The sequence below is a fragment of the Poeciliopsis prolifica genome, unplaced genomic scaffold (genome assembly GCF_027474105.1).
Source record: "Poeciliopsis prolifica strain line A6 unplaced genomic scaffold, Auburn_PproV2 SCAFFOLD244, whole genome shotgun sequence".
Classification (NCBI taxonomy): domain Eukaryota; kingdom Metazoa; phylum Chordata; class Actinopteri; order Cyprinodontiformes; family Poeciliidae; genus Poeciliopsis; species Poeciliopsis prolifica.
Genome location: NW_026562619.1, coordinates 1 through 72089, shown reverse-complemented (window position 1 = coordinate 72089; position 72089 = coordinate 1). Strand labels below are relative to the sequence as shown.

The 72089-nt window shown below is 40.8% G+C and overlaps 2 protein-coding genes and 1 pseudogene across 2 annotated transcripts; 2 read left to right on the top strand and 1 right to left on the bottom strand.

Annotated features, from left to right (window-relative positions):
* The window catches only part of LOC129357357 (nuclear factor 7, brain-like), a 32838-nt pseudogene extending 16031 nt beyond the window's left edge, over positions 1-16807 (top strand).
* A 14740-nt stretch (positions 16808-31547) lies between these two features.
* LOC129357355 (nuclear factor 7, brain-like) lies at positions 31548-38727 on the bottom strand. The gene is made up of 2 exons (XM_055026650.1): positions 38673-38727; positions 31548-32984 (listed from the first exon to the last, which is right to left on the bottom strand). Exon 2 carries the CDS (start codon positions 32955-32957, stop codon positions 31569-31571), a length of 1389 nt encoding a protein of 462 aa, XP_054882625.1. The 5' UTR covers positions 32958-32984; positions 38673-38727; the 3' UTR covers positions 31548-31568.
* A 23790-nt stretch (positions 38728-62517) lies between these two features.
* On the top strand, positions 62518-72079 carry LOC129357356 (cysteine/serine-rich nuclear protein 2-like; the record flags this gene model as incomplete). The annotated part of the gene is given in 6 exon segments (XM_055026651.1): positions 62518-63205; positions 66330-66502; positions 68049-68311; positions 70282-70457; positions 70459-70576; positions 71383-72079. Coding segments are annotated over 5 exon segments (1414 nt in total), but the record flags the coding sequence as incomplete, so codon positions are not given.
* Between the last annotated feature and the right edge of the window lie 10 nt (positions 72080-72089).

Here is a 72089-nt window from a genome sequence, read left to right as displayed (position 1 = left end):
GCCAGAAGTTTATTCTGGTGGCCAGCAGTAGATGAGTGCATTGAACAGGAAGTCAGTGAGTGTACTATTTGTCAAAAGCAGCGTAGTATGCCTTGTACAGCACCAGTGCATACCTGGAAGTGGGCTGCCAGCCCGTGGGAGAGAATCCATCTGGACTTTGCAGAGGACCACAAGCAGATGTTTCTAGTAGTTATGGATGCCTATGCTAGATGGCCAGAGATTATTCCCATGCATACTACGACTTCAGTCAAAACCATTGAAACACTGAGGAATTTGTTTGCTGCTTATGGGTTACCAAAAGAAGTTGTTACAGATAACGGTCCTCAGTTTGTTTCACAAGATTTTGAGTTTTTTCTAAAAAAGAATGGAGTGCAGCACATTAAGTCACCTGCTTACCACCCTGCCAGTAATGGACTAGCAGAGCGCTTAGTCCAAAATCTCAAAAAGTCACTAGCCAAGAATCGAGCTGTAGGTGGTTTAACACTTGAGCACTGTGTTGCAAATTTTCTTTTAGGGTATCGAAACACACCCCATACAACCACAGGGAAAACTCCTGCTGAGTTATTCCTAAAAAGACAAGTTAGAACAAGACTGTCACTGATCAGACCCCAGTTTTCTCATAGGATGCAACAAAGAACGGAACCAATGCTCCCACGTCTTAGAGTGTTCACAGTAGGTCAACCTGTTTTAGTAAAGAATTACAGGGGAGGGGAGAAGTGGTTGAACGAAGCTGTACAAGAGATTTTGGGTCCTGTAACTTACAGTGTGGAAGTGAATGGAAAATGTGTTAAAAGACATGTAAATCAGATTCTGGGTGTAAATGGAAATCCAGTTTGTGTTACACAGACAGACTTGTCTACAGGAAACTTTTGGAATGAGGATGTTGATCTTGTTACAACTAAAGGTGTGGATCAACAGGTGGAAGAAAAAAAAAACTGTTGGAAGTCCACCAATAGACATGTCTTCGCCTACAGTCGAAAGGAACACTCGTCCAGAGAGGAACCGGCGTCCTCCTGACAGACTGAACTTGAAATTACAACTCTAAATGAGAGTTAGAAGAAGTTTCTTGTTTTCAGTTATGTTCATACGGAAAAAAAAAATCCTGAAAAATGTATACTTGATTGAGAAGTACTGATTTTACAGGGGAGGAGCTGTGGTGTTCCAGACACAGAAATTAATGAAACTCTGTAGGTGGCGCTCTCGTGTTTTTGGGAGTCTGGTTAGAGAACCTGTAACTACAGAAGAAGAAGTGAAGTTCCCGTTTGGAAATAAAATGTTGCTATGTGCTTGTTCCAGTCGTCTGCTTGGACATCATTTATTTTGAACTAGTGTTCCATACACAACAAAACTGAATGATCTTATAAAAACATTTTTCAGTCTAAATCCTGCTGTTTAAAACCTATCAGCTCATGTAAATGCCCTTTAAAAGGGAGATATTTTAATAAAAGAGCCGAACACGGTGCTTTTACTCCAGCGATTATTATCTCAGTTTAGCTTCCAACATACACAATGGCGTCAACATGTTATCTCAGTTTAGCTTCCAACATACAAAATGGCGTCAACATGTTATCTCAGTTTAGCTTAAAACATACACAATGGCGTCAACATGTTATCTCAGTTTAGCTTAAAACATACACAATGGCGTCAGCGTTGAGATAGCAGTATCTTAGCACGGTGCTAACAACGGAACTAACAACGGAATTTTTTAACATTAGAAACATCGAAAATAACTTACAGCTTTCCGAAAGTAAATAAACTTATTTACAATCTGAAGGTGTGTATTTATGTATGTACTCTTACCTGTAAAAGGGGGATGTCTTGATAAAAGGACCCGGACACGGTGCGTCTGCTCCAGCGATGATTTTTTATCTAAGGAGGAAATTCCGGTGCTCTTCAGTATGACTACCGCAAGCGGTAGACTCCCCCTGCTGGTTGAATCTGGCCACTGCTTCAGCCAAATCAGACTCAATTCACAGCAGAATAAAACAAAATACATATACACAAACAAGACAATACATCTTCAACATAATATTAAACACTTCATTTCATAGCAATCATTTCATTTCTATAAATACTCTTATAAATATCAATCCAATTAATAAATTCTAAAAGTCACAGTGCTTTGCTCCCCCTCTATATTTGGTCTCTCCCAGAATCCTTATAAGGAAAGAACTGAGATAAGCCAATCTAAGTAAACAATTAAAACATTTAAACTGTCTTCCTACACGTAATGAAGACCTTCATTACAGGCTGATACCAAAAGCTGGATACGGAGATTAGCCATGAAAGCAAAATATTTGGATTTTTTTTTAGTGGGAGTCATATAATATTGTCGTGCTTTTTGATTTCCGTTGTTAAGGAGGCGTGTCGGCACTTGAAGATACACGACAAAAAACGAAGGGTCTCTTGCAGAAACTTTACTCCTTCCAGCACACGGAGGAATTACAACAAAAACTGAGCTGTTGCCACAATGAACTGTGTGGCTTCTGGCCTCTAGCTCTGGCACGGACAGCGTTCAGCGATGTCCGGGCAGCGAGCGGTGAGTGCCATATCCAACAACAGTAAAAACATAACGGATCAGCTGTTAGAACTGGTTGCTAAGGCAACCCCAGCTGTCAAGAACAGAATAAAACAGACTTAAAACAACAAATCTCGCGATGCGACCTTCCTTACACTATCCCCCCTTTAGGAATACTGAGTCCCTTCAGTACAGCTTATACAGCCAAAATTTAGAAAAAAGTAGTAGTTATAAGAACTTAACTACTGAAACATGTGTGCCATAAGGGCAAGAAAACAGAACTAAGTTATTTAAATTATCTAATTGTAACATTCAATTAACTCTCTAAATTAACTAGTGCCTAAATCTCTGTGGTCTTTTGACTAAACGACCACTAGCTGTTTTAACAGTCTTTTCAGACGCGTGTGAATCCCCCAGTCGTCCATCTGGATGGCATCCTGGGTCCTTGGGATGGAGGTCTTCATCCTGATCATCTGACAGCGGTAGCAGAGGAACCAGGGCGACATCCTCTTCTTTTTTTGGAATTCTTGGTCTTGGCAATTTTGCAGCAGCCTGTTTCTTTGGCGTAAAACCCAGACTGGTATCACATCACTGTCATATGGCTTGAGCCGATCATGGTGCATCACTGTGCTGCGCTTGGGGCCCTGTATTTCATACAGCATAGGACCACTGCAAGCTGCAATAATTAATGGGCCTTTCCATTGTTTCTGAAGTTTAGGGCTTAACCCTTTCTTCTTTGCATCATCTTTGACAAACACCAGGTCTCCTACACTGTAGAAGTGTTCTTTGGCCCGGAGGTCATGCACCCTTTTCTGCCGCTCTTGTGCAGTACGAAGATGGACTCTTGCCAGGTCTTGTGCTTCTTTTAAGCTTTCTTCCAGGTTGTAGAGGAAATCTCCAGCTTGTAGTGCATCAACCTTGAGTTTTGCAGTGCCAGACTGGATGTCTTGTGGTTGGTGGACTTCCCTGCCAAGCATAAGCCTATTGGGTGAACCCTGTCACTGTGTGTCGTGAGCTGCGATAAGCTGCTGTGAGTAGTGGCAGTTGTTCGTCCCAGTTCTTTTGGTCCTGATTCACATAACATCGAAGCATCTGTAATAAGGTCCTGTTGAAACGTTCTACTTGTCCATTGGAGGAGGGGTGGTAAGGGGTAGTTCTGGTCTTAGTGATTTGCAGGAGCTTGCAGACATTCTGAAACAGACAGCTATCAAAATTATGACCTTGATCTGTGTGTAGCTCGAGTGGAGCTCCAAACCTGGCAATGAAGTCGTAGACTAGCTTCCTTGCAGTTGTTTCAGCACTTTGATCAGGAACAGGAAAAGCTTCAACCCATCTTGTGAACTGGTCAATAATAGCAAGAATGTATTTGTTCCCAGTGCTGGACATGGGGAATGGCCCAAGGATATCAAGATGTAGGCGGTCCAGTGGTGCTCCAACTTGGTAGCTTTGCAGTTTTGCTCTCTTTGCCGGACCTGTGACCTTGCATGCACTACAATGTGGGCATCTCTTGACAAACAGGTGAACATCTCCACCCATGCCAAACCAATGGTAGCTCTGACGCACACGCTCCAGGGTTTTGGCTTCTCCTAGATGGCCAGAGTATGGAGGGTTATGGCATGATTCCAAGACTTCCTTCTGCATGGACGAGGGAACTAATAACAGCAAGTTTGGACGCTGATCTCCAATTCTCTCCCAGGAGTAATAGAGCACTCCTTGCCTCAGTGTGACTTGAGGCCAACAGAGCCAGAACTTCCTCACTGCAGGGCTCTCCAGCGCCACTTCATCTTTGGTAGGGAGTGTCCCTGTTTCTTTCCATTTGTGAAGAACAGTGAGAACAGGATCTGCTTTCTGGAGTGTTGACAGTTGCTCAGGACTAAGGGATTCAAGCCAATTGACTTCCGGCCTCTCTGGTAGGGACACAGATGTCTGATCCCCTAATGTGTGCGATTCATTAATGGTGCTGCTTCTGGGCTGGATGCACCTTACGGCTAAAGGCACAACATCATCCACGTCATCTTCAAACTTGGCCCACTGGATGTGAATTTTTTGGCAGTACCTGCACCCTTTACATGGCAGGTCTGACAGGTTAATCCCTGCCTGGTAACAGTCACAATTATCCACCTTTTCTCCTGGCATCCTTGACATGGCATCTGCATTACCATGTTGTTTGCCAGCTCGATGTTCAATCTGAAAGTCATACTGGCTTAATTCTTCAAGCCAACGGGCTAGTTGTCCTTCAGGACATTTGAACCTAAAAAGCCAGGTCAGACTGCCATGGTCGGTCCTAAGTAGAAACTTTCTACCTAGTAGGTAATGCCGAAATTGCCGTGTGAAACGAACAACAGCAAGTAATTCACGACGAGTGACACAATACCTCTGCTGGGCCGGTGAAAGGCGGCTACTAGCATAGCTCAGAACTCGTTCCTCTCCCCATTGTACTTGTGACAAAACTGCACCAAACTGTTGTTTGAGGCATCCGTATCCAGAATGAACTTCCCTTCAGCTTGGAGATACCCCAACACTGGTGCAGTGGTCAGTCTCTCTTTGAGCCTCATAAATGCAGACTGCTGCTCATCAGTCCATAGAAACACTGTCCCTTTTTTGAGCAGAGTATGGAGGGGGCTTGCCAGCTCTGCAAAATTGGGAACAAACTTCCGGTAATAGTTACACAGTCCAAGAAAGATTTGTAGCTCCTGTAAGTTATTGGGGGAGTTCCACTGCTGAACATTCTTTATGAGGGCTGGATTTGGACTGATTCCTTTGCCACTCACAACGTGACCCAAGAAGAGAACTTCTTCTTGCAGCAGGTGACATTTTGATGGTTTTAGTTTTAATCCATAGCTTTGGAACCTCTGAAAAACCTGCTCGAGCCGATCTAAACTTTGATCTACTCCATTTCCGATGACAATGACATCATCCAGGTAGATGAGAAGAGTTTCCCACTGAAGGCCCCCGAGAACAAGCTCCATTGCTCTCTGAAATGTACTTGGAGCGTTACATAGTCCAAATGGCATTCGAGTGTATTCATAAAGGCCCCATTTGGTGATAAATGCTGTCTTTTCTCGATCTTTACTATCCACTGCAATCTGCCAATAGCCGGATTGAAGGTCAAGAGTAGAGAACATGATGGCTTCACCCACAACATCAAGACATTCTTCAATCTGGGGTAATGGATAAGCATCCTTGATTGTTAGGTTGTTCAGACAGCGGTAATCTATGCACCATCTTACTCCTCCATCCTTTTTTCGAACTAGGACCACTGGAGAAGCCCACTCAGATGCTGAGGGTGTGATTATGCCCTCCGCCAGCATTTTTTTTAGATGTGCTTCCTCCTCGCCCTGAAATCCAAGAGGGGTTCTTCTCACAGGTTGACGCACAGGTCTGGCAGACCCAGTGTCAATTTTGTGTGTAACAGCAGACAAGTAGCCATGGTCAGAGTCACTTTTAGCAAAGATGGATTGGTATTTGAGGAGTAGCTGAATGAATCGCTGTTGCTGTTCCTCACTGAGGGTCTCACTTATGGTAGCCACCAAACTTTGAAGGTGCTCAGGAATGTCAGAGATTGTTGCTACTCTCCCAACCACCAGTGATGGTGCAGGCATTGCATCTGGTTTTGGTGCAAATGAGGGCAGAGGATAAACTTCAACTAAGAGTCCAAGACACACTCCTCTCTGTAGAGCCACTCTCTTGGTTGAAAAATTGCATACTCTGATTGGTGCCTTTGGCTTCATGGTGACAACAACACTTCCAGAGGCTACATTGTTTGCAATGTTCAAGGGTTCCAATAATGCTGTAACCCCTGGCTGTGGGTCCTCCACTTCACCCCACACAACACATTCAGATTTGGCTGGGATGATTGAGGTTCTTTCCAGAGTTACTCTAGCCACACAGTAGTCTGATCCATCATCTCGCACAATTTTTGAGGGATCAATTCATCCCCAATGAAAACTTTGCCTTGGGTATAGATGACAACATCATGGGCCTTCATCAGATCCAATCCGAGGAGGACAGAGTCTCTTATAGGGGCTACATGTACTTCCCAGTCTATGGATTTGGACCCAATCTGGAAGGTCACTGTGAGTCCATGTTTAGCTTTCATGCCATCTCCGACTCCTGCATTTAGTAGGTAGGTATGGTGAAGGTCTGCGGGTGCAGAATTACCATTCAGGATTTTCTGATAAAGCTCCTCTGATATTACAGTTGTCTGAGCTCCAGTATCAGCTACGGCCTGCGTTGGGATGCCATTTAGGGTCAGTAGAATTTGCAGGCTCTCACCCTTCTTCTTAGTGCAGCCAACTGTCTGCCTTGTAGTTGGTAATCTGAGGTTGTGGTTCCATTTGACTGCAGTGGGTTGTTATATACTTGTCGCTATTGTTTCTTGCAGTCACAGGACTGGGAGCCCTAATGCAGTCCTTCCTAAAATGCCCTGTCTCCCCACACTTAAAACACGGGCCAGTTGTTCCACGATTTGGACTTGGAGTTTGAGAACGCCCTCTGCTGCATGTGCTGATAATTTTGTTTCCTCTCTGTTGCAGGACTTTGGGCTGCCTTGGAGTTTTGGAATCCGACACTTATGGGCTGTAAATTGGCAACCTGGAGCTGTAGGTTCCCCACGGTGCTAACAAGGGTCTTCACTTGTTCTGCCAGTGCAGCAAACTGATCAGCTGTGACATACTGGGGAGTACTGACCCTGCGGGACATTGTTGCACTGTCATCGCACATGTCCCCCTCATCAACCCATGAAATGCGCCTTGCTCTGTTTTTTACTTCTGTGTCCCGACCCACCGTAGCTTTAAAGTTATGCTCATGAGCCTCCACAAACTTTTGGGCCTCTATGAAGGAGCTTGGGTCACGATTCATTACTTCGTATGCTACTTTCTGGTTTCTTAGGCCTTTGAGGAAAGCATCAGTTGCCAATTGGTCCTGCAGCAGGAGATCTACCCCTGGATATGCAAGGGTGGTCAGGCGTCTTACCTCCTCTGCAAACTCAACTGATGTCTCCCGCCCCTGTCGAAGTTCTCCCAGTCTTCTTCGTACTGTTGTGGGAGGGTCTTTTTTCCCAAAGCGTTGAGTGAGCTGTTCCACCAAGAGAACATAATCTTCCTTTGTGCGCTCTGGTAATGAACAAACGTAGCGTACTGCAGCTCCCCTCAGACACTCGTGCAGCCTGTCCACTCGTTCAGCAGCAGTCCATCCGTGTTTCCTGGCTTGGCGTTCGAACGGCATCAGAAAAGAGTCCCAGTCCTCATTTCCATCATATGTGGCTAATATATGATGGCCTCTGAAGAGGCCTCTGAAACTCTGACCAGTTGTTATAATGGCCTCCAGTATTATTTTGCCTTCTTTCATCATTGTAGGTAAAAGTGTGTTGGGCCTCAGGTTCACTGTCCTGATGTCTCTGTGTCTTGGGTCAGGTCCAGGGTGGTGGTTCGTCTCACTGGGCCTGAGCTTCGTGATCTTTCATTTATAACCTCCAGCTCAGCTGCAAAAGGAGCGTGAATACGTGGTCTAGTTGTCACATCCAAAGGGGCATGTGTTTCACATGTATGCCTTTCTCTTGTAGAATGAATTGGAATTAAGTCATCATCCTCTCAGGAACAGTACCTGATGCTTGGGTTTGCTGTACAGCTGATTGTCCAGTTATATGTGAAAGGACAGGAGCCAACATCATTTGAAAGTGTCTTGTTTGTTGATTTTGGTTTTCCAGCAAAGCCTGTAACCACTTTGGAGCTGTGTCTGCCTCTCCAGGGCCAGCTGTAGCACCTTGTAAATCCTCTGTCATTTTATTTTATTTATTTTTTTCCCGTTGGTAAGTTTGCTCATGCTCTTATATTGACAGAATACGACCAAAAAACAACCTTCTTCAACGCTGTGCCAACTTTGTTACTGTTGCCGTTATTGTGAAGGGCTGGACCGGAAGTGCTACGCGGTAGTACTGCAGCAGCTTTATTACTGTCTCAGCGCGATTTCTTTTCCTGCTCTGGTTGTAGCTTGTCTTTAAGTTGTAATTAGTTCAGGATGGCTTGGATATTTTCTTTACGATTGGATTCACTCACAAAAGTCTTGTAGATGATCCCACTTCTGACACCAGTTGTCGTGCTTTTTGATTTCCGTTGTTAAGGAGGCGTGTCGGCACTTGAAGATACACGACAAAAAACGAAGGGTCTCTTGCAGAAACTTTACTCCTTCCAGCACACGGAGGAATTACAACAAAAACTGAGCTGTTGCCACAATGAACTGTGTGGCTTCTGGCCTCTAGCTCTGGCACGGACAGCGTTCAGCGATGTCCGGGCAGCAAGCGGTGAGTGCCATCCAACAACAGTAAACAAACATAACGGATCAGCTGTTAGAACTGGTTGCTAAGGCAACCCCAGCTGTCAAGAAGAGAATAAACAGACTTAAAAACAACAAATCTCGCGATGCGACCTTCCTTACAATATATTTTAAGCCTGAATTCAACTAGAAATATATAAAAATCTAAAATAATCAAATTCAACATGTTTGTGGTGCGTTTCTACTGGTAACCAATCATTTTACAATAAAAGGGATTTATTTTTTTCAAGTATGTTTTTATCGGAGCTGACAAAAATCAAATTTGGGGTCCCTCAGGACTCCATCTTGAGGCTCCTGTTAACTCAGGTTATCACAAGAAATAAGATTAGCTAGAGTAGCTACGCAGATGACACTCAGCTCTACATTATGATGACTTTCAGTGAATCTTAACCATCCAAGAAGAAATCAATGCATGGAGACGTAATAAAACCTATTTCTAAGTATTTGAAACAACATGAAAGTTTTTCAACAACAAAAAGACTTTCATGTTGGAGGATATTGATGGAGGAGTTTTGACACTCCTCCATTGTTTATGGAGGACTATCAATAGAGGGTTTCTATTTGATGGCTTTTATTTTAATTTTCTGAATTTTAAAAACTATTATTTTGGTTTACATTTACAGAATTTTCTGCAATTACATGATCTCAGTTTTAGAACATACAAATGTCAGAAAATTAATCAAATTTGTGATGGGTTGAAATTTTGTTATCTCAGAGGCTGACTAGTCTGATTTGGCTGAAGCAGTGGCCAGATTCAACCAGCAGGGGAGTCTAACGCTTCCGCTAGTCATAGTGAAGAGCACCGGAATTTCCTCCTTAGATAAAAAATCATCGCTGGAGCAGACGCACCGTGTCCGGGTCCTTTTATCAAGACATCCCCTTTACAGGTAAGAGTACATAAATACACACCTTCAGGTTGTAAATAAGTTTATTTACTTTCGGAAAGCTGTAAGTTATTTTCGATGTTTCTAATGTTAAAAAATTCCGTTGTTAGTTCCGTTGTTAGCGTGCTAAGATACTGCTATCTCAACGCTGACGCCATTGTGTATGTTGGAAGCTAAACTGAGATAACATGTTGACGCCATTTTGTGGAAGCTAAACTGAGATAACATGTTGACGCCATTTTGTATGTTGGAAGCTAAACTGAGATAACATGTTGACGCCATTGTGTATGTTGGAAGCTAAACTGAGAAAATAATCGCTGGAGTAAAAGCACCGTGTTCGGCTCTTTTATTAAAATATCTCCCTTTTAAAGGGCATTTACATGAGCTGATAGGTTTTAAACAGCAGGATTTAGACTGAAAAATGTTTTTATAAGATCATTCAGTTTTGTTGTGTATGGAACACTAGTTCAAAATAAATGATGTCCAAGCAGACGACTGGAACAAGCACATAGCAACATTTTATTTCCAAACGGGAACTCACTTCTTCTTCTGTAGTTACAGGTTCTCTAACCAGACTCTCAAAAACCACGAGAGCGCCACCTACAGAGTTTCATTAATTTCTGTGTCTGGAACACCACAGCTCCTCCCCTGTAAAATCAGTACTTCTCAATCAAGTATACATTTTTCAGGATTTTTTTTCCGTATGAACATAACTGAAAACAAGAAACTTCTTCTAACTCTCATTTAGAGTTGTAATTTCAAGTTCAGTCTGTCAGGAGGACGCCGGTTCCTCACTGGACGAGTGTTCCTTTCGACTGTAGGCGAAGACATGTCTATTGGTGGACTTCCAACAGTTTTTTCTTCCACCTGTTGATCCACACCTTTAGTTGTAACAAGATCAACATCCTCATTCCAAAAGTTTCCTGTAGACAAGTCTGTCTGTGTAACACAAACTGGATTTCCATTTACACCCAGAATCTGATTTACATGTCTTTTAACACATTTCCATTCACTTCCACACTGTAAGTTACAGGACCCAAAATCTCTTGTACAACTCCGTTCAACCACTTCTCCCCTCCCCTGTAATTCTTTACTAAAACAGGTTGACCTACTGTGAACACTCTAAGACGTGGGAGCATTGGTTCCGTTCTTTGTTGCATCCTATGAGAAAACTGGGGTCTGATCAGTGACAGTCTTGTTCTAACTTGTCTTTTTAGGAATAACTCAGCAGGAGTTTTCCCTGTGGTTGTATGGGGTGTGTTTCGATACCCTAAAAGAAAATTTGCAACACAGTGCTCAAGTGTTAAACCACCTACAGCTCGATTCTTGGCTAGTGACTTTTTGAGATTTTGGACTAAGCGCTCTGCTAGTCCATTACTGGCAGGGTGGTAAGCAGGTGACTTAATGTGCTGCACTCCATTCTTTTTTAGAAAAAACTCAAAATCTTGTGAAACAAACTGAGGACCGTTATCTGTAACTTCTTTTGGTAACCCATAAGCAGCAAACAAATTCCTCAGTGTTTCAATGGTTTTGACTGAAGTCGTAGTATGCATGGGAATAATCTCTGGCCATCTAGCATAGGCATCCATAACTACTAGAAACATCTGCTTGTGGTCCTCTGCAAAGTCCAGATGGATTCTCTCCCACGGGCTGGCAGCCCACTTCCAGGTATGCACTGGTGCTGTACAAGGCATACTACGCTGCTTTTGACAAATAGTACACTCACTGACTTCCTGTTCAATGCACTCATCTACTGCTGGCCACCAGAATAAACTTCTGGCAAGAGATTTCATCTTTACTATTCCCCAGTGATGCTCGTGTAGTTGAGAAATCAACTGATCCCTTAATTTCTTAGGCACCACCACTCGTAATCCCCACAGTAGACAATCATCTTCAACAGTGAGCTCAAAACGTCTCTGAAAATATGGCTTCAGCAACTCATCCTGTACATGTTTAGGCCAGCCAGTTAACACCAGCTGTTTCACCACCTTTAACACAGGATCTTTGTCTGTTTCTTTTGCAACCTCCTTTGCAGTGATAGGTAGCTCGTCAAGATAAGATACTTTGTAAATAGGGTTTGACACCACATCCACATTTGGTTTCATCGGTAACCTTGATAAAGCATCCGCATTACTGTGTTGCTCAGATCTTTTGTACTGAATCTCATATTTGTAGGCAGCTAGAATTAGAGCCCACCTTTGCAATCTAGCAGCAGCTAGTGTTGGTACACCTGTTTTTGGTCCCAAGATTTTTAGCAATGGTTTGTGGTCTGTTACCAAAATGAATTTCCTTCCATAAAGATAGTCATGGAACTTCATAACACCAAACACTAAACCAAGTGCTTCTTTTTCAATTTGTGAGTAGTTTTGTTCAGTCTTAGTTAGCATTCGTGATGCAAATGCAATCGGTCTTTTGCTTCCATCTTTCATTTGGTGACTGATTACAGCACCAACTCCATAAGGAGATGCATCGCATGCTAAAATAAGTGGTAACTCTGCATCAAAATGTACCAAGATTTTGTCAGATTGAAGAGCCTTCTTGGCATTCTCAAAAGCATTCTGACAACTTTCTGACCAACTCCAGTCTGCATCTTTGTGTAGCAGTGCTGACATTGGCTGGATCAGAGTCGATAAGTTTGGTATAAACTTCCCATAGTAGTTTAACAGAGCCAAGAATGACCTAAGTTCAGTTACATTTCTTGGAACTGGAGCCTTCTGAATAGCGGTTGTCTTTTCCTTCATAGGATGAATTCCAGTAGCATCAATGACATGTCCTAAATATGAAACACTGTCTTGCATGAATTCACATTTTTCTCTCCTTACCCTAAGGTTGTAGCTTTGGAGCCTCTTAAGGACCTCCTTTAAGTTACTCAGGTGGCTTTCTGCATCTTTACCAGTTATCAAAATATCATCAAGATAGCAGATAACACCATCCATGCCCTGAAGTACTTGATCCATTATTTTCTGGAAAATTGCAGGAGCACTTGCAACACCGTAGGGCAACCTGTTGTATTGATACAGCCCTTTGTGAGTGTTGATGGTCAGGTAGCACCTAGAGCTGTCCTCCAACTGGACTTGCTGGTAAGCCTGCGATAAGTCTAGTTTGGTAAATTTCTGACCTCCTGCTAATTTTGCAAATAGATCTTGCGTTTTTGGAAGTGGATATTGATCCACGTTTAACCATGGATTGATGGTGACTTTATAGTCTCCACATAGTCTCACACTGTCATCCTTTTTAGGTATGCACACTATTGGAGCAGCCCACTCACTGTAATTAGTGGGTGAAATAACTCCTTCTGCCTCCAATTTTGTCAGTTCCTTTTCAACAGCTCCTCTTAATGCATATGGAACATTTCTTGGTTTGTGGAACTTTGGCGTTGCTTCTGGAACAACATGTAACTTGGCTTTAATACCTTTCAACTTGCCTAGCTCAGGGTTGAACACTGATCCATACTGAGCGCAAATGTCTTCCACTGTTACTGGAGCCACTCTGTTCACCTGTGACCAGTCTAGCTTCAACTGGCTAATCCAGTCTCTACCCATCAAAGCAGGGCCTCTTCCTTTTACTACTAACAGTTCTAGTTTCTTAGTGGTCTCTTGACATTTCACTTTTGCCACAAATTTACCCATCAACTGTAAATGACTCTTGACTGTACGTTTTTAAGTACACAATTTGCTGAACTAAGTTTGACTGATTTAAATCTGCGCCTATACAGATTTTCAGATATCACTGACACTGCGGCACCAGTGTCTAGTTCCATCTTCACTCTTGAACCATTTACACTGACATACACATAGTAAGGCTTTACAATGTCATCATTACCTGTGTTCATTTCAAACAGACCAAAATCTGGACTGTCCAATGTCAGATCTGGAACAGTGTCAGAGTTCGGTGCAGCTTCCGTCTTGCACTGAACCACATTACTGGCTGCTCTGTCTCTCTTGATGTGTGACAGGAATTGGTTGTCCTCGGGATCTCTTTTAACCCATGCTGGTTGCCTGGATCTGCATCCTGGGCGCATCTTCAGGGGGGCTATGCAGACTGTGGACATCCTGCTGTTGAACGCAGACATCATGGCGCTGCTTGAGAGCGCTGGGTTGCCTCTTAAAATCCAGATGCATGGTTCCTTTGGTCGTACTCGAACAACCTTCTTTACGCGTGCAACAGGCTTTTGCGATGTGTCCCTTTTTCTTACACTCGTGGCACTCACTTTCTTTAAACCTGCAGTCATTCGGGTTATGATTTTTTCCACCGCAGCGATAACAGGGCTTACCGGCCACTGTTTTTTCTCAGCTTCACGGTATTTTGGTTTCACTCTTTTGTCCACTACATGAGCCTTGAAAGCTTTCTGTGCAAATTGCTGTGCACTGTCCTTGGTTACCTCAAAGGATAGCGCCATCTCTACAGCCAGCGGCAGCGTCAAGTCTTTGGTGTGCGCGGTGCTGAGTAGACGGTCTCTCAGCTCGCTGCTCTTTACCCCACAGACAAATCTGTCACGCAGAGCTTCCTCTAAGAAAGTCCCGAATTTACATGTAGCTGCTACTTTTCGTAAACTAGCCACGTACTCACTGATTGTTTCATTGTCTTTTTGGTTTCTTCCGTGAAACTTGCACCTTTCTGCAATAAAGTTAGTCTTCGGTACGTAGTGCTTCTGCAGCAAACCCACCAGCTCCTCGTAGCTTTTCTCTGACGGTTTATCCGGAGCACACAGGTCCATCAGCAAGCTGTGGGATCTTTTTCCCACCGTGAGAAATACCGACTTAGTTTTCTCATCTTTAGTGTCCAAGTCGTTTGCCGCAAAATACTGCTCGAGACGCTCGCGGTAGTTGTCAAAACTTTCCTCACTTTCCTCGAAGTGAAAATCTTCTGGCTTTCCAAACGCCATCTTTGTAGCTCTGGTTCGGCGGTCCTTTCACTCACCCAAACGGTCGGCTTTTTAACGGTCCCGTTTTGCCTCTATGGAGCCGCAGCTTCTGCGCACTCTGTGCCTTCCAGCTTGAACAATCCCATCCTCGTCGCCAAAATTCTGTTGTGTATGGAACACTAGTTCAAAATAAATGATGTCCAAGCAGACGACTGGACCAAGCACATAGCAACATTTTATTTCCAAACGGGAACTCACTTCTTCTTCTGTAGTTACAGGTTCTCTAACCAGACTCTCAAAAACCACGAGAGCGCCACCTACAGAGTTTCATTAATTTCTGTGTCTGGAACACCACAAGTTTGAAACAGAAACCACATTCCCTCTAAACAAAAAAGAACAATTGTTTAAATAAGACATTAGAGAAGGCAGAAAATGTGAGATAATTAACACCATATTGTATCTGATTCTCATTAGAAAATAAATAATAAACCTGCTGATTAACAGAAAATCTTCCATAGGATCCTAGAAATACAGAAAAACAGGAAATAGTTCAGAGAGAAAAAAACTCAAAGAAAACATTCAGGATCATATGTGTCACCTACCTTCCACCCAAACTACCGGTGTTGGAGAAATTGTGATATTGTTAATCAAATATTTGTTATTCTCATTGCTTTATTATGTGTTTCTTTTATGCTTTCATTTTAGTTAATCTCATTATATAATTAAGATTATTTCTGTATTGTTGATTAACTCTGATTCCTTTCTCCGAAGGCCTCACTGATAGAGAGCAGAGACGAAATGGCTTCCAGACCAGACGATGATCTCTGCTGTCCGGTCTGTCTGGACATATTTAAGGATCCGGTTCTTCTGTCATGCAGCCACAGCTTCTGTACGGAGTGTCTGCAGAAATCCTGGAGAGAGAAACCAGGAAGAGAGTGTCCAGTTTGTAAAAGGAGATCATTCATCAAAAATCCACCACGTAATCTGGCTCTGAAGAATCTGTGTGAGACTTTCTTACAGCGGAGACAGAAGAGAGCTTCAGAGGATCTCTGCAGTCTGCACTCTGAGAAACGCAAACTCTTCTGTCTGGACCATCAGCAGCCAGTGTGTGTCGTCTACAGAGACTCAGAAAACTACACCAGTCACAGATTCAGACCCATTGATGAAGCTGCTCAGCAACACAAGAGAAGCTTCAGGAAACTCTGGAGCCTTTAAAGAAGAAGCTGGATCTCAGGAAGAAAGTTCAGGAGGAGTTTGGTCAGACAGCAGAACCCTGAAGGTCCAGGCCCGACACACAGAGAGGCAGATTAGGGAGCAGTTTAAGCAGCTTCATCAGTTTCTAGCAGAGGAAGAGGAGGCCAGGCTGGCTGCACTGAGGGAGGAAGAGGAGCAGAAGAGAGGGATGATGAAGGAGAAGATGGAGGCTCTGAGCAGAGAGATAGCAGCTCTTTCAGACACAGTCAGAGCCACAGAGGAGGAGCTGAGAGCTGAAGACGTCTCATTCCTGCACAACTACAAGGCTGCAGTGGAAAGAGTCCAGCGCTGCCCCCTGCTGGAGGATCCACAGCTTCCCTCAGGAGCTCTGATAGACCAGGCCAAACATCTGGGCAACCTGGCCTTCAACATCTGGAGCAACATGCAGACCATGGTGACCTACACTCCTCTGGTTCTGGACCCAAACACGGCTGGTAAAGAACTCCATCTGTCTGAAGATCTGACCAGTTTGACTAGAGGAGAGAAACAGCAGCTTCCTGATAATCCAGAGAGATTTGATTATTACTGGTCTGTTCTGAGTTCTGATGGTTTTAACTCAGGGAACCACAGCTGGGATGTTGATGTTGGAGACAGTTTATACTGGAGACTCGGTGTGATAGAAGAGTCTGTTCAGAGGAAGGGACTCATAAAGTCTGGATTGTTGTTTATACGGTTCTATGAAGGTGAATACTCAGCATGGTCTCCACCAGCTCCTTCCACTCGTCTCTCAGTCCAAAAGGTTCTCCAGAGGATCAGAGTGAATCTGGACTGGGACAGAGGAAAGCTGTCCTTCTCTGATCTGGATACTAACACACACATACACACCTTCACACACACCTTCACTGATAAGATGTTTCCATTTTTTGACACTTTTAATATATTAAAGATCCTACCACATAAGATGTCAGTGATTAAACAGCAGCTCTGATGATCTCAGCATGAAGAACAAAAAGTCCAAATAAAACATTATTGATCAAATGATTGATTTGTTTTATGATTGATAATTTTTTGGTTTGGTGAAATTATTAATATCATTTTTAAACTCTGCTTTTAATCAGAAAACTGGAGATGATCTGATTATCCACTTGATGATCAATAAAATATAATCTAATCTAAAACCATTCATCTTTTCCAGGGATTATGTTACCAGCTTTTGTTATCAGTCCACTAATAAACACCATTATTTTCAGTTTTTCATTTATGCTAACAAGACACTGAAAGTCATTTTTCAGAATGTTTGATTTCTTCTTGTCCAGATCTTTGACTCACTTATCCAATCAGTTACGGTCACAAAATGTTCTTTCACAGATAACACAGCAGAAACTTTTAATCAAATCTATTCTTCCTCCTCACCACTAAGTTGTAATGATGTAAATGAGTTGGTATGAAGCTTTCTGTCTAAACTCTCAGATATCATTGATTACTTTGCCCCCATTAAATTGAAGGTTGTGTCTGGTAGGATCAAGTCTCCATGGAGAAATGCACAAACATTTAGATCTGCAGGAATATTCTGACATAGAGCTGAACAAAAATGGCGTAAACTCGACTTCATGATTATTATGATATAAACAAATCGCTCTACTAATCTACTAACACTCAACACTAAAACATGCAAAAGAAACATTCTTTGTACATATCATCAGTAAAAACATTAACAAAGCTTGAGCTTTATTTGCAACCAATGAGAGAATCACAAACAAATATATATACAATTATATATGTTATATATATATTTTATGTATACAAGTATGGCTTTGTTTTTAATCAGGAAACTGGAGATGATCTGATCATTTGGGGATTTTTTCATATCTTTTTGTGTTTTCCACTTTAATTTTTTAATGTTGTAATGTTATGTACAACAACTTGATGTAAAATAATTACTAGAAGATGATTGAAAGCATAATGGGAAGCCTAATAAATTTATTTGTACCTGATAAGAGTGTACTTTGTTTTTCAACACCACAAAAATCTTGTAAAACAACTTTAACATAATCACAATATGCATCCAACCATCTACACTGCTCTGCTTGACTGGTAAACAAAATAAAGGAACACAAAAATCATCCAGTTTGAAGCAGAAACCACATTCCCTCTAAAGACAAATAAGAAATATTGGGTAAGTCAGACATTAAAGAAGGCAGAAAATTTGAGATCATTAACACCTTATTTTATCTGATATCTCATTAGAAAGGTAATTATAAAAAAAATTAACCATTTAAAGGATCCAGAATAATGAGGTTTTGGCAGCAGCTTCAGTCACAAACAGGTTTTTACTCCAAAGCCAAAGTCTTAGATAAAGACAGAAAATTAAACTCATTAGTGGTGAAAGTTCTTAAGGTATCAGTAGTTTTAGGGACAGAAACATTAATGGTCTCATTAAAATCATATTTTAAATGACTGTCTTCTCTGTGGTCAGCAAAGCAGACAGGATTCCATCATGTCCTCCTTCAAATCATATATTTGCATAAAATTCTTCCAAAATGAGCAAGAAAAATACAAAACAAAACTTCAGGTTTGGTTTAGAAGAGGCTCATTTGTATAAACAATAATGTTTAAGCCAATCTGAAACATTATTTTGGATGACTGTTCAGATTTTTGATTTGTAAAATAAATCCTTGTTTTTACAAATCAGAAGTTTTTGATCAGGAAACGGGAGGACATCTCCCATTTCCTGATTAAAATCATTGATTTTTAAAATGATAGAAATAAATTTGCTACGCAGGCAATCATAAAACCAACTAATCATCTGATCAATAATGTTTCATCCTCCTCAACTGAACACATCAAGGTTAACCAACAACACCTTGCTGCTATGGGTACCTATATAATGTGAGGGAGGAAACAAGCACCTTCCTACTGCATCCTGGGTGCAAAAAGGAGCGCTATAGCAGATCCTTCCTGCAAACAACTTTTATACTTGACAGGCAAAGCAGTTCTTTGCATGTTAAAAAAATTATTAAATGGTCCAAATTATATGCAAATTTTGTCAATCATTCAAAATATTCTCAGTTTCACACTTCTTTTAACCTGGATATGCTATCTTCACTATGGTGTTTTTCTGATGGTAAACCTTAGTTTTCCAACTGAGGCAAAATAAATAAATTTTCATCCAGAGCCAAACTAATCCTCTCAGACCATAGCGCTCCAGTTTCTTAACTAATATTTAATGATCAATTGTATCAAATGCTTTTTAAAGTCAATAAAGACCCCAAGAGCAGGTTTCTTTTTATCTAATGAAGTGGTACCCTCTTCTATTAATTTAAGAACTGCCATTGCTGTGGATCTTTGGGAACTAAAGCCAGACTGACTCTCAGCAAGTCATTGATATTTATCAATAAATCTCTCCAATCTGGCAACAAATACATTTTCCAAACTTTGGAGGTTTATGGAAGAAATGAAACAAGCCTGCAATTAGCAAAATGGAGTTTGTTTCCAGGTTTATATAGTGCAGTCTTTCTCAAACTGCTGATGGTCCGCGGGAGCCCCCTAGTGGTCCGCCAGGTACTGCATTTAAATGGCTCTATGGTGGTGAACGGTGGGGCTTGACTTTGCTTGCTTACGATGCTCTGCTATTGACGTCACCAGCTATTGACAGTTTGTTCAGATAATTAATCTTTTAATCCATTTATAGATTCTGTAGTCTTTAATCATTTGAAACATGGATTTTTCTTCTGTTGTAACTTTTAAACAATTTGTCCTTCAGTTCAACCTTATAAGTGGAGACAATTGTTGATGTTACATTATAAAATAACTTACAATTAAGTATTAGCAAAGCTCTATGTAATTTTCACAGGTGGTGGAGCGCTGTTGATAGCAGCTACTGAAAGTAACTAAAACGTTACTTTTAATGTAACTTAATTACTTTCAAAATCAAGTAGTCAGTGATTAACTAAGTTACTTTTTCAAGGAGTAATCAGTAATCTGATTAAAGATACTTTATCAAGGTAACTATGCCATCACTGGTTGTATGTCAGTTTGTTGACATTTCACAGATTTATACTATGGAAGTATTCAGTTGGCCTTGCAGCAAGGAGGTCCTGGGTTCGATTCCCGGCCCGGGGACTTTCTGCATGGAGTTTGCATGTTCTCCCTGTGCATGCGTGGGTTCTCTCCGGGTTCTCCGGCTTCCTCCCGCAGTCCAAAAACATGACTGTCAGGTTAATTGGCCTTCCTAAATTCTCCCTAGTGTCTTTGTGCATGATTGTTTGTCCTGTTTGTCTCTGTGTTGCCCTGCGACAGACTGGCGACCTGTCCAGGGTGAACCCGCCTCTCGCCCGGAAAGGAGCTGGAGACACACCAGCACCTCCAGACCCCGTTAGGGAGAAGGGAGCTCAGAAAATGGATGGATGGATGGAAGTATTCAGTTGTTTCCATCTGGTGGTGGAATTTCGGTACTACATTTAAGAGTCTGCCGTTTTTCATGATGTCACAAAAAGAAGACAAAGCAGGAGAATGCAAAGCCTGGTTTTCTCTCAGTACATTACAACTTTGATTCAGTGGGTCTTTGAAAGCACTGTTGGTATGTATTCAATTTTGCAATGGATTTGTTGTTGACTAAGAATAATTTAGCCATTTGTGAAAAAAGCAATACTTCTTTTATAAGAACTTTTACAGCCTTGAGCTAAATATTTTATCTGTAGCAAATTTATTGTACATTTAAATGCTTTATTGTTTGCTATTGTGTATTATTCCTGGAAGATTGTATTTTCATTTCTCAGTTTAGCTCCAACTGTCTTCAGTAAAGAGTTAACGGAAGCCATCTTGTTTGTGTGGCCATTTTGGAGAGGAGTTCATCTGAATATCGACACCTATATAAGGCGATGGAGGTTGAGTGTATGAGAGAAATGCTTCAAACAATACAAAGATGGCAATAAGGCTAAATAAAATGCTACAGAAAATATTATGTTTCCCACAGGAATTAAGGTTTTTACACTCTCAGGTCTGCCATTTTTATTCTTCACACCTTAAATCGGTTCAAACGATCATTGTTGGTCCTCCACAGTGAGATCGGCGGCGCCGCTGCTGCACACTTTAAAGTTAATCTCCACATAATAAAAACAACAAAATTTTAAAGTGACCTTTATGTTTTGAAAAACAACAGACAAAATGCAAAAACAAAAGTTTATTTTTTGAATGTCATATTGAATGTCAAATGGAACCCCACAGGATCCATTTTTCTATTGACTATAACAATATTTTTCAGTGTTTTTGAAGTTTTAATAAATAAAGTTGATTACACCCATGTATTGTTTCTGTAAAATAGGAAAAAATCATTTAGTTTCTCAGTATTTTTAAAGTATTTTTCTGTTGATTTTATGTAAACTTCACTGCCATGTTTTTACAGTGTGCTCTGGGAGAAAAGCTAAGGGGATTGCCGTAAACAAGAAAAACCTGTTTTAACATTCATGTTCCTGTTCATCTGCATTTTGTTCTGTAGTTCTGAGTCACACAGAGCAGAAAACAAAATTCAACGATAAAAACAACGTGCAAGACTTAAAAACCTTTTTATCATTAACATGTTGCATATCGGCTCTAATTTCACTGAAATACATTCTTAGCCTAATTGATGGCCCTTTAGCAGCTAAATGAAGGGATTTCAGGCCAACCTGAGTTTATGTTTTATTACCACAGCTTCTGTATTTGTTCCTCTATAATATTTCAACAATCATATTGACAAAGTCCATCACAGTTTTTACCTGAACTGTGGCCTTCCTTTAATCTTTCATCATGTTTTTATAGTTGCACAGGAGATGAAATGAAAGTTAGTCAGGAAATAAGCTAAATAACAACCAGATATCAAACTTGATCCTAATCCTGAGATCCTTCCTTTGTGTTTAGTTTTTTGTGGAGCAGCTGGTCTTTGTTCCCCACAGGATCCATTTAGACGCCTTGTTTTGATTTCTTCACATCACTTCATCTTTAAAAGCTTGAGGACGGCGTTCCTCCAGTCTGACCAATAAAATCAAGTCTTCTGTTATCAGGAGGATGAGAGAAAACATTAATGCATCATTTATTGATGCATGTTTAATCTGAAGCCATCAATAAAAAGAAACTTTGTAACTTTATCTATTTTTGTAGGTTTTATTTTTGCTGTTTCAAGTTAACAAGAGACATTCATGAACATTTGATCCCATAAACCAGCTGATATATTTGTTTACATGAAATTCTTTCCAAAATTAACAAGAAAAAAAAAAGAAAAATCTTCAGGTTCGGAAACAACTAATAATCTACAACATTTGTGTAAACAGTAATTATTTAACTAGAAGGAAATATATTGATACGTTGATACAAGTGATAGTTTTCATTTATAATCCATCACAAGTAAAATTGAAAGAGCAAGTTTTCAACAAAAAACCTAGTAATTTATTTACATCGAGTGATAAATAATAAACCTTCAAAATATTTCAGTGGAAACAGAAATATGTAAAAAATCCTCCAGATGATTTATTTAAAGTATTTACTTGCAAATGGTGTAAAATAAGTATTTAGTTAGTAGCATAAGTTCACCTCAATACTTGTTACATATCCTTTGTTGGCAATGACAGAGGTCAGAGGTCAAATGTATTCAGTACATATTCCATAAGTCTCGGCACAAACTGTAGCTGGTATTTTAGCCCATTCCTCCATGCAGATCTCCTCTAGACCAGAGATGGTTTGAGACTTTCAACTCCCTGCAAATGTTTTCTCTGGGGTTGAGGTGTGCTACTGAGTAGGCCACACCAGGACCTGAAACTGGTTCTTAATAAGCCACACCAGGACCTGAAACTGGTTCTTACAAAGCCACACCAGGACCTGAAACTGGTTCTTACAAAGCCACACCAGGACCTGAAACTGGTTCTTACAAAGCCACACCAGGACCTGAAACTGGTTCTTACAAAGCCACACCAGGACCTGAAACTGGTTCTTACAAAGCCACACCAGGACCTGAAACTGGTTCTTATAGAGCCACACCAGGACCTTAAACTGGTTCTTACAAAGCCACACCAGGACCTGAAACTGGTTCTTACAAAGCCACACCAGGACCTGAAACTGGTTCTTATAGAGCCACACCAGGACCTGAAACTGGTTCTTATAGAGCCACACCAGGACCTGAAACTGGTTCTTATAGAGCCACACCAGGACCTGAAACTGGTTCTTACAAAGCCACACCAGGACCTGAAACTGGTTCTTACAAAGCCACACCAGGACCTGAAACTGGTTCTTACAAAGCCACACCAGGACCTGAAACTGGTTCTTACAAAGCCACACCAGGACCTGAAACTGGTTCTTATAGAGCCACACCAGGACCTTAAACTGGTTCTTAATAAGCCACACCAGGACCTTAAACTGGTTCTTTCAAAGCCACACCAGGACCATAAATCTTGGGGTGAATGTGATGCTGTCCCCTGCAGTGGGTATACCGTTATCATTATGTTCCAACGTGTCCATATTGGACAGAATGTGTGTGTGTATGCGTGTGTGTGTGTGTGTGTGCGCGTGTGTGTGTGTGTGTGTGTGTGTGTGTGTGTGTGTGTGTGTGTGTGTGTGTGTGTGTGTGTGTGGCCGTCCCCGGAAGGTGTAACTTGACCATTGTGTCCTGAAGTATCGTTGTTGGACAGAATGTGTGTGAGTGTGTGGCCGTTCCCTGACTTGATTATTTACTGTTTTTATTAGGACAGTTATTGTCCTATGATGATTTGAAAATATTTAGAACATTATTATATTCATTATCCACATCATCCATGAACCCAGAATTTCCTGAAGCTTCTTCTTGTGTTGTTGAGCAGCTTCATTGATCATTGGTGTGTTTTTCTGAATCTCTGCAGACGAGACACAGAGTTTGAGTTTCTCAGACTGCAGAGATCCTCTGAAGCTCTCTGCTCTCTCTGCTGTAAGAAAGTCTCACACAGATTCTTCAGAGCCAGATTAAAAGGTGGATTATGTCTTGAAGATCTCCTCCGACAAATTGGACATTCTCTTACAGGTTTCTCTTTCCACCAGTTCTTCAGACTCTCTTTACAGAAGTTGTGGCTGCATGACAGAAGAACCGGATCCTTAAAGACATCCTGACAGACAGGACAGCAGAGATTCTCCCGCAAATTGGAAGCCATTTTGTCTCTGAGTGAAGCTGAAAACACAGCAGACTGAATGTTAAACCAGGAAGTCAGTTTCCCTTGTGCAGAAACTGTATTCTCTTACTTTCACTTTGATTTCCTTTTTTTTTTTTTATCCAGCAGCAGTCTGTGTTTCAGTGTCTTGTTCTTCAATTTTCTCTGTGGTCGCCTTTAATCTTTCCTGAGTCAGTCGTTTGGTGGAAGGCTTGTGAGAAAGACATTCGTGATTGCTTTCTTCGAGTTTTTCTCTCTGAACTATTTTCTGTTTTTCCTGTTGTTAGGGTTAACACCTGTTAAACATACATTAACAAAGACAGAAAAGACAAAAGAGTTAGATTCTTTTTCACTCGCGAGGAGAACGGACAGAGATGTGCTTCAGTTACAATCTCCTACCGCTCTGAAGCACATTTTGTCTGCTCCTCTATTTTATTGTTTCTAGGATCCCTAATCACAAGGACGCTGTAGCTCTAAAGGGAGGGGGCAAACAGCTACAGCGTCAAATGTTATTCACTAACTAACACACAATCATTCTGTACTAGATAATGTCCTTCCAGGCACAAAGATTAATAAAATATGTAGTGATCTTAGCAATGATGGTTTTATTGGAGGCCAGCAACTCAACCGAAAGCAGAGCTCTTCACCAAGAGGTAAACCTGCAGGAAGATTTTGTTTCTGCTCTCTGTCAGTGAGGCCTTCTGAGAAAGGAATCAGAGTAAATCAACAATACAAGAAACATTCTTAATTCTATAATGAGATTAACTTTAAGGAAAGCATCAATTAAAGATACATTATAAAGATCAATGAGAATAACAAATAATTGATTAATAATATCACAATTTCTCCATATTTCCCCCCTGTTTATCAAATATTTGTTCTAATTCTCATATCCTTCCTAAACAGCCACTTCAAACAATTTTCAACTAGGAGTTCATTTTTAAGAAAGCAAACATGTTTACACTCAAGGTTTATACTCAGTCCAAAACTTAGAATCAGGAAACACATCAAAAGAGTCCTCATCAGAGCTTTCTCTGTCAGACTCAGGATCTTTTACTAGTAAAGGATACATCGGCATCATCTGGTTCCCATGGGCTAAATTGCTGTAGTGATGAGACTATTAAACAAAGAACGCAGGCAAGGAATACAACAGCATCCACACAAGGTTAGAATGGCAGCAAAGACAGCCATCAACACTAAAACAGAAGACACAAGGGTTCGGTTCTTTCCAAAAACATTCATCCAGTCGTCCCACCTGGAAGTATTCACTCCAGAGAACTCCTTCAGCTTACCATTAAGGGTACGGAGCCCCTCAATGGCCTTCATCAGGCTGCCAATCAGCCGCTGTGTTGTTGGGTAGAAAAGTGCAGCATCTTTCACCAAAGATTGCACACACTCCCCCTCGTTCAGCCAGCACCATGTCAAGTGCAATACGGTTCTGGAAAGCCATCAGTGATGTAGCGGCCAGCTGCTCATGCACCGCCTCGAAGCCTGCCTGTGTCCAGTTGCCCAGTTTTTGTACATTGTAATGGATGTAGTTGATTCTGTCAACGTTTTTGTTCAATGTACACCACCAACAAATTGTGGACTCAAATCCTGCTGCAATTTGGTCGGCCAATTTATACTCATCTGGTACACCACGGGGAACACCAATGGCATCGATGTATGTAGGATCATTGTTCCTCCAGGTCAGGTCTCGCTTCTGCAACTAACGCCACTGCTGAGGCACAACATCAGTTAAAGCATGAATTAAATGATCAGCAGTCATAGGATAAACAGAAACAGGCAATAATAAAGAAATTAATGCAGACATCCCTGTTACCTTCCTAGGTAATCTATTAAAAATTTTGTCACCACTGCACCACCACCAGACATCCGCACGAAAGACAGGGTTAAATTCATTGTTCACAGAGAGAACAGTCCAGTGTTAAAACATCATTTGTCATACATCAAGTTTAATCTCTGTAGTTTGCCGACGTCATACTTGCCCAGGAGACTAAAACAATGATAACAGAACTAGGTGGAAAACACACCTGAATACTCATCCTCATTCTGTAAACAGTGTTACAAGAAAACATTTTTATTCGTGACGTGAATTGTTCCCAGATGAAAACACAAAATAAAAACAAAAAGATATATTCACTTGTTATTTTCATTAATGTGCAAGTTCGTTCTGCTCCTAAAGACACTACAGGGTTGTGGACAATCTTCACCAGTTTTTGAGACGGAAAAACTATTTGGTTTAACCCCCTTTGTAACCTGGACTTTGCCCTGTAGGTCGGTGAGCGTCCTGAGCTTCCCAATTACTTTTGAAATTAAATTCCTTTTTGCAGTGTGTTAAATGTATCCAAGTTGGCTTTTCCGCTGCATCTGGGTTTTTAGTGAAATGTTCAAACCATTTAGAAAAGCATCAATTATTTCTAAACAATACGTTTGTCCTTCACTTTTATTCAATTCTATGAAGTCCATGTGCATTACTTGAAATGGATATTGCAGAGTAGGAAATTTTTCTCTATGTGATCTTAGATTGCCCTGAAAGGTATGTGTAGCACATATCAAACAGGTCCTACAGAAATTTTTTAAATAAGAAATAAATCCATAAGTAGTGTAATGTTGATGTATCCTACCATCCCCCCTGTTGAGACATGCAAAACGCCATGGCTCAATATTGCAGCCCACTTATACAGATTTTTTTTCTTGGTAAAATAGGTTCAGTTTCATATAATTTTCCAATTTTGCTCCATTTTTTTTTTATCCATAAATCCTTTTCATTTTGAGGACTTAATTGTTGCATGTCTCTTAAAGTTTCTTTCATAAATTTAATTTTTACATCCACATGTAATACATTTATCTCTCCCTCAGCTGCTTTTTTTTTATTATTTTGTCTTCGAAAGCATTCCCTAGGGACACCTTATCTGTCCCTGCAGTGTGCGCCGCACATTTACAGATTGCTAGTTGTTTTGGTAGGTGCACGACTTGTAATAATTCTTTTAATAATTCTGCATGTGTTACTTTTAATGTTAATGGGTGAAAAAGAACTATAGGAGCTCTAACTTCTACTGCCATAGAAGCAGCAACTACAGCTCTCACTTGTGCCTTACCACAACGTGGTAAGGCACATGCTACACTATCAAGTTTAGAAGAAAAATATGCTATTAGTCTCATTTTATCACCATGCTGTTAGACTAGCACCGAGGTCATGACATGACCTTTACAATCCACCATCTGAACAAAAGGTTTTTTTTTTATTGATAATCTGGTAACGCTAACGCAGCGCTTGACACGAGGGCCTGTTTTAGTTTGCAAAGTGCTTCTTCTGCTTCATCCGCCCACAACAAAGAAGACATTTTTAAGATCTTTTATACATTAATTTATTCAGAGCTGCCACAATTTCTGCATAATTAGGCACCCAGTTTCGACAATAGTTAGTCAACCCCAAAAAGGACATCATCTATTTTTTTTTGTTTGTGGTTTGGGAGCTTGGAGAATTGTCATTTTTCTATCCTCCGCTATGGTTCGTCCTCCTTCACTCAAATTATGACCCAAATATTTTACTTGTCGTTTACACAGTTAAAGTTTATTTTGTTAACCTTATGACCTTCTTTAGCTAAATGTTGCAGAAGCGCTAAAGTGTTTTGCTTACAGGTTTCCCTGTCTGGAGAAACCAATAAAACATCAACTATGTACAACAAAACTTGGCTCCCTCCTGGGGGTTGAAAAGTTGACATACTTGCACTCATTACTTGAAAGAGAATTGTAGGGCTTTCACAGTAGCCTTGAAGTAGTCTGGTGTATGTGTATCTTTTCCCTTCAAAAGTAAAAGCAAACCAAAATTGTCTCTCATTCTCTACTGGTATTGAGAAAAAGGCATTTACTGATGTCTACAACCGTGAATACTTTTTGCATCTGATCTAAGAGAATTCAACAATGTGTGTGGATCAGGCACATGTTTTGTGTCTGTGTACAGATAGGTCACAGTTATCTTGGCTGGGGTGACCTTGTTGAGTCTCGCTTCATAGTTCCTATCAGGCCCAGGAACTGTTTTGAACCAAAGTGTGACATGCAAATCATCAGGAGACTTTTGATCCTGTAGGGCAGAAATGGCTTTATGCCCCTCTGCCAGAAGTGTTTGTGCAGTGTTGTGTGGGGGTTTGTTGGGCACATCCAATGAATAAAAGTAATACAGTTCCCTGTGTCCCTGGACAACAAAGAAATCCCCTTCTTTTATTCCTGTAGCTGATCTTGACATTTTCACCACAAATATTTTACCCCAAGAATGTTTTCTCTACATGTTGTTCTACATGCACCCGTGTCACAGAGGAAATTTACAGGTTTGCTATTTATTAGGAGAGTTATTTCAGGTCTTATGCTGTCCATAGAAAGTAAATCCTGAAGATTTAACTGGACCTCTTCACTCCCCAATTTCTCTGATCTTAATCATGCTGACTGTCCTGTGTTTTTTTTGTTTTCTTTTCTTGGGCAATTTCTGGCTAAATGTCCTTCCTGCCCGCAACACCAGCACCCCGAGTAACTGTGCCTGTAGTTTCCTCTCCCACGTCTCCCTTTTAAACCTCTAAGGTTCTGACCTCTGCCCCTAAAGCCTTCTCTTCCTCTCCTGTCCTCATAAAACACTTGTTCCTCATCCTGGAAAAAGGCTCCTGGAACCTTTTCCTTTTCTTTTGTAATTTCTTTCTCCCCACTTTCTCGTTTTTGCGCTACTTCTAACCAAAATTGTACATCATCATACCCTTCCTCGTACAATTTTTATTTGAATTTGTTTTTTTGTTTTATTTTATCCTGATCTTTAATAACTTTCCAGTCGTTTGATTTTAGACTGTCTGTTGGCTTAGTTTTACTTATTCATTTCCCCATTTTTTTTTGTAAAAATTTGGACCAGTTTTGCCGACTCCTAGGGAGTCCTAGAAACTGGAGATCTGATTCAGTAGGCCAGCAATTGAAAGAACCTGTTGTGGTAACTCTCACTTCAACTCTTTCGAGTGGAGAGTTCTTGCCTGTGCATCCACAAGAGGTTTGCTGCTCACAATCCTACTGTTTTACATGAGATAAAATACCAAGTGGTATTTATACCTCCAATCACGCTCACATACACACACTTTTTTTTTGTTTCAGGGTCTACTATCTGTCTTAACATCTCTGTTAATGTAACTAATTTCATAACCATCTAGTTCAAGTCAGCCTTAATATTAATCCAGGTTTCAGACATAGTTATGATACTTAAAGCCTGAATGAACTGGATTAAACAGTCTTTGATGCTGGTCAAATTCACATATCAGCTTTTGCTGTTGAAATGTATGATGGAAATGTATTATCTGCTTTAACAGTCAAATTGTATTGCTGAGTAGAATAGTAGCAACAATGGTCAACATTATCATAGATAAAGTTCTTTTCGGGATCCAAATCCTTTTCTATTTCTAGACTTTAATATTCAATGTTATCAAATGTTTTTGATAGAGGTGTTCATGTTTTATCCATAACTAAAGATAAAGTTTTGGCAAATTATGACATGATTAAAATACATCATGTGACAGGATGATTGTCTCTTAATGAATCTGCCTTATTTTTGTCCTTTAGCTCCATCTAGTGGAGGATAAAATACATAGATCTGTTCTGCATCCCTGACTGCAAATATTTCACTCCCAGTTTATCGTATATTTTAAAGTGCTTCTAATTATCGGTTTCCAGTTTTCTTTCTTTAGCTCTAGAAATTACCATACCATACCATACCATACCAACTTTATTTATAAAGCACTTTAAAACAACCACAGCTGAAACAAAGTGCTGTACATAAAATAGATAAAAACAAATACAGTTTAAAACAACAAACATACAATATAAAACTAGATGTCGCTGGAGTTGAAAGCCAAGTAAAATAAATAGGTTTTAAGACGAGCTTTAAAATTGTTAAATCATTTCATGGCTTTAAAGCATGAAATCCTTTTATTCCATAAAAATCATTTCAAAAAACTACAAAGAACATTAAAATCTCATTGAAAATTGTTTCATTTTACTGATTCCATTGATCAATTAAAATGTGGTTAAAAACGGAGATAGAAAAATTACAAAAAATATTGTATTTTTTGTAATTTAGAAGCAGTTTCAGGATTTCCTTTTGTATTCGATAAATAATAACTTTCCTGCTAATGCTAGCTAGCCTGTTTGCTTTGGTTGTATGTACCCAGAAAGCCTTGCGCTGTGGTCCACCTCATGCTTTTGGAGCAGCTGCTGGTCTAGTCCACCTCCAAGCACCAAACAATTCTGATCAAATCAAATCAAATTTTATTTTATAGCATCTTTCAGCAGCAAGGCATTTCAAAGTGCACAATCAATAATCAAAAACTACATTAAGTCCCATAACAATGCAAATAAAACATTTTTAATATTTCATCTACACAACTCAGCCAATGGACATTGACCTAGAGGGCCCTTCAAAAACTCACTTAAACGTGATGTTCAACCTACAAAACTCAGAGAAATTTAACCATCTAAATCCTTGATGAAAGAAAATTATCTTTCCTGATGACAGAAAATACAAAGTTCTTTGATATAATAGAAGAAAATCAGAACATTATATTTCTGTCTCAAAACACACCAGGTCCCTTCATCTAAGAGTTTAATTCAAATAAAAGTTTGACTTCAGAGTAAAAACTTTTTGTAACTGAAGCTGTTGCCAAAACCTCATTATTCTGGTGCCTCTAATTGGTTTCTTTGTTTTATAATTACTTTTCTAATGGAAAATTGGATACAATAAGATGGTAAGTCGCTCAAATGTTCTGCCTTTCTTAATGTTTCATTTTGTTAACATTTAGCTTTCTGTTTCTGAATGTGGTTTCTGGTGCATTTCTGGTCCTAATCCTGAGATCCTTCCTTTGTGTTTAGTTTTTTGTGGAGCAGCTGGTCTTTGTTCCCCACAGGATCCATTTAGACGCCTTGTTTTGATTTCTTCACATCACTTCATCTTTAAAAGCTTGAGGGCGGCGTTCCTCCAGTCTGACCAATAAAATCAAGTCTTCTGTTATCAAAAGGATGAGAGAAAACATTAATGCATCATTTATTGATGCATGTTTAATCTGAAGCCATCAATAAAAAGAAACTTTGTAACTTTATCTATTTTTGTAGGTTTTATTTTTGCTGTTTCAAGTTAACAAGAGACATTCATGAACATTTGATCCCAAACCAGCTGATATATTTGTTTACATGAAATTCTTTCCAAAATTAACAAGAAAAAAAGAAAAATCTTCAGGTTTGGAAACAACTAATAATCTACAACATTTGTGTAAACAGTAATTCTTTAACTAGAAGGAAATATATTGATACGTTGATACAAGTGATAGTTTTCATTTATAATCCATCACAAGTAAAATTGAAAGAGCAAGTTTTCAACAAAAACCTAGTAATTTATTTACATCGAGTGATAAATAATAAACCTTCAAAATATTTCAGTGGAAACAGAAATATGTAAAAAATCCTCCAGATGATCAGATCATCTTTCATTTCCTGATTAAAAACAGAGTTTAAAAATGACAATAAGAAATTCACCAAACCAGAAAACCATATAATCAATCATAAATCCAATCAATCATCTGATCAATAAGTTTTGATTTGGATCATCAGAGCTGCTGCTTGTTCACTGAGATCTTCATCGGTTCAATCTTTAAGGTGTTAGTAGTGGTGAAGAGTGGAAACATCTTATCAGTGAAGGTGTATTTGAAGGTGAGTATGTGTGTGTTAGTATCCAGATCAGAGAAGGACAGCTTTCCTCTGTCCCAGTCCAGATTCACTCTGATCCTCTGGAGATTCTTCTGGATGGAGAGACGATGGAAAGGAGCTGATGGAGAATATGCATAGTATGTACCTTTATAGAACCATAAAAACATCCATCCAGACTCTATTCTTCCCTTTCTCTCAACAGACTCTTCTATCACACCAAGGCTCCAGGCTTTAGTGTCTCCAACATCAACATCCCAGCTGTGGTTCCCTGAGTTAAAACCCTCAGAACTCAGAACAGAACAGCAGGCTTTATCAAATCTCTCTGGATTATCAGGAAGCTGCTGTTCCTCTCTAAAAGTCAAACTGGTCAGATCTTTAGACAGATGGAGTTCTTTACCAGCCGTGTTTGGATCCAGAACCAGAGGAGTGTAGGTCACCACTGTCTCCATGTTGCTCCAGATGTTGAAGGCCAGGTTGCCCAGATGTTTGGCCTGGTCTATCAGAGCTCCTGAGGGCAGCTGTGGATCCTCCAGCAGGGGGCAGCGCTGGACTCTTTCCACTGCAGCCTTGTAGTTGTGCAGGAATGAGACGTCTTCAGCTCTCAGCTCCTCCTCTGTGGCTCTGACTGTGTCTGAAAGAGCTGCTATCTCTCTGCTCAGAGCCTCCATCTTCTCCTTCATCATCCCTCTCTTCTGCTCCTCTTCCTCCCTCAGTGCAGCCAGCCTGGTCTCCTCTTCCTCTGCTAGAAACTGATGAAGCTGCTTAAACTGCTCCCTAATCTGCCTCTCTGTGTGTCGGGCCTGGACCTTCAGGTGTTCTGCTGTCTGACCAAACTCCTCCTGAACTTTCTTCCTGAGATCCAGCTTCTCCTTTAAAGGCTCTAGAGTTTCCTGAAGCTTCTTCTTGTGTTGCTGAGCAGCTTCATCAATGGGTCTGAATCTGTGACTGGTGTAGTTTTCTGAGTCTCTGTAGACGACACACACTGGCTGCTGATGGTCCAGACAGAAGAGTTTGCGTTTCTCAGAGTGCAGACTGCAGAGATCCTCTGAAGCTCTCTTCTGTCTCCGCTGTAAGAAAGTCTCACACAGATTCTTCAGAGCCAGATTACGTGGTGGATTTTTGATGAATGATCTCCTTTTACAAACTGGACACTCTCTTCCTGGTTTCTCTCTCCAGGATTTCTGCACACACTCCGTACAGAAGCTGTGGCTGCATGACAGAAGAACCGGATCCTTAAATATGTCCAGACAGACCGGACAGCAGAGATCATCGTCTGGTCTGGAAGCCATTTCGTCTCTGCTCTCTATCAGTGAGGCCTTCGGAGAAAGGAATCAGAGTTAATCAACAATACAGAAATAATCTTAATTATATAATGAGATTAACTAAAATGAAAGCATAAAAGAAAGACACATAATAAAGCAATGAGAATAACAAATATTTGATTAACAATATCACAATTTCTCCAACACCGGTAGTTTGGTGGAAGGTAGGTGACACATATGATCCTGAATGTTTTCTTTGAGTTTTTTTCTCTCTGAACTATTTCCTGTTTTTCTGTATTTCTAGGATCCTATGGAAGATTTTCTGTTAATCTGCAGGTTTATTATTTATTTTCTAATGAGAATCGGATACAATAAGGTGTTAATTATCTCACATTTTCTGCCTTCTCTAATGTCTTATTTAAACAATTGTTCTTTTTTTGTTTAGAGGGAATGTGGTTTCTGTTTCAAACTTGTGGTGTTCCAGACACAGAAATTAATGAAACTCTGTAGGTGGCGCTCTCGTGGTTTTTGAGAGTCTGGTTAGAGAACCTGTAACTACAGAAGAAGAAGTGAGTTCCCGTTTGGAAATAAAATGTTGCTATGTGCTTGTTCCAGTCGTCTGCTTGGACATCATTTATTTTGAACTAGTGTTCCATACACAACAGAATTTTGGCGACGAGGATGGGATTGTTCAAGCTGGAAGGCACAGAGTGCGCAGAAGCTGCGGCTCCATAGAGGCAAAACGGGACCGTTAAAAAGCCGACCGTTTGGGTGAGTGAAAGGACCGCCGAACCAGAGCTACAAAGATGGCGTTTGGAAAGCCAGAAGATTTTCACTTCGAGGAAAGTGAGGAAAGTTTTGACAACTACCGCGAGCGTCTCGAGCAGTATTTTGCGGCAAACGACTTGGACACTAAAGATGAGAAAACTAAGTCGGTATTTCTCACGGTGGTGGGAAAAAGATCCCACAGCTTGCTGATGGACCTGTGTGCTCCGGATAAACCGTCAGAGAAAAGCTACGAGGAGCTGGTGGGTTTGCTGCAGAAGCACTACGTACCGAAGACTAACTTTATTGCAGAAAGGTGCAAGTTTCACGGAAGAAACCAAAAAGACAATGAAACAATCAGTGAGTACGTGGCTAGTTTACGAAAAGTAGCAGCTACATGTAAATTCGGGACTTTCTTAGAGGAAGCTCTGCGTGACAGATTTGTCTGTGGGGTAAAGAGCAGCGAGCTGAGAGACCGTCTACTCAGCACCGCGCACACCAAAGACTTGACGCTGCCGCTGGCTGTAGAGATGGCGCTATCCTTTGAGGTAACCAAGGACAGTGCACAGCAATTTGCACAGAAAGCTTTCAAGGCTCATGTAGTGGACAAAAGAGTGAAACCAAAATACCGTGAAGCTGAGAAAAATACAGTGGCCGGTAAGCCCTGTTATCGCTGCGGTGGAAAAAATCATAACCCGAATGACTGCAGGTTTAAAGAAAGTGAGTGCCACGAGTGTAAGAAAAAGGGACACATCGCAAAAGCCTGTTGCACGCGTAAAGAAGGTTGTTCGAGTACGACCAAAGGAACCATGCATCTGGATTTTAAGAGGCAACCCAGCGCTCTCAAGCAGCGCCATGATGTCTGCGTTCAACAGCAGGATGTCCACAGTCTGCATAGCCCCCCTGAAGATGCGCCCCAGGATGCAGATCCAGGCAACCAGCATGGGTTAAAAAGAGATCCCGAGGACAACCAATTCCTGTCACATCAAGTCAGAGAAGACAGAGCAGCCAGTAATGTGGTTCAGTGCAAGACGGAAGCTGCACCGAACTCTGACACTGTTCCAGATCTGACATTGGACAGTCCAGATTTTGGTCTGTTTGAAATGAACACAGGTAATGATGACATTGTAAAGCCTTACTATGTGTATGTCAGTGTAAATGGTTCAAGAGTGAAGATGGAACTAGACACTGGTGCCGCAGTGTCAGTGATATCTGAAAATCTGTATAGGCGCAGATTTAAATCAGTCAAACTTAGTTCAGCAAATTGTGTACTTAAAACGTACAGTCAAGAGTCATTACAGTTGATGGGTAAATTTGTGGCAAAAGTGAAATGTCAAGAGACCACTAAGAAACTAGAACTGTTAGTAGTAAAAGGAAGAGGCCCTGCTTTGATGGGTAGAGACTGGATTAGCCAGTTGAAGCTAGACTGGTCACAGGTGAACAGAGTGGCTCCAGTAACAGTGGAAGACATTTGCGCTCAGTATGGATCAGTGTTCAACCCTGAGCTAGGCAAGTTGAAAGGTATTAAAGCCAAGTTACATGTTGTTCCAGAAGCAACGCCAAAGTTCCACAAACCAAGAAATGTTCCATATGCATTAAGAGGAGCTGTTGAAAAGGAACTGACAAAATTGGAGGCAGAAGGAGTTATTTCACCCACTAATTACAGTGAGTGGGCTGCTCCAATAGTGTGCATACCTAAAAAGGATGACAGTGTGAGACTATGTGGAGACTATAAAGTCACCATCAATCCATGGTTAAACGTGGATCAATATCCACTTCCAAAAACGCAAGATCTATTTGCAAAATTAGCAGGAGGTCAGAAATTTACCAAACTAGACTTATCGCAGGCTTACCAGCAAGTCCAGTTGGAGGACAGCTCTAGGTGCTACCTGACCATCAACACTCACAAAGGGCTGTATCAATACAACAGGTTGCCCTACGGTGTTGCAAGTGCTCCTGCAATTTTCCAGAAAATAATGGATCAAGTACTTCAGGGCATGGATGGTGTTATCTGCTATCTTGATGATATTTTGGTAAAGATGCAGAAAGCCACCTGAGTAACTTAAAGGAGGTCCTTAAGAGGCTCCAAAGCTACAACCTTAGGGTAAGGAGAGAAAAATGTGAATTCATGCAAGACAGTGTTTCATATTTAGGACATGTCATTGATGCTACTGGAATTCATCCTATGAAGGAAAAGACAACCGCTATTCAGAAGGCTCCAGTTCCAAGAAATGTAACTGAACTTAGGTCATTCTTGGCTCTGTAAAACTACTATGGGAAGTTTATACCAAACTTATCGACTCTGATCCAGCCAATGTCAGCACTGCTACACAAAGATGCAGACTGGAGTTGGTCAGAAAGTTGTCAGAATGCTTTTGAGAATGCCAAGAAGGCTCTTCAATCTGACAAAATCTTGGTACATTTTGATGCAGAGTTACCACTTATTTTAGCATGCGATGCATCTCCTTATGGAGTTGGTGCTGTAATCAGTCACCAAATGAAAGATGGAAGCAAAAGACCGATTGCATTTGCATCACGAATGCTAACTAAGACTGAACAAAACTACTCACAAATTGAAAAAGAAGCACTTGGTTTAGTGTTTGGTGTTATGAAGTTCCATGACTATCTTTATGGAAGGAAATTCATTTTGGTAACAGACCACAAACCATTGCTAAAATCTTGGGACCAAAAACAGGTGTACCAACACTAGCTGCTGCTAGATTGCAAAGGTGGGCTCTAATTCTAGCTGCCTACAAATATGAGATTCAGTACAAAAGATCTGAGCAACACAGTAATGCGGATGCTTTATCAAGGTTACCGATGAAACCAAATGTGGATGTGGTGTCAAACCCTATTTACAAAGTATCTTATCTTGACGAGCTACCTATCACTGCAAAGGAGGTTGCAAAAGAAACAGACAAAGATCCTGTGTTAAAGGTGGTGAAACAGCTGGTGTTAACTGGCTGGCCTAAACATGTACAGGATGAGTTGCTGAAGCCATATTTTCAGAGACGTTTTGAGCTCACTGTTGAAGATGATTGTCTACTGTGGGGATTACGAGTGGTGGTGCCTAAGAAATTAAGGGATCAGTTGATTTCTCAACTACATGAGCATCACTGGGGAATAGTAAAGATGAAATCTCTTGCAGAAGTTTATTCTGGTGGCCAGCAGTAGATGAGTGCATTGAACAGGAAGTCAGTGAGTGTACTATTTGTCAAAAGCAGCGTAGTATGCCTTGTACAGCACCAGTGCATACCTGGAAGTGGGCTGCCAGCCCGTGGGAGAGAATCCATCTGGACTTTGCAGAGGACCACAAGCAGATGTTTCTAGTAGTTATGGATGCCTATGCTAGATGGCCAGAGATTATTCCCATGCATACTACGACTTCAGTCAAAACCATTGAAACACTGAGGAATTTGTTTGCTGCTTATGGGTTACCAAAAGAAGTTGTTACAGATAACGGTCCTCAGTTTGTTTCACAAGATTTTGAGTTTTTTCTAAAAAAGAATGGAGTGCAGCACATTAAGTCACCTGCTTACCACCCTGCCAGTAATGGACTAGCAGAGCGCTTAGTCCAAAATCTCAAAAAGTCACTAGCCAAGAATCGAGCTGTAGGTGGTTTAACACTTGAGCACTGTGTTGCAAATTTTCTTTTAGGGTATCGAAACACACCATATAACCACAGGGAAAACTCCTGCTGAGTTATTCCTAAAAGACAAGTTAGAACAAGACTGTCACTGATCAGACCCCAGTTTTCTCATAGGATGCAACAAAGAACGGAACCAATGCTCCCACGTCTTAGAGTGTTCACAGTAGGTCAACCTGTTTTAGTAAAGAATTACAGGGGAGGGAGAAGTGGTTGAACGGAGTTGTACAAGAGATTTTGGGTCCTGTAACTTACAGTGTGGAAGTGAATGGAAAATGTGTTAAAAGACATGTAAATCAGATTCTGGGTGTAAATGGAAATCCAGTTTGTGTTACACAGACAGACTTGTCTACAGGAAACTTTTGGAATGAGGATGTTGATCTTGTTACAACTAAAGGTGTGGATCAACAGGTGGAAGAAAAAACTGTTGGAAGTCCACCAATAGACATGTCTTCGCCTACAGTCGAAAGGAACACTCGTCCAGTGAGGAACCGGCGTCCTCCTGACAGACTGAACTTGAAATTACAACTCTAAATGAGAGTTAGAAGAAGTTTCTTGTTTTCAGTTATGTTCATACAAAAAAAAAAAAATCCTGAAAAATGTATACTTGATTGAGAAGTACTGATTTTACAGGGGAGGAGCTGTGGTGTTCCAGACACAGAAATTAATGAAACTCTGTAGGTGGCGCTCTCGTGGTTTTGAGAGTCTGGTTAGAGAACCTGTAACTACAGAAGAAGAAGTGAGTTCCCTTTGGAAATAAAATGTTGCTATGTGCTTGTTCCAGTCGTCTGCTTGGACATCATTTATTTTGAACTAGTGTTCCATACACAACAAAACTGAATGATCTTATAAAAACATTTTTCAGTCTAAATCCTGCTGTTTAAAACCTATCAGCTCATGTAAATGCCCTTTAAAAGGAGATATTTTAATAAAAGAGCCGAACACGGTGCTTTTACTCCAGCGATTATTATCTCAGTTTAGCTTCCAACATACACAATGGCGTCAACATGTTATCTCAGTTTAGCTTCCAACATACAAAATGGCGTCAACATGTTATCTCAGTTTAGCTTCCAACATACAAAATGGCGTCAACATGTTATCTCAGTTTAGCTTCCAACATACAAAATGGCGTCAACATGTTATCTCAGTTTAGCTTCCAACATACACAATGGCGTCAGCGTTGAGATAGCAGTATCTTAGCACGGTGCTAACAACGGAACTAACAACGGAATTTTTTAACATTAGAAACATCGAAAATAACTTACAGCTTTCCGAAAGTAAATAAAACTTATTTACAATCTGAAGGTGTGTATTTATGTATGTACTCTTACCTGTAAAAGGGGGATGTCTTGATAAAAGGACCCGGACACGGTGCGTCTGCTCCAGCGATGATTTTTATCTAAGGAGGAAATTCCGGTGCTCTTCACTATGACTAGCGGAAGGGAGACTCCCCCTGCTGGTTGAATCTGGCCACTGCTTCAGCCAAATCAGACTCATTCACAGCAGGATAAAACAAAATACATATACACAAACAAGACAATACATCTTCAACATAATATTAAACACTTCATTTCATAGCAATCATTTCATTTCTAAAAATACTCTTATAAATATCAATCCAATTAATAAATTCTAAAAATCACAGTGCTTTTCTCCCCTCTATTTGGTCTCTCCCAGAATCCTTATAAGGAAAGAACTGAGATAAGCCAATCTAAGTAAACAATTAAAACATTTAAACTGTCTTCCTACACGTAATGAAGACCTTCATTACAGGTGTTATGGCAACAGATCCAATATCTGTGTCATTCCTTAGAGACGGAGAGTAAAGGACGCGTGAAACTATGAATTTTAACGAAAAATATTTATCTATAAAAATTACATAAATACAAAAATTAGAGCTGCCGTTTACAATTTCCTTTTCTTTCTTTTCTAACAATACACAGTTTACACGGTCAAAAACTGTATTGCACCGTGTCTAAATAATCCGTTAAGTGTCAAACCGTTAATAGAATTGTTCCTTGACAACATATTCCCAACAGGAAGTAAGCCTTTCAAAATAAAACTAACTTCACAATAAAAATTGTATGAACAAATAATCTTATCTAAGTGTAATAAAATAAAAAAGAAACCATCAAACAAATTACTTACATATTTTCTATTTATGGCTCTAACATTCCGGCCCCTAATTGTATAGGCAGGATGCATAACAATTAAACTTCAAAAAGAGCCATACTAACCTACCAAAATCTAACATTTTAGCTGTGACAAACAAGCAGTCTTTCCTTGAATCATTCTGCTTCTTGTAACAAACAGAGTTTACTAATAGGTCTATCTAATAAACTAGTCTTGGTGCGAACTTGAACCCGTCGCACAATTCCTCTAGAGTCCGGGAAGGTCTTTTGGATTCTTCCAGTCAACCAAGCGTTTCTTGGAGCTGAACTGTCAACAATGAGTACAAGGTCTCCAGGGATAAAATTCCTCATCTGAATCCGCCATCTCTGCCGCTCTTGTAGCAATGGAAGATATTCCTTTGTCCATCTCGACCAAAACAAGTCAGCCATGTATTGTGTCTGTCGCCATCGTCGACGTGAATATGTATCATTGCTGTCAAATAAGCCTGGAGGAAGGACTGGCTGTTTCTTTAACAACAGAAGATGATTAGGGGTCAAAACCTCCAGGTCATTTGGATCATCTGATGCAGCAGTCAAAGGACGATCGTTTATGATCGCTTCCACTTCACATAATAGTGTGTGAAGACCATCATCATCTAATGTTTGTTCCCCCAAAACAGAGTTCAACACCTTTCTGACAGTACGAATCTGTCTTTCCCATATTCCACCTTGATGGGAGGCAGTTGGTGTGTTAAAGGTCCAAGCGATACCTTTTGTCATTAGCTCTTCTCTTATTTTAGAATGATCAAGCTCAGCTATGGCTTCTCTAAGCTCCTTTTTAGCACCAATAAAATTAGTGCCATTATCTGAGTGCAGAGTAGAAGCTTGACCTCTTCTACATATGAACCTTCTGATGGCATTTATGCATGATGAGGCATCCAAAGAGTGAGCAACCTCTATGTGGACAGCCCTCAGTGCAAAGCATGTAAATAGTACGCCATAGCGCTTCACTATGCTCCGTCCCCTTTTCACACCAAAGGGTCCAAAATAGTCAACTCCCACATGTGTGAACGGAGGTTTGTCTGGGAGTACACGCTCTTCCAATAAGTCTGCCATTTTCTGGACTGCAGGCTTTGCATGTATTTTCCTGCATGTGATGCATTTTGATATTATTGTGCGGGCAGCTCTGTTCAGTCCTGGTATCCAGTATTGCTGTCTGACCTTTGCAATCAGCTGGTTCCTTCCATGAACCTGTCGATGAACCTGTTGCAGAATCAGCCTAGCAATGTGATGTTCTTTGTGCAACACAATTGGGCATCTTGCTTCCTCTGGCATGGCTGATTTGTTCAGTCGACCTCCAACTTTGATGATGCCATCATGCAGAAAAGGATCTAATTTAGAAAGTCGATTTGACCTCTTTAGATGGGAATCCTTACCCAAAAGTGAAGACAACTCTTCTGGATACATCTCTCTTTGACTGTGACATATTAACACCATTTTTGCATCTTCCAGGTCCTGAACAGACAAAGGTTTTCCTTTCACTGACTTTCTCAATCTTATCAATTTTTCATGCACTTTCTGGGACTGCTTCAATGATTCTGACTCTTTCAGGACAGCAACTTCTTTACATTCCTTTCTCTTCTCCACGAGATAGTGAAGTAGGTCTTTCATGCGTAGCATCCATGCAACAGCTTTTTTCAGTTTGTGCCAGTCAGAGTAGTATTCCACCAGTTTTTTAATGGGTGAAACTTCAGTCATAGTCAAGAGACTGACTAGCGCTGTCTTTTTGATCTCACTGTCCTTATCCATGGTGTTTGGTATGTCAGGTCTTGTTGGCCACTCAGACTCCTCTTCATAGAGAAAATGTGGACCACAGATCCAATTGTGGTTCTGGATGAGAGTGGTAAATTTTGTGCCACATGAAGCAATATCTGCTGGATTAAGTGAACTATTCACATATCTCCATTGAGATGGTGAAGTAGCTTCTCTAATGAATGTAACCCGGTTGGCCACAAAGGTCTTGAAACGTAAAGCATCATTCTCTATGTACCTAAGTACGGTCAAGCTGTCTGTCCAAAAAACAGACTCCCCAAGGGGGGTCTCCAGCTCCTGCCTTAACAGTATGTCGACCTTCACTGCTATGACTGCCGCCGTCAGTTCCATCCTAGGAACTGTTATTTTCTTTAGAGGGGCAACTCTGGATTTGGCCATGAGCAATCCGCAGCTCCTCCGTCCATCTTCATTGATTAGCAATAGATATGAAGCAGTACCATAACCAACATCGCTCGCGTCTGAGAAATGGTGCATCTCTGCTTTAGCTGTGGGGCAGAAATCATCTGGCTTCATACATCTCTTTATGTGGAAGCTGGAAAGTTCTTCAAGTTCTGACACCCACTGCTTCCATCTTTGTGACTCTCCTTCTCCAATATTCTTGTCCCAGCTCAATTTCCTTTGACAGAGTTCTCTCAAAATCAGCTTGGCAGGAAGAATACATGGTGAAATTAAACCCAGAGGATCATAAACTGAGTTAACAACTGAAAGAATTCCTCTCCTTGTGGCAGGTTTTCTTGGTATGTTCACCTTAAATGTGAAAGTGTCCGACTCGGTACACCAGTGTATTCCTAAAGCTCTCTCAGTAGGCAGAGTGTCTTTTTCAAGTCTAAATCTTTCATCTCTGCAGCTCTTTCATTTTCAGGAATATATGACAGAACCTTTCTGCTGTTACTGACCCATTTTGTCAGGTTGAATCCACCCTGCAAACATAGAACCTTCAGAGATTGTGAAAGTTCTATTGCTTGGTCTTCTGAAGCCACAGCTGCCAAGCAGTCATCCATGTAAAACTTTCTCTTGATTGTTTTAGCTGCTTCAGTTTGTATGATCTTCTTTGTTTTCGACTGTCTTTCTTAAGGCAAAACAAGCACAACTTGGAGATGATGTGGCTCCAAAAATATGTACAGTCATTCTGTACTCCTCCAGTTTTCCGTTCAAGTCTCCATCAGGCCACCATAAAAAACGCAAGAAATCAGAGTCCTTTGACGGTACTCTGACTTGATAAAACATTGCCTCTATATCAGCCATCAGTGCAATCTTCTCCTCTCTAAACCTTGTCAACACTCCAATCAAGGTATTTGTGAGGTCTGGGCCTTGGAGTAACTGGTTGTTCAGTGACACTCCCTGATATGTCGCAGTGCAGTCAAAAACAACTCTGATTTTCTTCTTTTTTGGATGATAAACCCCATGATGTGGGATGTACCACACCTCACCGTTGTTGCACTGACTGTCTTCAGGCACCTTTTCTGCATAACCCTTTGCTATGATGTCATACATGAAGGCTTTGTAGTCAGCATGAAACTCTGGGTTCTTTATGAGTTTTTTCTTGAGACTGATAGCTCTCTGCTCAGCCAGACTGCGATTATTGGGCATCTTTAGAGACTTGTTCTTAAATGGGAGACTTATACAGTAATGTCCATCAACGAACTGACAAGACTGTTCCACATCTTTCATAAATTGCCGATCATTTTGTGACATCTCTGTTTTGTCTTCACAGCTACGCTCTGTGAAATCCAAATTATATTGCTGTGTCAGCAATTCCTCAATTCTGGCTACTGATATCCTGTTTGCTGTTAAACTTGGCAACTCATTCTCACAGTGTTGAACGTCTTCTTCCCCTTTCACAGGACCATTGACAATCCAGCCAATTGATGTTTTTACTGCATAGGCTAAAACATTTCCTTGGCTATTGATGACTTTCCACGGCTCTATTGCTTTGTGAGCATTAGCACCTATCAAGAGGCCAATTTCTGTCTTAATACTTGGAAGGTGCACCTCATCCAAATATGTCCACTTCCGGAGGTCTTTCTGATCGGGAATGTTCGCCTTTTTGACAGGAATTTCATATTGTGTGAACACTGAAGGTAAGTCAATGTATTTTCTTCTTCGAATCCACTGACTTCCAGTTCTGACAAGATGTGACTATGGACAAGCTTCTCCTGTCCCATAGTTCGGAGCAAAATGTCCGTCTTTCTGCCTCTTAAGTTCAGTGCTCTCCTGATCTTTTCTGTGCAAAACGTCGCTGAACTGCCAGGATCTATAAAGGCGTATGTCTCAATTATTTTTGTGCCTTTCTTAGACTTGAGTTTTACCGGAACAATGGCCAAAACTTCTTCTTTGCTTCCGGCCCCAGTGTATCCACACATCTCCTGGCTTACAGCACTAGTGGTCGGAGATTCAGACATGTTGTTTCTTTCCTTTTAGGTGATGTCATTTCTTCTCTTTGTACATGTAGGCTGCTTGGATGTTTCCGCGAACATAACTGACATGTCAGTCTTCTTGAACAATCTTTACTCAAATGACCTTGAACAAGGCATCCAAAACATAAACCTTTGGATTTCAAATATTCAATCTTTTCTTTGTGTGCTTGCTTCTGGAACTTTTCACAATTGTCAAGACTGTGATTCTTGCCACAGAACAAACAATTATTCTGAGATACTTTGCCATTATCAGTCTTTGTGATTTGGTTTGACTGTGAAAATTTCTGTTTTTCTGTGTCAACACTTGTAGCAAAACTGCTTCTTCTTGGTGTATGTTCTTTTGCTTTCCTCTCAAAACAACCATTTTCCTTTTGCTTTGTAGATAAACTGACTTCCTGGAGATCACCAAACAATGGATCTGAGATGATCTTTGTTTGTCTGTCAATGTAATCTACCAGATCCGTGAACCTTGCTCTTCTTCCTCTGGCCTCCTGCATTTCAAATGCCACATTACGCCATCGCTCTCTCATCTTATATGGCAATTTGGTCAGAATGACTCTCATGTTTGTTGGATTGTCCATCTCTTCCATATAGTCAACATCTTGCATTGAGTTTCGACAACCAATCAGGAAGAGAGAATAAGCATTTAAGCCCTTAACATCATCTGTTTTTATTTGTGGCCATTTTAAAGCCTTTTCGATATAAGCCATGGCTATTTTTAAATTATTGCCATATTGCTTATGAAGTAGTTGTCTGGCTTCTCTGTAACCTTTTTCTGGGATCATGTGTTCACAGCTTCTCACCAGATCTTGTGGCTCTCCACGTGTATATTGCTCCAGAAAGAAGAGTTTATCTTTCTCGTTTTCTGTCTTATTGTCACTAGCATTGTCAAATGCTCTGAGAAAAGATCTATATGTGAGTGGATCACCTGAGAACACAGGAATGTCTCTCTTGGGTAGGAGTGATAGGCTTTGCTGCTTGACCAACATTTCAGTGATCAGGTTCTGATGATGCATCACTTCATAAATTCTGTCACCTGTAGATGTGGGCTCCTGAGGACCGGTAGGTGGGGCTCCTTCCAAGTGATCCTGATGACACAAATATGCATGAGACGAATGTTTTGTGATACTAGCATACACATCAGAAATCGGATGATCTTTCCTCTCTTCATCATGAGCCTTTATTGGAGCATGGAATTCATTTACAGGCTGGGATCTTGGGAGACTTGACAGAGGTTCTTCCAGCCTGTATTTCAAATATGCATTCATTGCATCTCGCGGTTCTTCATGGTTCTGGAAAACCTTGAGCTTAGCAGTAGAGGCTGCTATTGCAGTTTCAATCTCTAGCTCCTCCAACTCAGCCTTTAACTTTGCTTCCTGCAGTTGTATCGCTTTTTTCCTTTTTAGTGATTCAGCTTGAGCTAGAAGAGCTGCTCTTTTAGCCTCCTCTTCATGCGAGCCACTGATCTAGTGTTTGACACAACTGAAGATCTTGCAATGCTAGAACTCAATCTGCTATTACTTCTTTGACAATGAAGATCAGCTATCAAAACACTGTCATGTGGAGTAACCTCCTCTTCATTTAGAACATGTCTTTTACGTTCTTGAATCCAACTTTTAGTCTCCTGTAAAAACTGTTTAATATTAGCTGCCTTTGACTCGTAGCAGTTGCACTGATCTGTTTTGGCTTCATCTTCAGGTAACATCAGTGCAACATTGTTGTTTAGCAATATGAACTCTTCGTGCAGCTTGTGAAAACTTTGATGTGTGTCCGATTTTACTTTATCCACATGCTCTTCATTATTTTTCATGCTGTTTATTTCCTTCATTTTAGTCGTTATCTGAGCCATTTTTGCCCTTCTTTGTCCAATAAGCATGCGGAGTTTCTCCTCGAGTGCCTTTTGTGTGTATTTTGGCTCCCTCTTGTGGTCATCCGCCAGCATTGCGTCTGATGCGGCAACAAACGATCGTTTCTCCTCCATTCATTAATCAAGTTCCAATATATCTTCAGACACACTGTCATATGTTCACAAAAGTCTTTGTAGTCCATAAACGTAAAATATTTTCAGCTCTAATGTCTCTTTGACTTGCAAACGACTTAAGCAGTGTAACTGGTAGCTCCCTCAGTTAGCAGATCTAAAGGTAATCAAGTTTTGACAATGGCTCTTAACCTCTCGTCTTCTCAAAGTTTCCTCCGCTTCGTTTCTTTCGTTCTGATGTCCTTTCATCCTCTTGGAGACAGCCAGTTTTTGACTAATGTTATGGCAACAGATGCAATATCTGTGTCATTCCTTAGACACGGAGAGTAAAGGACGCGTGAAACTATGAATTTTAACGAAATATATTTATCTATAAAAATTACATAAATACAAAAATTAGAGCTGCCGTTTACAATTTCCTTTTCTTTCTTTTCTAACAATACACAGTTTACACGGTCAAAAACTGTATTGCACCGTGTCTAAATAATCCGTTAAGTGCCAAACTGTTAATAGAATTGTTCCTTGACAACATATTCCCAACAGGAAGTAAGCCTTTCAAAATAAAACTAAACTTCACAATAAAAATTGTATGAACAAATAATCTTATCTAAGTGTAATAAAATAAAAAGAAACCATCAAACAAATACTTACATATTTTCTATTTATGGCTCTAACAACAGGCTTATACCAAAAGCTGGATACGGAGAATAGCCATGTAAGCAAAATATTTGGAAATTTTTTTCAGTGAGAGCCATATAATATATTTTAAGCCTGAATTCAACTAGAAATATATAAAAATCTAAAATAATCAAATTCAACATGTTTGTGGTGCGTTTCTACTGGTAACCAATCATTTTACAATAAAAGGGATTTATTTTTGTCAAGTATGTTTTTATCAGAGCTGACAAAAATCTAATTTGGGGTCCCTCAGGACTCCATCTTGAGGCTCCTGTTAACTCAGGTTATCACAAGAAATAAGATTAGCTAGAGTAGCTACGCAGATGACACTCAGCTCTACATTATGATGACTTTCAGTGAATCTTAACCATCCAAGAAGAAATCAATGCATGGAGACGTAATAAAACCTGTTTCTAAGTATTTGAAACAACATGAAAGTTTTTTCAACAATGAAAAAACTTTCATGTTGGAGGATATTGATGGAGGAGTTTTGATACTCCTCCATTGTTTATGGAGGACTATCAATAGAGGGTTTCTATTTGATGGCTTTTATTTTAATTTTCTGAATTTTAAAAACTATTATTTTGGTTTACATTTACAGAATTTTCTGCAATTACATGATCTCAGTTTTAGACACATTATACAAATGTCAGAAAATTAATGAAATTTGCATCAAAGTATTTTTTTTATTTTGAACTAGATTTGCTACAAGGAAAAGTTTCCCTTCACATCAAAGATTATATTCCTCTCCAGGGCTGCAGTGCTTTGTCATAAATCATGGATTTATGATAAAATGGTTCTCCATCGTGTTACAGTATTGCTGCACTTCCCTCGTATCCAAGACCCCCAACTTTGATGCACCCTGTACAGCTATGCAACAACCAGCACCTCTCCTTGTACGGACAATAAAAAATATGGACTTTTTCCAAACAGGCACTTAAGAAGTGAACAGGAAAACAGACTTTGTAACTGAGGCTGCTCTTAATTTGTAGGACGGTTTAAAGGCACTGTTCAGGTTTGTCACTGCTCTCAACCTGGAGTGTCGGTCAGAACACTACTTAGACTGGATTCAGTTCAGGACCAGATGTGGTGCAGCAGGTGGAAGAAGGAAAACATGAGGCAGGATCCCTTTTACTTTCTGTATTCCAAGTCGGGTCACAGATCTTAGTCCAACAACAGTAATTAGCATCAAGGTATATTTGGTGGGTGTGGGTGAGTGCTTCAGGTATGTGTGTAGGTGTGTGTGTGGTCTCCTAGAATAAACAGAAATACAGAAATAAGTTTCAGGTGTTCTATCATTACACATTACTATTACACCTTAGATAAACTAAGAAGGAAATAAATAAAGCCTAAACAAGCTTAACATCAGAATCACTATTCATAAGTGAACTAAAACAAATGAATTAATATCAATGCCTGTGCGCCTGTCAAGTACATCGCTCAGCGCTCTACAATACAAATATAGCCGATAGCTCGGACCTAACGGTAAATAACGGTTAACAAATAAACTCCGAATCATTCATTTAACTTCAGCAAACAATCAAATATAATAACTTACTTGTCACTAACGCACACTTATAAGGCGATCACACATATTCTGCCCCTCTCACGTATTAGCAGTGGCTCTGTTACCCCACCTCCCCCTCTGATATCAGGAACGGTTCTTTCTTACGGCGATGTGATGACGTCATCGCCGCCCCCAACTACGGTATGCCCTAAGTGGCAAAAGTAACGCTGAACAGAAATCACTACGAACAGTAGTAGTTAACAAACTCAGATTATTTAAGGGGTCTTTTGAACAGCTACAGACAATTTTATTTTCCAACATGAATCATGTTTTTCTCCACTCTCATGTCAGACATTTTTGTTCTTCACACCTTAAATCAGTGCAAATGATCATCTTTGGTTCTCCACAGTGAGATCGGCGCCGCCAGCTTCCTGGGTTCCAACGTTTCAGTTTAGCATTGATGTTTTCATCCAAACACTTGCCAGACAAATAATGAGGAATGGAGATGGAAGAAGAAGTTCTAAACTTTGAGATCCGGACATCAGAAACACAAATCGATGTGACGAGGAAAATATTTTACATATTAGAAAACCAGAAGGAAATGAACCGAGAGAAACTCGTTTAATCTGAAGCCATCAATAAAAATAAACTTTGTAACTTTTTTTGGTTTTATTGCTTTTATTTTTGCTGTTTCAGGATAACAAGAGACATTCATGAACATTTGTTCCCATAAACCAGCTGATATATTTGTTTACATGAAATTCTTCCAAAATTAACAAGAAAAATAAAAAAAAAAAAACCTTAGATTTGGAAAAAAAACTTAATCTACACAGAAAAAACTATTCAACAGAAGTAAATATATTGATATGTGGATGCATGTTGTGATAGTTTTCATTTATAATCCATCACAAGTAAAATTGAAAGAGCAAGTTTTCAATAACCAACTAATTTATTTACATCAAGTTGTAAACAATAAATGTTCAAAACATTACAGTGGAAAACACAGAAAGATATTAAAAAGTTTCCAGTTTCGTGATTAAAAACAGTTTAAAAATGACAATAAGAAATTCACCAAACCAGCAAACTATACAATGAATAAAAAATCAATCATCTGATCACTAAGTTTTGATTTGGATCATCAGAGCTGCTGCTTGATCACTGAGATCTTCATCGGTTCAATCTTTAAGGTTTTATCAATAGTGCAGAAATATGGAAACATCTTGTGAGTGAAGGTGTGTGTGAAGGTGTGTATGTGTGTGTTAGTATCCAGATCAGAGAAGGACAGCTTTCCTCTGTCCCAGTCCAGATTCACTCTGATCCTCTGGAGATTCTTCTGGACTGAGAGACGAGTGGAAGGAGCTGGTGGAGACTCTGCATAGTATGTACCTTTATAGAACAATATAACCAACAATCCAGCCCTTATGATTCCGTTCCTCTGAACAGACTCTTCTATCACACCAAGCATCCAGTCCTCACTGTCCCCAACATCAACATCCAGCTGTGGTTCCCTGAGTTAAAACCATCAGAACTCAGAACAGACCAGTAATTATAAAATCTCTCTGGATTATCAGGAACCTGCAGGTTCTCTGCAAAAGTCAAACTGGTCAGATCTTCAGACAGATGGAGTTCTTTACCAGCCGTGTTTGGGTCCAGAACCAGAGGAGTGTAGGTCACCATGGTCTCCATGTTGCTCCAGATGTTGAAGGCCAGGTTGCCCAGATGTTTGGCCTGGTCTATCAGAGCTCCTGAGGGCAGCTGTGGATCCTCCAGCAGGGGGCAGCGCTGGACTCTTTCCACTGCAGCCTTGTAGTTGTGCAGGAATGAGACGTCTTCAGCTCTCAGCTCCTCCTCTGTGGCTCTGACTGTGTCTGAAAGAGCTGCTATCTCTCTGCTCAGAGCCTCCATCTTCTCCTTCATCATCCCTCTCTTCTGCTCCTCTTCCTCTCTCAGTGCAGCCAGCCTGGCCTCCTCTTCTCTGCTAGAAACTGATGAAGCTGCTTAAACTGCTCCCTAATCTGCCTCTCTGTGTGTCGGGCCTGGACCTTCAGGTGTTCTGCTGTCTGACCAAACTCCTCCTGAACTTTCTTCCTGAGCTCCAGCTTCTTCTTTAAAGGCTCCAGAGTTTCCTGAAGCTTCTTCTTGTGTTGCTGAGCAGCTTCATCAATGGGTCTGAATCTGTGATTGGTGTGTTTTTCGGAGTCTCTGTAGACGACACACACTGGCTGCTGATGGTCCAGACAGAAGAGTTTGCGTTTCTCAGAGTGCAGACTGCAGAGATCCTCTGAAGCTCTCTTCTGTCTCCGCTGTAAGAAAGTCTCACACAGATTCTTCAGAGCCAGATTACGTGGTGGATCTTTGATGAATGATATTGTCTTACAAACTGCACACTCTCTCTTTGGTTTCTCTCTCCAATATTTCTGCAGACACTCCTTACAGAAGCTGTGGCTGCATGACAGAAGAACCGGATCCTTAAATATCTCCAGACAGACCGGACAGCAGAGATCATCGTCTGATCTGGAAGCCATTTTGTCTCAGAGTGAAGCTGAAAACACAGCAGACAGAACGTCAAACCAGGAAGTCAGTTTCTCTCCAAAAGAAACTCATTTTCTTACTTTTGCTTTGATTTCCTTATTTTCCTCCAGCAGCAGTCTGTGCTCCAGTGTCTGGTTCCTGCGTTTTCTCTCTGGTCGCCTTCAGTCTCTCCTGAGTCGGTAGTTTGGTAGACGGCAGGTGACAAAGGTGGTCCTCGGTGTTTTCTTTGAGTTTTTTTATCTCTCTGAATGTTTTCCTGTCTTTTTTTCAAGCATTCCTGCTTGAATTCCAGACTTGAGGGAAAGATGTGACGCCCTCTTGTGGATTTCCTCTAAATCTTTTTTTAGAAAAAACACTTGGGATGAAGATGATGGTTGATGTGAAGGGAAACTTTTCCTTCTAGCTAATTTGGTTCAGAATAAAAAATGCTTTGATGCAAATTTGATTAATTTTCTGACATTTTTACAATGTTTCTAAAACTGAGATATTGTATTTGCAGGTACTGTAAATGTACATCCTATTAAAATTTTAAAAATTCTGAAAATTAAAATAAAAGCCATAAAAGTATAATAGAAACCCACTATCAATACTCCTCCATTGCTGATGGAGTAATATCCACAACACTTTCATGTTTTTTCAAATACCTACAAATTTATTGCACCTCCATGTATTGATTTGTTCTTGGATGGTACAGAGACACTGAAAGTCATCATAATGTAGAGCTGAGTATCATCTGCACAGCGACACTAGCTAATCTTATTTCTTGTTATAACATGAGCTAAAAGTATCTTGTAGGTGTTAAATAAGAGGAGCCCAAACATGGAGCACTGAGCGACCATACATGTGACTTTTGTCAGTTTTGATAAAAACATACTTAGTAACAAATAGTAAAACCTTTTCTTGTAAAATGATTGGTTACCATTACAAACACATCATAAACATGTTGAATCTGATTATTTTAGATTTTTATACATTTCTAAGTTTTGGTTCTGAAGCCTCTCTGAGCTCGTTTCACCATCCCAGCCATTTGATAATGTTGCTAAATGCAGCGGTGCAGGAGGTCTCAGGTTATCTAACATATGAAGCCGAGCGTTAAGTGATATAGAGATCAGCTGACTTTATTTATCACTGTCTGCCCAAGGTGGGAGTCATCATGACAGCCACAGACTCCACACCTGATTCATCACTTTCTGCTCCCACAGCCTCGTTTTCCCTCAGGTGTCACAAGTTGATCCATTTTCTGGCTCATCCTGCCTTAGCATTCATCCCTGTTCACCTTAAATCATTCACCTTTCTCCATATTAGTGTTTTTGTAATGCAACGCTTTGTAACAAAGTCATGATTCTGATGTTTGAATCCAGATTTCCACTGAATCTGAAGCATTGTCCTGATCGTCTGAACATTTCTGGATCCCCATGAGAAATGTTGAAATTAACATACAGTGGGTGGAAAAGTATTTAGTCAGACACCAATTGTGCAAATTCTCCCACTTCTAAAGATGAAAGAGGTCTGTAATTTACATCTCAACAATAAGAGACAACATGAAAAATATATCTAAAAAACTCACATTGTCTGATTTCTTTCAAGTATTTAGTTGCAAATGATGTAAAATAAGTATTTGGTTAATAGCAAAAGTTCACCTCAAACATTTTCTGTACGTATTCTGTAAGTTTCGGCACAAACTGTAGCTGGTATTTTAGCCCATTTCTCCATGCAGATCTCCTCTAGAGCAGAGATGTTTGGGGCTTCCAACTCCCTGAAAAGGTTTTCTATGGGATTTAGATCTTGTTAGGGTTAACACCTGTTGAACATATTTAACAAAGACAGAAAAGACAAAAGAGTCGGTATTCTTGCTACTCGCGAGGAGAACAGACAGAGATGTGCTCCAGTTACAATCTCCTACTGCTCTGAAGCACATTTGTCTGTTCCTCTCTTTTTATTGTTGTCAGGATCCCTAATCACAAGGATGCTCTAACTCTAAAGGGAGGGAAAACAATTCATCACACAGCTACAGCACCAGTTCTCATTTACTAACTAAGTGTTTGATTTCTATACAAAACCAAATACAAACACTCAAGACCAGGATACTACAATGGGATCTGTGTTTCTTTTATCTTTGAAGCAATGAGTCTGTCACCTCGGATGGCCAGGGCAACATCCAGCCTGGCAGGAAGAATGAGTCGTTTGCACACAACCCAGTGTCTTAGTAACTGAACTTTACGACCCCAGGGAAACAACAAACAACCTTTAGGAAATGCAAAGACAGTACCTTGAGAATGTGTACTGTGTATGTCACTCCTTCTATGCAACACAATTATCTTGTACGTGATAATCTCGTTCCAGACACATCAAACAGATTAGGTAGTAAATCTTCACAGTAACAGCTTTACAGCATTCCAGCAACTCAACAATATAGAAACATTCTTAATCCTATAATGAGATTAACTAAAAGGAAAGCATAAAATAAAGATACATTATAAAGATTAATGAGAATAACAAATATTTGGTTAATTATATCACAGTGTCTCCAACAGATCTGGAGACTGGCAATGCCACTCCAGGACCGTAAACTGGTTCTTAAAGACATGAAGGTGGTGTTCCTCCACTCTGACCAATAAAATCAAGTCTTCTTTCATCAGAAAGCGTGAGAGGAAACATTAATGCATCATTTATTGATACATGTTTAATCTGAAGCCATCTATGAAGAAATAATGTGTAACTTTATTTGTTTTTATTGGTTTTATTTTTGCTGTTTTGTGTAAACAACAGACATTCATAAACATTTATTCCTATAAACCATTAAATATATTTGTTTACATGAAATTCTTCCAAAATTAACAAGAAAAACAAAAATTCAGGTTTGGAAATGGATGAAAATCTACAACATTTATGTAAACAATAACTATTTAACCAGAAGGAATTATATTGATATGTGGATGCATGTTGCGATAGTTTTCATTTATAATCCATCACAAGTAAAATTGAAAGAGCAACTTTTAAAAACCAACTAATTTATTTACATCAACATGTAAATAATAAACGTTCAAAACATTACAGTGGAAAACACAGAAAGATGTGAAAAAGTCTCCAGTTTCCTGATTAAAAACAGAGTTTAAAAATGACAATAATAAATTCACCAAACCAGCAAACTATATTATCAATCATCTGATCAATAATGTTATATTTGGACTTTTTGTTCTTCATGCTGAAATCATCAGAGCTGCTGCTTCATCACTGAGATCTTCATCGGTTCCATCTTTAAAGTTTTATTAGTGCAGAAGAATGGAAACATCTTGTGTGTGAAGGTGTGTGTGAAGGTGTGTATGTGTGTGTTAGTATCCAGATCAGAGAAGGACAGCTTTCCTCTGTCCCAGTCCAGATTCACTCTGATCCTCTGAGTGACTCTTCAACTCTTCAACATAGAATAAAATACCAAGTTTTTTATTTTTTATTTTTTTTTTTCCCTCTGCTTTCCCTTTCTTCCCCCTTCCCTTTGACACGGAATTTAAGCGCCTGTTACCGCCGGACTCCGCCGTCCGTTTAACCACGTGTATTCGCCGGGCCCCGTTGCCCACAACAGGAAAAAAAAAAAAAAAAAGCCGCTCGAACTCCTAAAAGTACCTCAAAGTCGGTCTTCCGTGTTTAACTTTAAAACTCCAGCTGTCACTCTGGATAAAGAGGGTGCTTCGGACCGTTCCGCACCCGGGTCTTGAACTCAGACCCATCGGAACCGCAACGCATGTCTTTACGCAGTGCGCCAACCGAGCACCTACTGGTCTTTCAGTTCGAACTTCTACAAGTATCCCAAGAACCATCGGAACAGTTAGTCTTCCATGTTAAACTTTAAAACCATGCCTGAAGCAGGCCTTGAAACAAAACCCGGTCTGTATGTAATGCACCAACCAAGCACCTGCTGATCTTACCATTCAAACTTCTACAAGTACCACAAAGTCAGTCTTCCATGTTAAACTTTAAAACTCCAGTTGTCTCTCTGGATGCAGACTGTGCTTCGGAGCACAGTCTGCCTTACGCGGGAACTTAGACTCACCCATAACACATAGCCAGCTAAGGTTTCAAAAAGAAAACACAAAATCAGTGTGGAACTTGTCTTCGTTTTATGAGCACAACCTCTTTAAAGAACAGTTAGTCTTCCATGTTAAACTTTAAAAGCATGCCTTAAGCAGGTCTTAAGGCATGCTACTTGTAGAAGTTCGAACGACAAGATCGGCAGATGCTTGGTTTGCACAGTGGATCGAGACTGGGTTGCTGTCCATTTGGTTCTTAGTTCAAAGCCTGCTTAAGGCATGCTTTTAAACTTTAACATGGAAGACTGACTTTGTGGTATTTGTAGAAGTTCGAACGGAAAGATGGGTAGTTGCTCGGTTGGCACACTGCGTAAAGACATGGGTTCGGTTCCGATGGGTCTGAGTTCAAGACCTGCAGGCGGAACACTGCGAAGCATAGTCTGTATGCAGAGTGTCAGTGAGGGAGCCAACTCTCTAACATGTGCTGGATTCAGCACATGTCAGGGAGGCTTTACTCAGAGAGGTGGAAAGTGGAGGGAGTTCAAGATCTGCTTATGGAATGGTCTGAAGCAGAGGTGCTCAAGTCCAGTCCTCAAGAGCTACCGTCCTGCAACTTTAAGTTGCAGCCTTACTCCAGTAGACCAGGCTCAGCTATGAACAGGCCTGGTAACAAGTCATTCATTTGATTCAGGTGTGTTGGAGCAGCTGATAGTTGCAGGATGGTACCTCTCGAGGACTGGACTTCAGCACCCCTGGTCTGAAGCATACGCTGCATCCAGAGTGTACTAATGTACACGTAAGAGAATTGGAAGGAGCAGGAAGTGAAAGTTCTCAGTCCATGAGAGCAACAAGGCCAGAGTGCCTCAGTGAATAATAAATTTGAGAGCATTGCAGACTTGTTTCTGTTCAGTTGGGACATAAATGCAGCAGTGAGACAACTGCTTGGAGGGTCTTTATATCCGATCAGGACTTCTTGAAACCTGCTTTAATTTTCTGAAAAAGTGAAAAATATGAAACAAATGTTAGAGTTTTGGGCAGTTTAAGCTCCAGAGAAATGGAGAGCCGGAAGCAGAAAAAAGAAAACATGCTCGAGGAGAGGACTTGTGATGACGTAGACAGAGTAATTCTTCAAAATGACGGCCATTGGGAAAGCACGATGTTTTTTGGTGTAAAGGTTTTGACGTAGAAATGCTCAGATATTTTCTGCAACCTGCTTTATTTGTAGCAATGTTTGCTTTAAAGCAAAAAAAAAAGTCTCAGAGTGTCTCTCAGGGCCTGAGAGTCACTCAGAGTGTCTCTCAGGGCCTGAGAGTCACTCAGAGTGTCTCTCAGGGCCTGAGAGTCACTCAGAGTGTCTCTCAGGGCCTGAGAGTCACTCAGAGTGTCTCTCAGGGCCTGAGAGTCACTCAGAGTGTCTCTCAGGGCCTGAGAGTCACTCAGAGTGTCTCTCAGGGCCTGAGAGTCACTCAGAGTGTCTCTCAGGGCCTGAGAGTCACTCAGAGTGTCTCTCAGGGCCTGAGAGTCACTCAGAGTGTCTCTCAGGGCCTGAGAGTCACTCAGAGTGTCTCTCAGGGCCTGAGAGTCACTCAGAGTGTCTCTCAGGGCCTGAGAGTCACTCAGAGTGTCTCTCAGGGCCTGAGAGTCACTCAGAGTGTCTCTCAGGGCCTGAGAGTCACTCAGAGTGTCTCTCAGGGCCTGAGAGTCACTCAGAGTGTCTCTCAGGGCCTGAGAGTCACTCAGAGTGTCTCTCAGGGCCTGAGAGTCACTCAGAGTGTCTCTCAGGGCCTGAGAGTCACTCAGAGTGTCTCCCAGGGCCTGAGAGTCACTCAGAGTGTCTCCCAGGGCCTGAGAGTCACTCAGAGTGTCTCCCAGGGCCTGAGAGTCACTCAGAGTGTCTCCCAGGGCCTGAGAGTCACTCAGAGTGTCTCCCAGGGCCTGAGAGTCACTCAGAGTGTCTCCCAGGGCCTGAGAGTCACTCAGAGTGTCTCCCAGGGCCTGAGAGTCACTCAGAGTGTCTCCCAGGGCCTGAGAGTCACTCAGAGTGTCTCCCAGGGCCTGAGAGTCACTCAGAGTGTCTCCCAGGGCCTGAGAGTCACTCAGAGTGTCTCCCAGGGCCTGAGAGTCACTCAGAGTGTCTCCCAGGGCCTGAGAGTCACTCAGAGTGTCTCCCAGGGCCTGAGAGTCACTCAGAGTGTCTCCCAGGGCCTGAGAGTCACTCAGAGTGTCTCCCAGGGCCTGAGAGTCACTCAGAGTGTCTCCCAGGGCCTGAGAGTCACTCAGAGTGTCTCCCAGGGCCTGAGAGTCACTCAGAGTGTCTCCCAGGGCCTGAGAGTCACTCAGAGTGTCTCCCAGGGCCTGAGAGTCACTCAGAGTGTCTCCCAGGGCCTGAGAGTCACTCAGAGTGTCTCCCAGGGCCTGAGAGTCACTCAGAGTGTCTCCCAGGGCCTGAGAGTCACTCAGAGTGTCTCCCAGGGCCTGAGAGTCACTCAGAGTGTCTCCCAGGGCCTGAGAGTCACTCAGAGTGTCTCCCAGGGCCTGAGAGTCACTCAGAGTGTCTCCCAGGGCCTGAGAGTCACTCAGAGTGTCTCCCAGGGCCTGAGAGTCACTCAGAGTGTCTCCCAGGGCCTGAGAGTCACTCAGAGTGTCTCCCAGGGCCTGAGAGTCACTCAGAGTGTCTCCCAGGGCCTGAGAGTCACTCAGAGTGTCTCCCAGGGCCTGAGAGTCACTCAGAGTGTCTCTCAGGGCCTGAGAGTCACTCAGAGTTGTTTTTTTTAAATTTTTGGTTGCTCTTATGGACTGCGTAAACTGAGCACCTTTCCATTCGAAGTTCTACAAGTACCCCAAGGACCATCGGAACAGTTAGTCTTCCATGTTAAACTTTAAAACTCCAGCTGTCTCTCTGGATAAAGAGTGTGCTGCGGACAGTTCCGCACACGTGTCTTGAACTCTCACTTTAGACCCAGTGAGAGTCTAACGTGGTCCATTGTTGCTCCCATGGACTGAGAACTTTAACTTCCTTCTCTTTCCAACATTTACAATAGTACATTCTGGATGCAGTGTATGGTGCAGACCATTCCATAAGCAGATCTTGAACTCCCTCCACTTTCCACCTCTCTGAGTAAAGCCTCCCTGACATGTGCTGAATAAAGCACATGTTAGAGAGTTGGCTCCCTCACTGACACTCTGCATACAGACTATGCTTCGCAGTGTTCCGCCTGCAGGTCTTGAACTCAGACCCATCGGAACCGCAACGCATGTCTTTACGCAGTGCGCCAGCCGAGCACTGACCCATCAAGCCGCTCGAACTCCTAAAAGTACCTCAAAGTCGGTCTTCCGTGTTTAACTTTAAAACTCCAGCTGTCACTCTGGATAAAGAGGGTGCTTCGGACCGTTCCGCCTGCAGGTCTTGAACTCAGACCCATCGGAACCACAACGCATGTCTTTACGCAGTGCGCCAACCGAGCACTCACCCATCAAGCCGCTCGAACTCCTAAAAGTACCTCAAAGTCGGTCTTCCGTGTTTAACTTTAAAACTCCAGCTGTCACTCTGGATAAAGAGGGTGCTTCAGACCATTCCACCTGAAGGTCTTGAACTCAGACCCATCGGAACCGCAACGCATGTCTTTACGCAGTGCACCAACCGAGCACTCACCCATCAAGCCACTCGAACTCCTAAAAGTACCTTAAAGACGGTCTTCCATGTTTAACTTTAAAACTCCAGCTGTCACTCTGCATAAAGAGGGTGCTTCAGACCATTCCACCTGAAGGGTGCTTCAGACCATACCCATCAGAACCGCAACGCATGTCTTTCCGCAGTGCGCCAACAGAGCACTCGCCCATCAAGCCACTCGAACTCCTAAAAGTACCTCAAAGTCGATCTTCCGTGTTTAACATCGAAACTCCAGCTGTCACTCTGGATAAAGAGGGTACTTCGGACCATTCCGCCTGCAGGTCTTGAACTCAGACCCATCGGAACCGCAACGCATGTCTTTACGCAGTGCGCCAACCGAGCACTCACCCATCAAGCAGCTCGAACTCCTAAAAGTACCTCAAAGTCGGTCTTCCGTGTTTAACTTTAAAAATCCAGCTGTCACTCTGGATAAAGAGGGTGCTTCAGACCATTCTGCCTGCAGGTCTTGAACTCAGACCCATCGGAACCGCAACGCATGTCTTTAAGCAGTGCGCCAACCGAGCACTCACCCATCAAGCCGCTCGAACTCCTAAAAGTACCTCAAAGTCGATCTTCCGTGTTTAACTTCAAAACTCCAGCTGTCACTCTGGATAAAGAGGGTGCTTCGGACCATTCCGCCTGCAGGTCTTGAACTCAGGCCCATCGGAAACGCAACGCATGTCTTTACGCAGTACGCCAGCCGAGCACTGACCCATCAAGCCGCTCGAACTCCTAAAAGTACCTCAAAGTCGGTCTTCCGTGTTTAACTTTAAAACTCCAGCTGTCACTCTGGATAAAGAGGGTGCTTCGGACCATTCCGCCTGCAGGTCTTGAACTCAGGCCCATCGGAAACGCAACGCATATGTTTACGCAGTGCGCCAACCGAGCACTCACCCATCAAGCCGCTCGAACTCCTAAAAGTACCTCAAAGTCGGTCTTCCGTGTTTAACTTTAAAACTCCAGCTGTCACTCTGGATAAAGAGGGTGCTTCAGACCATTCCGCCTGCAGGTCTTGAACTCAGACCCATCGCTACCGCAACGCATGTCTTTACGCAGTGCGCCAACCGAGCACTCACCCATCAAGCTGCTCGAAACTCCTAATAGTACCTCAAAATCGGTCTTCCATGTGTAAAACTTCAAAACTCCTCCAGCTGTCTGGATAAAGAGGGTGCTTCGGACCATTCCGCTTGCAGGTCTTGAACTCAGACCCATCAGAACCGCAACGCATGTCTTTACGCAGTGCGCCAACCGAGCACTCACCCATCAAGACGCTCGAACTCCTAATAGTACCTCAAAATCGGTCTTCCATGTGTAAAACTTCAAAACTCCAGCTGTCACTCTGGATAAAGAGGGTACTTCGGACCATTCCGTTTGCAGGTCTTGAACTCAGACCCATCAGAACCGCAACGCATGTCTTTACGCAGTGCGCCAACCGAGCACTCACCCATCAAGCCGCTCGAACTCCTAAAAGTACCTCAAAGTCGGTCTTCTGTGTTTAACTTTAAAACTCCAGCTGTCACTCTGGATAAAGAGGGTGCTTTAGACCGTTCCGCACCCGGGTCTTGAACTCAGACCCATCAGAAGACATGCGTTGCGGTTCCGATGGGTCTGAGTTCAAGACCTGCAGGCGGAACACTGCGAAGCATAGTCTGTATGCAGAGTGTCAGTGAGGGAGCCAACTCTCTAACATGTGCTTGATTCAGCACATGTCAGGGAGGCTTTACTCAGAGAGTTGGAAAGTGGAGGAGTTCAAGATCTGCTTTTGGAATGGTCTGCACCATACACTGCATCCAGAATGTACTAATGTACATGTTGGAAAGAGCAGGAAGTTAAAGTTCTCAGTCCATGAGAGCAACAATGGACAACGTTAGACTCTCACTGGGTCTAAAGTGAGAGTTCAAGACACGTGTGCGGAACTGTCCGAAGCACACTCTTTATCCAATCAATCAATCAATCAATCAAATTTTATTTGTATAGCACATTTCAGCTACAAGGCATTTCAAAGTGCTTTACATCATAAACACAAAACACGAAGGCATGCAACATAGAATAAAATACCAAGGTTTTTTTTTTTTTTTTTTTTTTTTTTTTTTTTCTTCTTTTTCCTCCTTTTTTTTCCCCCCTTTTTCCACTTTCCCTCTTCTTTCCCTTTCTTCCCCCTTCCCTTTGACACGGAATTTAAGCGCCTGTTACCGCCGGACTCCGCCGTCCGTTTAACCACGGGTATTCGCCGGGCCCCGTTGCCCACAACAGGAAAAAAAAAAAAAAAAAAAAAAAAAAAAAAAAAAAAAAATTACATACATATCCACAAAATCAAATCCATACATATTACATTTCAAATGCAACTCTAAACAGGTGCGTTTTTACTTGAGATTTGAAGGAAGTCAGGGTTTCCGCTGTTTTACAGTTTTCTGGAAGTTTGTTCCAAAATATTTGTGCATAGATGCTGAAAGCTGCTTCTCCTCTCTTGGAACTGGTTCTGTGGATGCAAAGCAGACCAGAACCAGAAGACCTGAGAGGTCTGGAAGGTTGATACAACAACAGCAGATCTTTGATGTATTGTGGTGCTAAACCGTTCAGTGCTTTGTAAACTAACAACAGTATTTTAAAATCTATTCTTGAGCTACAGGGAGCCAGTGGAGGGACTTTAAAACTGGTGTTATGTGATCTATCTTCCTGGTTCTAGTGAGAACGCGAGCAGCAGCATTCTGGATCAGTTGCAGCTGTTTGATTGATTTGTTGGACAGGCCTGTGAAGATGCTGTTGCAATAATCAATGCGACTAAAGACAAACGCATGAATGAGTTTCTCTAGATCTGGCTGAGACATTAGTCCTCTAATCCTGGAGATGTTCTTCAGGTGATAGAAGGCCGATTTTGTTACTGTCTTTATGTGGCTCTGGAGGTTCAAGTCCGAGTCCATCACTACTCCCAGGTTTCGGGCCTGATCACTAGTTTTAGTTGTGATAACTGAAGCTGTGCATTGACTCTAGATCGTTCCTCTTTAGGTCCAAAAATAATGACTTCAGTTTTATTTTTGTTCAGTTGGAGAAAGTTTTGGCACATCCACACATTTATCTGTTCTAAACATTTATTCAGTGATGGATGGGTTCAGAGTCACCTGGTGACATCGTAATGTAGAGCTGTGTGTCATCCGCATAGTTGTGGTAGCTAATATTATTTCCTGTTATGACCTGAGCTAGTGGGAGAATATAAATATTAAATAAGAGGGGTCCTAGGATTGAACCTTGGGGTACCCCACATGTGACCTTTGACCTCTTTGATGAGAAGTTTCCAATTGAAACAAAGAAATCCCTGTTCTTTATGTAGGATTCAAACCAGTCGAGCACCGAACCAGAGAGTCCAACCCAACTTTCAAGTCGATTCAGTAATATGTCATGGTCGACAGTGTCAAAAGCTGCACTGAGATCCAACAGAACCAGCACCGTGGTTCTCCCACAGTCCGTATTTATATGGATATCATTGAATACTTTTACGAGGGCAGTCTCCGTGCTGTGGTGAGCACGAAAACCAGACTGGAAAGTGTCAAAGCAGTTGGTCATCATGAGGAAACTATTTAATTGTTTACACACAGTTTTTTCAATAACTTTGCTGATGAATGGGAGGTTTGAGATTGGCCTGTAATTCTGCAATAGTGATTTGTCCAGGTTGTTCTTTTTTAACAGTGGTTTGATGACTGCTGTTTTCAAAGCCTGGGGAAAAACCTGATGTAAGCGATGAGTTTACGATTTGGATCAGAGAGACAGCTGGAGTTTTAAAGTTTAACATGGAAGACTAACTGTTCCGATGGTCCTTGGGGTACTTGTAGAACTTCGAATGGAAAGGTGCTCAGTTTACGCAGTCCATAAGAGCAACCAAAATAATAATAATAAAAAAAAACAACTCTCAGTGACTCTCAGGCCCTGAGAGGCACTCAGATGGCAAACGGACTATTTAGTTAACATGCTGCTAAACATTTAGCTTGCTAACTAAAGCGTGTCGCTAAATATTTGTTGGGAACTGATTTAGACTTTAAACTTGTTATTAAATACTTAGCACTTGCTAGCTAGTTGGTTGGCAATTTCTGGTTTTGTAAACCAAATACGTAACTTTCTAATTGACATAAATATAAATAAATGAATGTCATGTTTAAAATATAAGTTTTTTTTGTCTTATGACAGGCTAAATAATCCAAAGGAGACAAATAATTTCACTGTTGTCATAAAAAAAACTGCTTATATATGTGTATTTACTATACCTGTAAATGAAATTATAAAAGATTAAACCGAACAAAGATTGAGAAATGAATCTAAAACACTTCACTTCCCAGCATGCCTTGTTGCCAGGGCGAGTTTGTGGCGTCACGACGGCTATAAATACGTCTGCAGGAAAGAATTTCCTCCTCCATTGTTACATTGTAACAAGCGGGGCCGGGGCGAACCGGGGTGGAGAGGGGAAAAAAGCGTCTTCTCGTCAGAAAATCTCCAACAATCTGACACCAAACGAAACAAACCAATGCGCGTCTTTTTTCCCTCCTGTGTTGTTTTATTTAAAAAGCGAGAAGACAGCGAAGTGAGCCCAGCCGACCGAGCCCGGTCCCGGTGAGGAAGCAGAAAGGGGGGTAAAAAAGAAAAGAGCAAAGAAAGAAAAAAAGCGATAAGCGAGCACAAATGACAGCGGATTTCTCCATTGTAATAATTTTCAGCCTCATATTGGGAAGATAGCACATCCGGCTGTGTGCGTTGTTCATGCTGCACCGAAAAATGTTGGGAATAACCCAATGACGCCCCTCTTTCTTCCTTTTTTCCTCTCGGCTGTCCTTTAAACACAGAGGTATGCCACATTTAAATAAAAGCAGTCGCTCCTGTCAGGCCACTGTAATCTTTCGGCGTGCAGAACAATGAGCTTGCAACCCATGTAACCTCCTATAGCTAGCAAGAGACAGAGAAGTATTGCAAATTGACAATCAGCCAGATCACTTTGTTGCAGGGCTATCGGTCGTTTTTGCACATGAAAAGCGTCTCACTGCGCGATAAAAGATTGATGTGCAGCTCGGATTGGAAAGAAAGACGACCTCCGAGGCTGTTGGATTAAGGGTCTCTCTTTCTGCCCCAGGTAAGGAGGTCTAGTGTCTCTTAAATGTGGGCTTTGTGTGTGTGTGTGTGTGTGTGTGAAAGGGAGAGAGGGAGTGGAAAAAAAAAAGGGGGGGGGGGAAGATGGTTAAAATGGTGATTGGGAGGACCGAGCATTTGCCTGTTATAGGCTGATAGTGTTCAGGGTTTTTACAATGCATTTCAACCGACATCATGTCCACTCTGCAAGTCATGGTTAGACTGAAACACACAGCAGCTGCAGCAGCCTCAGTGGAAGAAACTCCACGTCTGATTTTAATTAAAATTCACCTCTTATCGTTTTGCATGAATGTGTGCATATGTAGAGTTGCACAATTTATTGGCTTTCTGTGCAATAATGCAAAAAAAAAAAAAAAGAAAGGATGTAAAACCATGTAAAGCGCTTGGCAGTATCATATTTGTCACCTTGATGGATTGTTACTCTCCTTGATACACCTGATCTCAATGGTTTAGATGTTAAAGCTCATAAAGAGAGAGGTGGAGACATTTTAGTTATTGCAACATTTGAGGTGTATTAGTATTTATTAATATTGTACAGCCAGAATAGATCATAAATTGTGTTTTAAAGAATAGAGCCAGGCACAATAAGGAGCCAGGCAATAAATTGCCCAGAAGTTATTGCGATAAACGATAATATTGTCGTTTTGAGACCATTTTCAAGTAATATAATGGTAATGATGGCAAAATAATGCAAGAACACATTCTCAAAGATCAATAAATTCTGTTCTAACCCCTGAGTGGGAATATCTGAATAAATTAGCAAAACAACAGAAACAACAAATAAAAGAAATAATGAAGTCTCTGTAAACCAAAGGGCGAGTTGCGACCAAAGCACCAGACTGAAGACTTTATCCATCCAGTTTTAGTGTAAAGAGAAAGATAAAAATGCTAATTATTGAGTTCATTTTAATATATCATGTGATTCATTGATTTATTGGTTATTGTAACAGGCTTTCACACACTATAAGTTGTACATTTACATCTATTCAGCTATGCTAACATCCCACCAAAGCACAGTTTTACCATTTCTTGTAAATATTCTTTTATGCACAGATGTGCAGTCACATGTTTTAAAATTATTACACATTTTAATATAGGTATGCTATTTTTTTACAAGTGCATTGTGCTTTTTTATGCTGTAAATTTGCCCTAAATGTCTTTTATTCTTGCCCTAAATGTCTAATTTAATATTTTCATCTTTATGTGAATCTAAACACTTCAACTTGCCTGTCACTTTGTTGCTGATGCAGCAGAGGGGCAATAAATGTTATTTGATTTTTTTTATTCAATTATACCTCAATACATGAGCTACAAAACATGCAAACTAGACTTACCACTCCATTAAATTCAAGTTTATTTCACCTAGACCAGCACAGTAAACAATGTTAGCTAAGGCTAATTTGAAGAACTCACTTTGATTCACTGATTTGATCAATTTTAATTTGATTTAATTCAAATCAGTGCTGTATAGTGAGTCTCTTTTTGACTGAATGTGAATAAATATTCATGTAGTGTGTTAAAAAAAAATCAAGTAAAAAATAACATTTTTATGTCTTATGAACAATAAAAGTTGAGATAAAGTTCCACAGAGGCTTATTTATTGATGCTCAATAAAGGACAACGGTTAATTTAATAACATTTACTGGGCACAAAATGTCATTGTTAAAATTATATTTATGACAACAGCTGAGTTTTGGTGAAAATGAGAAAGTAATAGACAAAAGTCCGAGGAAAAGCTGGACTTAAAACTGAAATTAATTTGATAAAACTTTGTAGAAAAATTTCTAGAGTTTGGAATGTCAAAAATTTGCTAGAAAAAAACTAGAACATTTTTCAATTAATTTAAGAAATTTCTAGACAAAATGTGGAAACTTCCGAGTTTGGAAAATTGAAAATTTGCGAGACAAAAGCTGAGAAATGTTGAGAATAATGTAAGACATCTTTACACTGTAAATGTGGAGATTTCTGAGACTCAAAAGTCCAAAATTTTTTAATCTTTGGACATTTCCAGAGTTTCAAAAGTCGTAACAATCAAAATTCTTATAAGGAATGTTTAACAATAAATGTAAGAAATTTATGTTCTTGTGTTTATTATTTGGGGATGTAAAATGCTTACACCTCCATCTGTAAGCATTAATAAAGGGGGTCTCAAGCTAAATTGCCCCCTTCCCTGTCAAAATTGTAAAAATCAATCTATCACATTTTTTGTATCGTACATTTCAGCAACAAGCCAATGTTGCATAATAAAAACACAAAACTACAAAGTCACTGAAAACACCACACAGTCAACAATTAAAACGTTACATTTTGCCAAGACCCATAAAAATATATGTGTCATTGCACCCTGAGAGAGTTTAATGCTAAAGTTGATTTCTGAGTCACAGCTTCTGATTTGGCAGTAATTCAAGGAGCTACTTCACTTTCATCACTAGATGAAATCTAAAATGCGACATCAGTCGGTCAATCCATTCATCCATCCATCTATTCATCCATCTGTCCTTCATCTAACCACTGAATCTGTTTATACATCTGAATTTCTGTCTGCCCAGCCGACCTTCAGCATATATGCATTCATGCGCAGCTCTGCCTAGGACATCACTAATGCAGTAACTGGGCTTTAGTTACTGCATTAATACATAGCTGCATTAAGTTTGTGGTTTTGTTAACGGGCAAAGCGTCGTGTTCTCATCGGAATCTGAGCCACAGCTTAAGGTGCTTCCGTTCACTTTGATTAAAGCTGCAGATGCGATAAATTTCACCTGTCTGTGAAAGGGAATCAGGTGGGTTAACGCCATTGAGGCCGCTCGCTTCGAGGCTCTTCGCGTGAACTGCGCTTGCCCAGTTGCCATGGTTACGGCTCCACGCTTGATAATTTCAGAACGGGATTTAATGTGCGACGTTCAGGATGGAGCAGCGGCGGAGGCAGACGGATGAAATGATGGAGGTGGAATACAGGCGACAGGAGGCAGATGTGTTGTTGGTTTCCACATCGTCAGAGCAGAAACAGAGCAAACATTTAGTCTTAAAACATGCAGAGAAAGTTTCCTTGTTAACGGATTTGACAGGCATTTAAACACAGTGGCTCTTGTTGCCCCGACTGCCCTCAGATAGCAGGTTTCCATGGAGGCAGGTCCGTCCCTAAGCCTCAAACGAAGATATGAAGAGGTGGACAGCGGCTCTCTGTTCTCTACACCTAAGGACTCGGACGATGACATCTCCAGCAGTGACAGCGCAGACAGCTGCGACAGCCTCAACCCACCTTCCAGCACCCCGTTCACTCGTAAGCAACAGCAGAGAAAAAAGAAACACACCTGGGATATTTAAAGGGGAATTATAATGCAAAAGTCATATTTTGCATGAGTTTTTGCCTCCCAGGGTTATAAAAGTTTTGTTTTTTTATTCTAGTTTATTTTTGTTTTGTTCTATCTATCTATCTATCTATCTATCTATCTATCTATCTATCTATCTATCTATCTATCTATCTATCTATCTATCTATCTATCTATCTATCTATCTATCTATCTATCTATCTATCTATCTATCTATCTATCTATCTATCTATCTATCTATCTATCTATCTATCTATCTATCTATCTATCTATCTATCTATCTATCTATCTATCTATCTATCTATCTATCTATCTATCTATCTATCTATCTATCTATCTATCTATCTATCTATCTATCTATCTATCTATCTATCTATCTATCTATCTATCTATCTATCTATCTATCTATCTATCTATCTATCTATCTATCTATCCTCTATCTATCTATCTATCTATCTATCTATCTATCTATCTATCTATCTATCTATCTATCTATCTATCTATCTATCTACCTATCTGTCTGTCTGTCTGTCTGTCTGTCTGTCTGTCTGTCTGTCTGTCTGTCTGTCTGTCTGTCTGTCTGTCTGTCTGTCTGTCTGTCAAATGAGTTTTTAGAGTATATTTGCAAGTTTTTATTAATTAAATATTGTTTCGTTTTAGTTTAGTTTTTATTAGTTAGTCTTACTTTGGTTAATTTTCAGGTCAAAAAGTATTGTTTGTGATTTTGTATACACCAATTAGGTGATGGATACTGAAAAATGATTCAATTATCCGTTTTTTGATCTGAAGTTCTTCTTCGCCATTTTGCAGACTAGCATAAGCACAGGCGGAATATGGAGTGCCGTAATTTGGCGATAGCTGACGTAAACTGCGTTTGTAAAGAAAAAAAAACATTTTCACATCAGTTCGAAGGCTAATAAATATATTCATAAACACGAAAACGAATGCTGTTACGTCTACAATTTCAATATGTTTCAGTTAATTTTATAAATACACAATATGGATGTAATTAGTTGTAATTTTCCCACTAATTACCATTTTTATTCATTTCACTTGTAGATGCATCAGTGGTTTATGATGTTATAATTTGACAGTACTTAGATGTTGTTTATATTCATAAAAATTCAAAATATAAACACAACTCATCTGATTTGGGCCTTTGAGTTTTATATAAATTAGAATGTTTTATGACATTCGTTCATTGAAAAAAATAAAATAAAATTTGTGCCACAACTGCTTCTAAAAGCAGCCCAAAAAAATAAACATCCTTTTTTTTTTGGTAATAAGTTTATCTTATTTGGTTTCTCTAAAATGATCAAAACTGTGTCGTTACCTGGCAAATTTTCAGACTAAAAACTCTACTTAAGAATGGTTTTGAGCAAAAAATGTAATAATCATGTTTTGTATAACCCATACACTTATCATAGCCTGTTTAAGGAAGCACAATAGGTCTGAAATGAAACACTCAGCTCCAACTCTTTGTTCCTCCGTCATCAGCCACCTCCATCCTCAGACAGCACAAGCCGTCGCAGGGCGGGAAGCGGGTTCGCTTCGATGTGGTGACGGTGTACTACTTCCCCCGGCGGCAGGGCTTCACCAGCGTGCCCAGCCAGGGGGGCAGCTCCCTGGGCATGGCGCGTCACCACTCCTCCATCAGACACTACACGCTGGGCGAGTTCGCACGCGAACAGGAAAGCAGCCACAGACACACGCTGCGCCAGCACCTGCGTCAGGAGAAGCTCAACGCTCGCAAGATGAAGGTACATCCAGGGATGTTCTCTGCATTAATTAAAACCATTCATGATCAGATTATTGACCATTCAGGCAAAACATGCTGACCACTAACAGGTGAAACTGATTCTGACTCCATTGACAACACTGTTAAAAAGTAATCGCTCCTTAAAGATGACTTTTTATTTATTTTTTCCACATTTCAATGTTTTTGCATCATGCAAATTTAAATGCATTGAAATTTCTAGAAAATCTGAATAAAAATTGTCAGAATTAAATAAATTAAATAAAGATCTAGAAATATCTGAAATAAAAAAAAGCATTTTTAAAATTTATTATTATTGAACTGTTTTCATAATTTATTAAATACTTAACTTAAAAATGAATGTAAAAATTATTATATTTACAAGCATTTATATAAATTTCCTTTTTTATTTCAGTGGTTTAAATAAGGAAAATATATTTTAAAAATACTGAAATAAATGTATGTGTCTCAGTACATTTATTGAACTCAGATTTCAATAAAATTACAACTTACTATTTTTTAATGTATTGGCACACATAAATATTATACATTTAAAAATATTTAAGTAAAATTTTTATTTATGTTTCTACATACATACATATCTTTTTAAAAATTGTGGTAACTGGAAAAAATATCTTCAAGAATTTAAAAGTTTTTTATTGATTTATCTTTTTTTTAAAGAAAAAACTGGAATATTGATTTATACTGTCTTTTGCACCATAATGTTGGGAACATTTAATCTTCTCTGCCTCTGATGAGGATTGTTTTTTTGAATAATTGAATATTTTCAGATAGTTGTGGAGGAACACTTATTCTTCATCCATCTTTGCTACTTTTTGAACCAAATATGTCCAGAATTAATACCAATTTGCAGAATATTGCAATAACATTAATAATGCAGCGTCTTTCTTTGGATATCCTCCAGATTATTCTCAGATTTCTTTGGGTTTTTGTATTATTCTTACGGTTTTCAGCTACCATTTTCTCTCCCTGCTTTAAATTCAGCTGCATAACCACAGGAGTGGAGAAACTTTCTACCTGCATTACTCACCAACGTTGCATGTGATGTCAGCTCGGTTGCTGCAGGCTAAACCGCAACAAAAGGGCGGATGGCCTCTGGGGATTTCAGAAACTCTTTCCACCTCATTTGTATTGCAGCAGAGTATTTTGTATTTTTACCTGAAAAATTCATTAAACAATTCCATTCACACATTTGAAATAGCAGCATAAATGTTTCGGTTTAGTTCCAACCCTGAATCAATTGTTTTTTTTTATAGTTGTAGATTAGAAGTGTAGAAATTTGTATATATTGAGTTGGTAAAATAAATGTGTTCATATTATAAGATATTATAAAAGAGAAAGAGAAGAGAGAATTTTTTTCTATTCATTAAATGCATCCTGTGTATTTTTAATCCATAAATCTATCAACTAACTGAATTCACTTACATACATATTATTGATTGAATAAGAGAAAGGCATATTCTTTGATCTATGAATATAAATATTATTTCATATCCTTCATTTTTTGCTGAAGGAAATTAAAATCATTTTTATTTAACATTTTTAGTGTTATTTAACCTTTATTTATTTATTTATTTGTCTCTTTGAGATTGATTTAGAAGAAAAACATGCTCTGATAAAACAAATAAAAAATTATACAAACACCGCAATAAAACAAATATTTAAGACTCAGTTAAACAAGCTAATAAAAATATGAGTTTATAACGAGAACGTTTCATAAAAAGATTTCCGTTTTGGACTAAAATGAAATGTAATTTTCCCAAAGGAATAAAGGATCCTATCTGCTTTGTGCCTTTTAAGAAAACGGGAGTTCTTTAGCCTCATCTACAAATAAAAGAAATCTTTTTAAGTTTGTCACTTTTAAAGATGTGCTTTTACGACGCCGTTGGGATTTTCCTTCTGAGCTGGAGTGAGGACAGCGGTTGCTTCACGGCTCTACTTTCCCTCCCACAGCTGACGAGGAACGGCACGGTGGAGTGCGCTCAGGCGGACCTGCTAACTCTGGAGGACGTCTCCGACGAGGATCTTGACGTGGACGCCGTCGAGGTGGACGACTGTTTCTTCCTCCAGCCTCTGCCGACGAAGCGCCGCCGGGCCCTGCTGCGAGCCTCCGGGATCGCGCGCATCGACGCGGGAGAAAACCGAACTGAGAGCCATCCGCCTCTCCAGGGAGGAATGTGGCTGTGACTGTCGCCTGTTCTGCGACCCTCGCCACTGCGGCTGCAGCCAGGCCGGCATTAAGTGCCAGGTAAGACTTGCTAAAAAGAAGGAAAATCTGGCAAATCAGATGCAAAATTCACATTTTGCACTTTTTTCTACTTCTATTGTGTTAAAAATGATGCGGCTGCCAAAACGCCCAGCAGGTTTTGGCAATAAGTTTGAGTTTTTTGGTGTCTGGAAAATGAGCCGTTACAAAAATGAGTACCGCAGCTTAAGCAACCCTAGCAGATCCGCAGCTGGTTTTGTCAGCTGGTCTTACTGCTGTATGCTCTGTACAACGGCTGCTGGAAAAGACAAATGTGTTGTTGTTGACTTATCGTCCAGAAAACATTTGCAGGAGGCTCTGCTAATGCTTTTCAAAGAGGTACGGTTGTTTGAAGGCCTTTCCAGTAAGAGAATATAGATCTAGCAAGTTTCAATCGAGCTTATTTGAACTCAGAAACGTCTTAAAAACATAATACTGTCAAAAGCTGTGAAAACAATAGACACTGTATTTTGTGAAACGTTACGTTGAAATAAAAAAACATAAAATATGTTGGTCAGTTTTTAATTATTATGGTCCATAAGCAACTCTAAACAGGTGGGGGGTTTTTATTTAAAGGAACTCAGCAGTTTTCAGTGTAAATTTTGAGATTAGGGGTGTGGCCAGCAGCAGCTTATTTGGATTTAAAGAGGCAGCAGCTCTTTCTGGAAGCAGATCATAATAGGCAGAACTGAGCAAGTTAAAATCTGATTTTCTAAAGGAAATGTAATGAACATGTTTTATGTGGCTAGACCAATCCTAACCTGTTTCTGGAGTGAAGTAGTGAGAAGGGTGTTTTGTTTGTTCTTCAGGTGGATCGCATGTCTTTTCCATGCGGCTGCTCCAGGGATGGCTGCGGCAACGCTGCCGGTCGCATCGAGTTCAACCCCCTGCGCGTCCGAACACACTACCTGCACACCATAATGAATGGATGTGGAGAAGAGGAGGACGCCCATAGCGGGTCCGGGGAGCCGTACACTGAATCTGACCCCTTGTCTTCGCCCTCCTCCACTTGCCCCACGTCCCCGACCCTGTCCTCCGGCATCGGCCTGGACTCGGAGCTGGAGGAGAGCGAGGTGCAGTCGGTGGAAGAGGTCCACGATCTCCTGGTGGAGCAGGATATCCTGGAGCGGGAAAACGAGACGGCCGTGCTGCACCTGCAGAGCGCCGAGGAGCAGGAGAGACGGGAGAGAGAGGAGGCGGTGCAGCAGGAGCTGAGCTCTGCTGGGGTCGCGGGGTCACACCCTCTCTGCCTCCTGCCTGAGCAAGAAGAAGCAGCTCAAGGTGTTGATCAGATCCTCCTGCAGGGACCTTTTCCGACGGGCGCTACCGTCTTGTGCATTTCTGACTCCCAGGAGGAGAGTCCGTCGGAGCTCCTCAAAGACTCTCTGCTCTACTATCAGCTCAGCGCCATCGAGCCCAGCGCCTTCGAGACGCTGCCTGCAGCTGAGGGAGACGAGCAGGATGAGCCTTCGCAAGGCGAGCCTTTGCAAGGCGAGCCTTTGCAGAGCGAGCCTTT

What these genes read in the sequence shown, in the direction of transcription:
- LOC129357355 (XM_055026650.1), bottom strand. Translation starts at nt 32,957, where the DNA reads ATGGCTTCCAGACCAGACGATGATCTCTGCTGTCCGGTCTGTCTGGAC.